This window comes from Aegilops tauschii, chromosome 5, assembly GCF_002575655.3.
Source record: "Aegilops tauschii subsp. strangulata cultivar AL8/78 chromosome 5, Aet v6.0, whole genome shotgun sequence".
NCBI classification, from domain to species: Eukaryota; Viridiplantae; Streptophyta; class Magnoliopsida; order Poales; family Poaceae; genus Aegilops; species Aegilops tauschii.
Window position 1 is genome coordinate 545139570 of NC_053039.3, and position 72089 is coordinate 545211658.

Below are 72089 nucleotides of genomic sequence, written 5' to 3' on the forward strand. Positions count from 1 at the left end.
TGCATGGATGCAATCAATAAGGAAAAACTGAATCATATAGTACATAATATGCATCGTCTCGAATAATATATAATCTCGAATACATCGTCTCAAATAATATATAATCTCGAATTCATCGTCTCGAATAATATATAATCTCGAATACATCGTCTCAAATAATATATAATCTCGAATACATCACTGGCTAGGTAGCTAATAAAGATCGAATACTATAGAAGAATCTAGGCCACTCGCGGTTCCTGGGGCGCGGCCGGTGGACACCCAAAGACAAGGAACCATCACAGGATCATATCTCTGGTCATCTGCCCAAAGAACCTGCCAGGTACTGGAGAACCTGACGTCCATAGCAGCCATGTAGCGATGGACGTGCTCGTCCTCCTCCCTGACACGACGACGCACCACCTCCGGCGGGGCCGGCTCCCTCTGCACCGAATGTGGCCCACGCGAACGCCACCAAAGGAGATCAGGGTCGACGACGGGACCCGAGGCCGGGTTCCTCACCAAGCGTCGCGCCCCTCCAGGTAGCACCTCCTAGTGCCAGCCCGGCGGAGCCCAATCCCGGACATGGGTCCTCTGAAGCAGGACGTCGTCGCGAACGGGTCGACGGCGAGGATGCGGGCCGGGCATCGTCGACAACAAATACTATATGCCGCAAAAGTAAAGTAACATTTTTTAAATGATTGGATTGTGATTTCTTATATGCAAATTCTAAATTTTATAACTAAAAATATAATAAACTAAAAAAACATCGACCATATCTAAAACTAACATTTCTATAACTAAAATTGTATAACTAATTTTTCTTTAACATTTCTATAACATTAATACAGAAACAACTAACATTTCTATATATAACTAACATTTCTATATAACTAACATTTCTATAACATTAATACAGAAAAAACTGAAAAAACTAATAAATAATAACTAATAACAGAAAAACTAAAAACTAAAAACAGAAAAACTAAAAACCAAAAACAGAACAAAAATTGTGTATGTGTGTGTGTATGGTGTGTGTGTGTATGTGTGTGTATGTGTTGTGTGTGCAGGCGACGGCGACGGCGAGCCAAGGCGACGGCGCCGGCGGCGCGCGCGGCGGCTTCGATTGGAGGGAGAGGAGAGGGGGATAGAGGCTCACAGCGCGGGCGAGGTCGAGGCAACGGCGACGCGGGCCGGTGCAGGGACGGGGACGCGGGCCGGTGCGGGGATGGGGGCGGGCCGGCGACGCGGACGGCGCGACGAGGACGGGGGCGGCGCGGAGTCGATGGGGACGGCGCGACGGCGGGGGCGACGGCGCGGGACGGGGCGGCGGCGATGAAGCAGAGAGAAGTGGGAGGAAACTGACAAAATTTTCGTAAGTGTTTCTTATATAGGATGGTCCTTTAGTACCGGTTGGAGCCACCAACCGGTACTAAAGGTCGATTTTGGCCAGGCCAAGCGGCGGGAAGCGCCCACCTTTAGTACCGGGTGGTGGCACCAACCGGTACTAAAGGCCCACCCTTTAGTACCGGTTGGTGCCACCACCCGGTACTAAAGGGTGTGCGCTGCCAGGCGAGGGGCGCAGAAGTTTAGTCCCACCTCGCTAGTTGAGGAGCGCCAGGACCAGTTTATAAGCCCCGACGCGGGCACTGCATTGAGCTCCTCTCAATAGCAGGCCTTCTGGGCCTACCTCTCCTACTCTGCCTATGGGCCTACTCGGCTTGCGGGCCTGCATCCTGGCCCAACTACACGTTGGGTTTCTAGTCGTATGCAGGTCGCTCTGGCCAAGTAGGTGGGCTTTTTTATTTTCTTATTTTTTTTTGCTTTATTTATTTTTGGTTTATTTATTTTTGAGTTTTTTTTGCTGTATTTAGAGTTTCTTTGGGAATATTTTTGCTTTGGTTACAAAAAATTACAAACTTTCTGTTAGTGCCGGTAGTTTACAAATTTGAATAGTTTACATTTTGAATTATTTGAAATTTGTGTGAATCACTAGTTTGTGAATAACTTAACTTTGAAAATAGATTTGCAGTGATTCTTTTTTCTTATGTTTAATATTAGTGTGTTTTATCATTATATTCAATTTGGTAATGCTTAGGTTATTTAAAAAATGAAATCCCTTTGTAACGGATGAGTTTTCGTCCGAAACCCTGATACTTCGAAAGAGATTGTCCATTTTATACATGAAGTGCATCCAGTTTTTGCGGTAACCCTCTCTACTTTTTTGCACATGCTATGTGGGTGAAATTATGATACCATGCCAACTTTCAACCTTTTCTGAGTTCATTTGAAATGCTTTTCAATTTCAGGGTCATTTAGCTGAAAAAATCAGTAAATGCATGAAAGAATTTGTTTGCACATAAAATTTCTTCGCATTTCAAATGCCAAAACACATAACTACCCTAACTATTACAGAGATTCCCTCCTGGGTGTGAAACACAGAAGAAAGTGATGATAGTGAAGCCGATCACATCCCAGATCTTTGGGTGTGAAACTTTTTCTTCGCGTATGTCCCTTTGCGTCGTAGCCATGGAAAATCTTCATCATTTAACTGGATGCTCGGGTCAATATTCACTGTGAATGGAGCAATTTCATCAAACTTTTCATAATCTTCTAACATGTCTGTCTTGTCATCCACTCCCACGATGTTTCTCTTCCCAGAAAGAACTATGTGGCGCTTTGGCTCATCGTATGATGCATTCGCTTCCTTATCTTTTCTTTTTCTCGGCTTGGTAGACATATCCTTCACATAGAAAACCTGTGCCACATCATTAGCTAGGACGAATGGTTCGTCTGCATACGCAAGATTGTTGAGATCCACTGTTGTCATTCCATACTGCGGGTCTTCCGTTACCCCATATCGTGTCATATTGACCCATTTGCACCGAAACAAAGGGACCTTCAAATCACGTCCATAGTCAAGTTCCCATATCTCCTCTATGTAACCATAATATGTTTCCTTTCCCGTCTTGGTTGTTGCATCAAAGCGGACACCACTGTTTTGGTTGGTGCTCTTCTTATCTTGGGCGATCGTGTAAAATGTATTACCATTTATCTCATACCCTTTGAAAGTCATTATATTCGAAGATGGTAACTGGGACAGCGAGTACAGGTCATCTTCAATAGAGGCGTCATGCATGGTACGTGTCTGCAACCAGCCGGCGAAACTCCTGGTTTGTTCACGTGTAATCCAGTCATCAGACCGCTCCGGGTGTTTGGAGCGTAGAAAATTCTTGTGTTCGTCCATATACGCAGCCACCAAGGCGGAATTCTGTATAACTGTGTAGTGTGCTTCAGTGAGAGAATGTCCGTCCATACATATTTTTTGATTCCCTCCTAGCGTGCCTTTTCCATCCAGTCTGCCCTTATGCCGCGATTCAGGAACACCAATCGGCTTAAGGTCAGGAATAAAGTCAATACAAAACTCAATGACCTCCTCATTTTCATGGCCCTTGGAGATGCTTCCTTCTGGCCTAGCACGGTTATGAACATATTTCTTTAAGACTCCCATGAACCTCTCAAAGGGGAACATATTGTGTAGAAATACAGGACCCAAAACGCTAATCTCTTCGCATAGGTGAACTAGGACGTGTGTCATGATGTTGAAGAAGGATGGTGGGAACACCAACTCGAAACTGACAAGACATTGCACCAAATCATTCTCTAACCTTGGTATGATTTCTGGATCGATTACCTTCTAAGAGATTGCATTGAGGAATGCACATAGCTTCACAATGGCTAATCGAACGTTATCCGGTAGAAGCCCCCTCAATGCAACCGGAAGCAGTTGCGTCATAATCACGTGGCAGTCATGAGACTTTAGGTTCTGGAACTTTTTCTCTGCCATGTTTATTATTCCCTTTATATTCGACGAGAAGCCAGACGGTACCTTAATACTGAGCAGGCATTCAAAGAAGATTTCCTTCTCTTCTTTGGTAAGAGCGTAGCTGGCATGACCCTGATGTATGCCGTCTTTTCCATGCATACGTTGCTGGTCCTCCTGTGCCTCAGGTGTATCTTTTGTCATCCCATACACGCCCAAGAAGCCAAGCAGGGTCACGCAAAGATTCTTCATCACGTGCATCATGTCGATTGCATAGCGGACCTCTAGATCTTTCCAATAGGGCAGGTCCCAAAATATAGATTTCTTCTTCCACATGGGTGCGCGTCCGTCAGCGTCATTCGGAACAGGTTGTCCTCCAGGACCCTTTCCAAAGACTACCTTCAAATCCTTGACCATATCATGTACATCAGCACCAGTACGGTGGCGAGGCTTCGTCCGGTGATCCGCCTCACCTTTGAAATGCTTGCCTTTCTTTCTTATGGGATGCCTGCTCGGAAGAAATCGACGATGTCCCAGGTACACATTCTTCCTACAATTGTCCAAATATATACTGTCGGTATCATCCAAACAGTGCGTGCATGCGCGGTATCCCTTGTTTGTCTGTCCTAAAAGGTTACTGAGAGCAGGCCAATCAGTGATGGTCACGAACAGCAAGGCCTTTAGGTCAAATTCTTCCCCCATGTGCTCATCCCACGCACGTACACCTGTTCCATTCCACAGCTGTAAGAGTTCTTCAACTAATGGCCTTAGGTACACATCAATGTCGTTGCCAGGTTGCTTAGGGCCTTGGATGAGCATTGGCATCATAATGAACTTCCGCTTCATGCACAACCAAGGAGGAAGGTTATACAAACATAGAGTCACAGGCCAGGTGCTATGGTTGCTGCTCTGCTCCCCAAAAGGATTAATGCCATCTGCGCTTAGACCAAACCATACGTTCCTTGCATCATCTGCAAACTCCTTCCCGTACTTTCTCTCAATTTTTCTCCACTGCGACCCGTCAGCGGGTACTCTCAACTTTCCGTCTTTCTTACGGTCTTCTCTGTGCCATCGCATCGCCTTGGCATGCTCTTTGTTTTGGAACAAACGTTTCAACCGTGGTATTATAGGAGCATACCACATCACCTTGGCAGGAATCTTCTTCCTGGGGCGCTCGCCCTCGACATCACCAGGGTCATCGCGCCTGATCTTATAGCGCAATGCACCGCATACCGGGCAAGCGTTCAAATCCTCGTACTCACCGCGGTAGAGGATGCAGTCATTAGGGCATGCATGTATCTTCTGCACCTCTAACCCTAGAGGGAAGACAGCCTTCTTTGCTTCGTACGTACTCTCAGGCAATTCGTTGTCCTTTGGAAGCATATTCTTTATCATTACCAGCAACTTTCCAAATCCCTTGTCAGATACACCATTCTCTGCCTTCCATTGCAGCAATTCCAGTGTGGTGCCCAACTTTTTCTTGTCAGCTTCGCAATTCGGGTACAACAATTTCTTGTGATCCTCTAACATGCGCTGCAACTTCTTCTTCTCCAAATCACTTGCGCAGTTTCTCTTTGCATCGGCAATGGCCCGACCTAGATCATCAGCGGGCTCATCTGATGCCTCTTCTTCAGCTTCTTCCCGCATTGCCGGCTCAGCTTCTTCCCCCATTGTTGTATCATCGTATTCAGGGAACCCATGGCCAGGATAGTTGTCGTCGTCCTCTTCTTCTTCATTGTCTTCCATCATAACCCCTCTTTCTCCGTGCTTGGTCCAAACATTATAGTGGGGCATGAAACCGGACTTAAACAGGTGGACGTGAATGGTTCTTGACGTAGAGTAATTGTGATCATTCTTACAGACTAAACATGGACAAGGCATAAAACCATTCGCCCGCTTGTTTGCCTCAGCCGCAAGCAGAAAAGTTTGCACGCCATTAATGAACTCGGGAGAGCATCGGTCATCGTACATCCATTGTCGGCTCATCTTCATTACACAACACCGAATAGACCAAATTAATACAAGTTCATACATAAAGTTCATACAAGACTTAAATGCAACAAACAAATAACTCTCTAACTAAAGAATTTAAATGCAACAACAAATGCGATCAAGATCGCAACTAAGATAACAATTGATCCAACAGCATAATGATACCAAGCCTCACTATCAATGGCATATTTTCTAATCTTTCTAATCTTCAAGCTCATTTTCTCCATCTTGATCTTGTGATCATCGACGACATCGGCAACATGCAACTCCAATTCCATCTTCTCCCCCTCAATTCTTTTCAATTTTTCTTTTAAATACTCGTTTTCTCTTTCAACTAAATTTAACCTCTCGACAATAGGGTCGGTTGGAATTTCCGGTTCACAAACCTCCTAGACAAAAATATCTATGTCAACTTGATGGGCATAATTTGTCATAAGCACGAAATGCAACAACTAGTTTTAAAAGAGAATATACCACATCCGAATCATAACAAGGACGAGGGCCGACGGGGACGGATATCAAAACCATGGCACTATGTATAACAAACAACGTACGGGTAAGATAATTATACGAGTAACTATATATCCAAATCACACAAACATCAATTTGGTAATCTAAAACATTCATGAACAAGAGGCTCACCACAAGGTGGTGCCGGCGACGGAACGGTGCGGGCGATCGACTGTGGTTACGACGGAGATTTAGAAGGCACTAAGTAAACCACACCTACATATGCAAACTAAGTGTTAGTTTTGACCACAAATTGCATATAAATCAAATACTAGCACATATATTTTCTACCAAATTACTGAACTCATAAATTAATCACTATACAAAGCATCGCAAGAGCTAATCTAGCAATGAGAGATGAAAGGACAAAGTTGCTAACCTTTGTGATCATTTGAATGGATGGGGGCCTTCAAATGTTGACAAATTTTGGGCTAAATGTGTGATGAGCTCGAGAGGAAGAGGGGAAGAAAAGAGAGGAGAGGGGAAAGGGGAAGAACAGAGCGAGCTCGGCTGGACGAAGGGCTTGTGTAGGACGACCTTTAGCACCGGTTCGTGCCATGAACCGGTACTAAAGGTGCTGGAGGGGCCCCGGACTGACAACATCCTGCCACCACTCACTTTAGTACCGGTCCGTGGCACGAACCGGTGCTAAAGGTCGGCCACGAACCGGTACTAATGAAAGCGGCTGGCTAGCCGTTGGAACCGGCACTAATGCACACATTAGTGCCGGCTCAAAAGCAAACCGGCACTAATGTGCTTGACATTTGACCCTTTTTCTACTAGTGATAGATAATATTTTTGGTAAACAAAACGCATCGGATAATTATCCAAACATCAATATGAAGCATAAATTTTATAATAGCAATGCAAGACAAATATATGACATAAAAACAACTAACCATGTAATCTTGGATAGCAAGCCTCCACAAAACAATAGGAACACTACACAATAATGCGCTACTCTCATACCACACATGATCTAAATAAAAACGATAGGCTTACACAAGCAATTCATTGCAAGCATGACTATGTTCTAAGATAACAAATTGATTCATGATAAAATAAAGAACAACCTAGAGAATGTCATGGCATCAAATCTAGAAAACATGCATGCAATATGGTTGAAAGTGCAACTATCCCTGGGTGGTTTTGGTAATTACTAACAACATATAGCTCATTGAACTAATTCCATTTCAAGATAAATATTTCAGGAAAGTTCAATGGTTGGTATGGCATGGATTAGGAATGTGGACCCCTCAAAATGCTAAGGACAAAAGATTGGCTCAAGCTCTAAAGCTCAAGACTCTACATTTTCATTTTAGTGATCCAAGATCACATTGAGTCCATAGGAAAAGCCAATACTATTAAAAGGGGATGAGGTGTTGCTTAATGGGTTTCTTGCTCAAAATGCTTAGTGATATGCTCCAAAACCCTCAACCACTTTCTCACATCCACATATGTCCCAAACCAAAAGTCAAACTCGGCCCCACCGAAACTTTCTATCCGGCGCCACCGAGTTCAGTTGACATAGCCACTGTCACAAACCCTAGTCACTTCGGTTTCACCGATAGGGATCTCGGTCTCACCGAGATGGGATTGCAAACTCTTTGTTTCCCTTCGTAACGTTTCGGTCTAACCGAGATGAGCGATCGGTCAAACCGAGTTCACAATGCAAACTCTCTGTTTCCCCTTCGTAACGTTTCGGTCTCACCGAGATGAGCGAATCGGTCCCACCGAGTTTGCCTGACCAACTCTCTGGTTAGCTTATTACCAAAATCAGTCCCACCGAGTTTGTGTAATCGGTCTCACCGAGATTACGTTATGCCCTAACCCTAATGAAATCGGTCCCACCGAGTTGACATGTCGGTCCCACCGAAAATCCTAACGTTCACATTTTGAATTGAATCGGTCTGACCGAGTTTTCTGATTCGGCCCCACCGAGTTTGGTAAATTGTGTGTAACGGTTAGATTTTGTGTGGGGGCTATATATACCCCTCCACCCACTCTTCATTCGTGGAGAGAGCCATCAGAACATGCCTACACTTCCAACATACATTTTCTGAGAGAGAACCACCTACACTTGTGTTGAGGTCAAGATATTCCATTCCAACCACATAAATCTTGATCTCTAGCCTTCCCCAAGTTGCTTTCCACTCAAATCATCTTTCCACCAAATCCAATCCTATGAGAGAGAGTTGAGTGTTGGGGAGACTATCATTTGAAGCACAAGAGCAAGGCGTTCATCATCAACACACCGTCTATTGCCTTTTGGAGAGTGGTGTCTCCTAGATTGATTAGGTGTCACTTGGGAGCCTCCGTCAAGATTGTGGAGTTGAACCAAGGAGTTTGTACGGGCAAGGAGATCGCCTACTTCGTGAAGATCTACCCTAGTGAGGCAAGTCCTTCGTGGCAATGGCCATGGTGGGATAGACAAGGTTGCTTCTTCATGGACCCTTCGTGGGTGGAGCCCTCCGTGGACTCGCGCAGCCATTACCCTTTGTGGGTTGAAGTCTCCATCAACGTGGATGTACGATAGCACCACCTATCGGAACCACGGATAAAAAATCTCCGTGTCTACATTGCGTTTGCTCCCTCAAACTCCTCCCTTTACCTTCATATGCAATTGTTTTACATTCCGCTGCTATACTCTTAGAATTGCATGTGTAGGTTGATTGCTTGACTTGTGCAAAGTTGCTAAAATCTGCCAAGACTTAAAATTGGGAAAAGGCTAGGTTTTTATTTGGTCAAGTAGTCTAATCACCCCCCCCCCCCTCTAGACATACTTTCGATCCTACAATGGTTGAGAAGGATATATGTAACACATCTAATGTATGATCATGCTAAACAAAAAGAGAAATAATCAACAAGAAGTAATCCATAATTAAATAAATCAGGCAAAGATTCTAGTAATTCATGCAAAGTCATAAACATGAAGCCAATCCACCAAAATCTATACACATGCATAACATAGGAAAATAAACAGTAAAAGAATTATTAACATGAAAAAACATGTAAAACTATTGTTAAGAATTAAAAATGACATTCAAATAAATATAGTAAATCACAAGTAACTCCTATGATATTTTAGATAAATTATAGTGACTCCTAGGCATACAAGACACATGTGAAAAAATAACAATGATCAGAAACATGCACGTAGTTTGAATTAAACCAAAGCCTAGTGGGTTTAAATAGATATTTCTATCCCTATGCTATATACTCTAAATTTAAAACTACGAGCAGATTCCTAGGACCATACAGAACATTTCATCTATTAGGATCGAGATCAGCCAGTGAACAAAAAACGATGCAAATGTGGCAATGCTATTGAAAAACATCCAGTTCATGTCTGCGACAGCATCAACGCGGCCAACTACAACCATAGGCTGCAAGGAGCAGTCTAGGGCGTAGGTTAGATATGATTAAGCACATATGTGTGAGGAATTGGGTAGTAGCCGACTAAACGGGACGAATTGACGCGAAGAATATGACGGTTGGAGTCGAAGGAAATGCAGATTGCGTCACGTGTACAGAATTTCCTCAACTATTTCTCTTCCTCCTCGCAGTCCTTGTGATGCAATAGTTCGGTCTAGGGTGACTGGAGTTGTCGGGAACATGCGGCGACGTCCAAGCAGCAACACTTCGTGGAGGAATATTGGGATAATGGAGAAGGCAGGAGGGCTGAGAGGAATGAGAGGATATTGGGACACATGTCTATAGGATCGCAAGTAGGTCTAGAGGGGGGTGATTAGACTACTTGACCAAATAAAATCATTTTCCCAATTTTAGTTCTTAGCAAGTTTTAGCAATTCTCACAAGTCAAGTAATACCCTAGACATGCAAGTCTGAGAGTAAGCAGCGGAAAGTAAAGACTTTGCATATGAATGTAAAGGAGGGGTCCAAGAAAATCAAATGCAACTAAGACATGGTGATTTTTGGCGTGGTTCCGATAGTTGGTGCTATCGTACATTGATACGTCTCCAACGTATCAATAATTTTTTATTGTTCCATGCTATTATATTATCTGTTTTGGATGTTTTATATGCATTAATATTGCTATTTTATATTATTTTTGGGACTACCTTATTAACCTAGAGTCTAGTGCCAGTTTATGTTTTTCCTTGTTTTTGACTTTTACAGAAAAGGAATATCAAACGGAGTCCAAACAGAATAAAACTTTACGGTGATTTTTATTGGACCAGAAGAAACCCATGAGACTTGAAGAGGAGGTCAGAAGCCTTACGGGGTGGCCACAAGCCGTAGGGGCACGCCCTAGGGGGCACCCCCAAGGCTTGTGGGCCCCCATAGACCTTCCAACCCTAATCTTCGCACTATAAATCCTCAAATATCCCCCCCTACACCAGAGGGCACACCAAAATTACTTTTCCGCCACCGCAAGCCTCTGTTCCCGTGAGATCCCATCTTTGGGCCTTTTCTGGCACTCCGCCGGAGGGGGATTCAATCACGGAGGACCTCTACACCGACCTTGCTTCCCTTTCGATGATGTGTGAGTAGTTTACCACAAACCTGCGTGTCCATAGCTAGTAGCTAGATAGCTTCTTCTCTCTCTTTGATCATCAATACAATGTTCTCCTCGATGTTCTTGGAGATCTATTCGATGTAATCTTCTTTTGCGATGCGTTTGTTGAGATTCGATGAATTGTGGATTTATGATCAGATTATATATGAATATTATTTGAGTCTTCTCTTAACTCTTTTATGCATGATTAAGATATCTTTGTATTTCTCTTCGAACTATCGGTTTGGTTTGGCCAACTAGATTGTTTTTTCTTGCAATGGGAGAGGTGCTTAGTTTTGCGTTCAATCTTGCGGTGTCCTCACCCAGTGACAGAAGGGGTAGCGGGGCACATATTGCATTGTTTCCGGCAAGGATAAAAAGATGGGGTTTATGTCATATTGCTTGAGTTTATCCCTCTACATCATGTCATCTTAATTAAAGCGTTGCTCTGTTCTAATGAACTTAATACTCTAGATGCAGGCAGGAGTCGGTCGATGTGTGGAGTAATAGTAGTAGATGAAGAATCATTTCGGTCTACTCGTCACGGACGTGATGCCTATATTCATGATCATTGCCTTAGATGTCTTCATAATTATGCGCTTTTCTATCAATTGCTCAACAATAATTTGTTTACCCACCGTATGCTTTCTTTAAGAGAGAAGCCTCTAGTGAAACCTATGACCCTCGGGTCTATTTTCCATCATATATTTTCAGATTTATAAACCAAAAAACCCAAAAATACCTTGCTGCAATTTATTTATATTTACTTTAGTTTGCTCTTTTATTTATCTTTTATACCTATCTCTATTAGATCTCACTCTTGTTCGTGAGCGTGAAGGGATTGACAACCCCTTTTTCGCGTTGTGTGCAACTGTTTGTTAGTTTGTGCAGGTGCATATATTGGAGACTTGCTTGTGCCTCCTAGTGGATTGATACCTTGGTTCTTAACTGAGGGAAATACTTATCTCTACTTTGCTGCATCACCCTTTCCTCTTCAAGGAAAAAATTAATGCAAGCTCAAGAAGTAGCATACATCCACGTTGATGGAGTCTTCAACCCACTGAGGGTAACGATTGTGTGAGTCCATGAAGGGTCCACGAAGAAGCAAGCATGTCTATGCTATCATGGCTTACGCCCACGAAGGACTAGCCTAGTCGGGGTAGATCTTCAGGAAGTAGGCGATCTCCTTGCCCTTACAAACTCCTTGGTTCAACTCCACGAGATTTGGAGGCTCTCAAGTGACACCTAACCAATCTAGGAGACACCACTCTCTAAAAGGTAATAGATGTTGTTGTGGATGATGAGCTCCTTACTGTTGTGTTTCAAAAGATAGTCTCCTCAACACTCAATCACTCTCTCACAGATTTGGCATGGTAGTATGAGAAGGATTGGAGTGAAAAGCAACTTGAGGGGCTAAAATTAAGGATCAAAGATTGGAGCGGAATCCCCTTGATTTCAACACAAGTGCAGGTGGTTCCCTCTCAAAAAATGATGTGAGAAGTGGTAGTTTCATCTTGATTGCTCTCTCTAAGAGTTGGTGGAACGAATGGGTATATATAGGTAGCACCAAAAATCCAACCGTTACACACCTTTATGCACAACTCGGTGAGACCGGATGAAACCACTCGGTGGGACCGACTAGTGCAAAAGGTTTGAACTTTAGGATTTTTGATGAGACCGGATGAAACAGCTCGAAGGCACTGATGGGTGATGACTGATAACCCACAAGTATATGGGATCAATTGTAGCCTTTCTCGATAAGTAAGAGTGTCGAACCCAACGAGAAGCTAAAGGTAGAATTTATATTCCCTTCAAGTTCTATCGACCACCGATACAACTCTACACACACTTAATGTTCTCTTTACCTAGAACAAATATGAAATTAGAAGTACTTTGTAGGTGTAAAGGGATAGGTTTGCAAGATAATAAAGAACATGAAAATAAAAGTTAGGTGCTGTTTTAATAAAAGTACAATTAAGTTAGTATAGAGAGTGTGGAAAAGTGGTGGTAGGATTTGCGGAATTATCCCTAAGCAATTGCCTAAGTTACTAGACCGATAGCAAGTTTTTATGTGGGAGAGACCATTGCTACCATGTCATCCCTGCTTGAAATTCTATGCACTTATTATTGGAACTTTAGCAAGCATCCTCAACTACTAACGTTCATTAAGGTAAAACCCAACGGTAGCACTAAGATATATTGGCCCCCCTTCAATCCCGTATGAATCAATTTCTATGGTAGGAAGAAGCTTCTATCATTCTTGCCCTTCAAATGCATAGTCCTATCAACATAAAACCAACCCATGGTGTGATCCACATGGGCGCTCATATGATGGGCACCAAAGGACAACAACATAACCACAAGCAAATTAAACCAATCATAGCAATTCACCAATTACCCAAAAGGACAACAAAAATCTACTCAAACATCATAGGATGGCAACACATCATTGGATAATAATATGAAGCATAAAGCACCATGTTCAAGTAGGGGGTACAGCGGGTTGCGGGAGAGTGGACCACTAAATATAGATGAGAGAGGGTGATGGAGGTGTTGACAGAGTTGTTGGAGTAGATCGCCGTCACACGATGATTGCCCCGACGGCGTTCCGGTGCCACCAGGAGAGAGGGGGAGAGAGATCCCCATCCTTCTTCCTTGGCCTCCCCCAGATGGGAGGAGGGTTCCCCCTTTGGTCCTTGGTATCCATGGCTCCTGGAGGGCAGGAGCCCCTCCGAGATTGGATCTCTCTCTCTCTCTCTCTCTCTCTCTCTCTCTCTCTCTCTCTCTCTCTCTCTCTCTCTCTCTCTCTCTCTCTCTCTCTCTCTCTGTTCTATTCTGTTTCGTGTTCCTGTTTTCTGGCCCTTCATCGTTTCTTAAATTCCCGGAGATCCGTAACTCCGATTGGGCTGAAATTTGAACATGATTTTCTTCCGGAAATTATCTTTCTTGTGGGGAAGAAGGGCACCAAACGCCTTATAGAGGAACCACAAGCCTGTCAGGCGTGTCCTAGGTAGGGGGCGCGCTTCATGGGCTTGTGTCCCCCTCAGGCATCTTCTCGCGTTGATTCTTTTTCCCAAAAATCACATATATTCCAAAATAAATCTTCGTAAATTTTTATCGCGTTGGACTTCGTTTGGTATGGATATTCTGTGAAACAAAAAACATGTAACAAATATGAACTGGCACTAGGCACTAGATCAATATGTTGGTCCCAAAAATAATATAAAAAATGTTGCCAAAAGTATATGAAAGTTGTAGGGTAATGACGTGAAGCAATCAAAAATTATAGATACGACGGAGACGTATTAATGACCTAAGCACTTTCCACACTTCAGTGACACAGATCGAAACTACTCGGAAATTGCGAGGTGAAATTGATAGGTTACAGAAGGTTGGCAAGTGCACTTCGGTGGGACCGAATGTCATCTCGGTGAGACCAAGTTTCTAGGGTTTAGGTGGTGGCTCTGTCAATTGTATCTCGATGAGTTCGGGTTGATGTGTATGGTGGGCCCGAGTTTGACTTTAGGGTTTTGGACAGATAGGAATGTGAGGGTGTAGCTGAGGGTTTTGGAGCAAATCTCTAAGCACTTGAGAAAATAGTTCATGATCAAAATCTCATCCCCTTTTAATACTATTGGCTTTCGTATGGACTCGATGTTATCTTGGATCACTTGACCAAAAATTGTAGAGTCTTGGAGCTTTTTCGAGTGCTTTGTCCTTTGTATTTGAGGGGTCCATATTCACATCCCATTCGCTCTTCCCCTGGCCTTGTCCGTCTGCAGCAACCAGCGAAGGTCTCCTAACTCAGGTAGGATGCTTCCTAGACAGGGTCATTCGCCGGCCAGCCATGGTGGCGAGCGTGCGCCTCGAGAACGAGGTCCTCCATGGCTGCATTGGGGGCAAGCTATGGGAGGAAGAAATAGAGATAGAGGAAGAAGACGAGGTGAGTAGGAGAGATAACATCATTGACATTTTATGCCACGTCAGCTCCGATGAGTGGGCCATCCTTGTCATAATCGCGATCAATTTTAAGCACTCAGTCATTTGGGGTTTTTTCAAACAGCCAACCCCAAAGTTGGTAGTTATCAACGAAAAAAATAAAAATCAGTAGTTTTTTGGAACCCTAGCTCAAATTGTAGTAGTTTTATGTTAATTACTCAAATTAATGGGAGTAATAGGAGGGGTTTCCATCATATGGATGTACGTTTCCCTTATGTAAGTGGGGCGTGGCTTCTTTTTTAGGGAACCAAGTGGGCCGAGGCTATACCTCACTTATAGTGAGGCAACCTTCCGACTGGCTGAAGTCGCACAAGCGGAGCCGGCCCAGTGCGCGGGAGCCAACTGCCTTTTTTTTTCTTTTTTCATGTTTCTCATTTTTGTTTTTTTACTTTCGTTTATACTTACAAACATTCTAAATAAATATATTAAAAAATATTTTACGTAATTTAAAAAAAAATGCTAAGCAAGCATTTGAAAAAGGTAAATGTACGTAGAGAAAATGTTTCTCATGTATACTAAAAGTGTATACAAAACAAAATATAGCATGTGTGAAAAAGGTTGATCATGTATTTAAAAATGTTAATCCAAGCATTTGATCTTTTTAAACAAGTATTTAAAAAAAATTAATCAAGCATTTAGAAATTGTTAAATGTGTATAGAAAAATGTTAACCATGTATTAAAAAAATGTTAAACTTGTAGTTGCAAAATGTTAATCAAGTATTTGAAAAATGTTAAATGTGTACATAAAAAATGTTGACCATATATTTAAAAAATATTAATCAAGCATTTAGAAATGTTAAATATTTATAAAGAAAATGTTGACCATGTATTGGAAAAATGTTAAACTTGTGTCGCAAAATTGTAATCAAGGGTTTAAAAAAATGTAGAATGTGTACAGAAAAATGTTGACCCTATATTAAAAAATATTAATCGGGTATTTAAAAAATGTTAATCAAGCATTTGAAAAATGTTGACCATTCAGTAAATGTTAATCAATAGATCTTAATCTTGTACTTGAAAAATATTAAGCATGTATATTAGATAAATGTGTTAGATATATGCCAAAAATGTGCATGGAAAAACAAGGAGAACCCGAGAGAAAAGAAAAGAAAACCAATGAAAAATGAGGAAAAAAAAACAAAAGCAGAGAAAATGAAGAAGAGAAAGAAGCTAGTAACACTTTTTGTTTAACAAGGTCGTGACCTTCTAATTAAACACGAATAGGATGGTGGACAAGTGGCTAGCAGTGCAACGCTTTTTTCTCTAGTGTATTTATTTTAGCGCGAATGGGCCGACCCGAAACCATAGGCGTTTCAGGCGACAGTTAGCACAAACAATTTATGTGCCTCACATGGCAATCCTCGCACCAATATCCGTGCGATACCATACTGAATCATCTGCGGAGCAGAGCGCGAGACTGGGTAGGAAAAGGTGGGGGAGTGGCGTATGTGGAGCGAGGAAGGGGGGATATAAGGAAAATTCGCTCCATGGACAGTTAGCGCGAACAATTTCTGCGCCTCACATGGCGATCCTCGCGCCAAGATCCGTGCGATGCATTGAGGGTGCAGAGCGTATTCACGCAAGATTAGTATAGAACTGATAGTGTTCAGGACATTACTCACTCAACTTGAGCTAGCAGCGCCCAGTTACTTGGGACAAACAACCTGGGCCGTTTTTACTTACAATATATATTAGCAGAAAAAAGAACATCCACACTGACAAGATTTAAAACCATTAGGATTAATTTAGGAGACGAGGCGAATTCTATGGTCAGAAAATTTGTATACAGCCGGACAAATAGCACTGCAGCAACATCTAGTGCACAAAGCTCGATTGTCGGTGTCCCTAAGCAAAATGAACAAGGGCAGACTGCATTTTATTTTCGACTAGGGAAGCCATACACCTCCCAGAACCATCAAACATTTGCTTCCCTTTGGTATTATCGTAAGTAAACACTGACCTCATACAGCTTGAGAAAGGAATCAGGAAGTTCCAGGCATGCCTAGATTTTTCATAGCAAGGAAGGATGCATTTCAAAGCTTGAATCACATGCTATCACATTATGTGAAGATCCACTATTTCGATCAGGACAGTAACCACAAAGAAGGTAATGCAAACTGTGTGTAATGCAAACAATACAAAGGTAACTGCAGCTCCCTCCACATTTTCACATCCGGGCTTGGGACCGGCAATGGCAGTGTTACACCACAACAAACAAAACACCAATCATTCAGCAAAGCATACAAGACACGCAAAGCATACAAGACACACCATCAAGCAAATGCAATATTCACACACACACGCGCGCGCACACACACACAGTCACAGTCACACACAGAGGCAGCCAACACACAGAGTCACAGTCACACACAGAGGCAGCCAACACACAGAGTCACAGTCACACACAGAGTCAGCCAACACACAGAGTCAGCCAACACACACACACAAGGCACAGTAACAGTCAGTCACACACACAAGACATAGAACACACACAGTCAGTCACACACACAAGACATACACAGCCACAGACACACACAGTTAGTCAGTCACACACACAGAGTCAGATGATTATGCCACCTAAGATGTTTTCGTATGAATTCAAAAATCAGCTTCATATTAACAACTGTATCACCTGGACCAAATGTGTTTCCCCCGATAGCATCCATAACTTGATTGAAGAATAGAGCAACCGTCTGCAGAAAGAAGAACAAAATAGTTAGCACGGACTGCGGATAGAGAAAGAGACGCCAAGAAATAACAAGTTACTCAAGGCAATTACCTGTTCATTAGCGATTGGAGGAAGTCCACCAACGTAAACACGCTGAGCATGCCGAGTAGCCTAAGAAAAGAGTGGTCAGATATATGCATCACAGAACAAGAAAAATCTCAATCACAAAGAAAAAAATCAAGCATGCCTGTTGTGTCATGGCAGTGGCTGCATAGCGAGTGGATCGATGAAAAGAGAAGAAAGAATTAGAAAGTAATAACAAAACATTGAATAATAAAGAAGCATGATAGATCACAGGTGGGTTCATTCTGCCATCACCAAATAAACTGCAAATCAGAGTGAATCTGGTCGCATTGTGATGACAGAATGGACTATCCATGATTTGAATACTAGCTACACTGAATCATAAAAGGAGCATAGTAGTCACCTGTCCTAGGGCAGATAAATTGAACATGTTCGGGAGCATGTTCGGAACATCCCAGGATCAGCAGTAGGAAGTTCTAGTAGCTGACCTGCAATGCATCAACAAAGAAATGTTTATGATGTGAATTATTTACCATCCAGTTCTTTATGTAACCAGTGTGTTTCTGAATTAGCAAACATCCCCCATCTGTCTTGCGCAGAGGGGAAAATGCATTTCAGCAAACCATATAAAAATAAAACAATCAAAAGAATACCTCTCCCGACATTACTTGCCTATACATCCAGGTAGTGACCTTGCAATGAGATCATTTTTGTTGGTCCATACTTGTTTACAAGGTCAATAATTTTGTCATCTTCCTGTAGAAAAAATATCATAAATATAACTATAAAATGTGAAAAGGCATTTTTTTTCTCGAGCAAAGTCAGGAATGCAATGACAAACCTCTTGAGCCCAAGGACCTTTGATGATGAGTTCAGTGTTAAAGAACCTTCTGCCATGGATGTAAACATTGCAACTCTGTCCTATCCGGAAATAATTCAGCTGCATAGGTAGATACTGACACAATATGTGAGCTCACCACACTTGCATATATAGAATAACGTCCAAAGAAGTATGGCGTTACTATATAACTAGCTAAAATGTAGGATATGCATTCATAAGATAAATATCATGTACAAAATTGGAAGGAGTTAAATTCGAGAGGGATTACCATACAAACACAGACCAGGTTGATGGGCGATCCACGGCTTCAGTTCAAACACCAGAAGCACACCATCAGAACAACCATAATAACAAATCAATATGAAAGCCTCCATCCACCCCTGGATTCTACATATACATCATTCTGAGCACAAACATCATAAATATACAGCAATGCATTGAAGAGTGTCCAAAGGGCAATGATACTACCAACTACAGAGGTATGTACTCCCTCTGTAAACTAATATAAGAGTGTTTAGATAACTAAAGTAGTGATCTAAACGCTCTTATATTAGTTTACGGAGGGAGTAGGTCATAAAATAACATGCCCATGACCTTATATAGAAATATCCATGCGTTATCAGGTGCCAATAGGTAGTTATGGAGCGCTTGCACAATGACACAGTCAACACACACACACACACACACACAGAGTCAAATACACAGTCACAGTCATAAAATGGCACACAGTCACAGCACACACACACACACACACACACACACACACAATGGAGCGCTTGCGCACAAGAAACGGACAAAGAAAGACACACAGTCAGTCACACACACAAACAGTCAATCACACGCACAGTCACGGTCACACACACACACACACACAAATGGAGCGCTTGCACAAGAAACAGACAAAGAAACACACACACAGTCAGTCACACACACAAACAGTCAGTCACACACACAAACAGTCAGTCACACGCAAAGTCACGGTCACACAGTCACAGTCACACATATACAATGGAGTGCTTGCACACAAGAAACGGACATAGATAGGATGAAACTAATCGAAGACATGAAAAAAAGTAAGCTGTTTGTTCAAGCTTCCCGTTCAGAACCTTCAACTCTGCATTATTTTAGTTTATTATAGCTTCAATTCCAGACCTCTCTCTGCATTACCCAACTACAAGCTAGGAGGCCACTACTGTTATACAAACAAAGATAAGAGTAAGAGAGCCAGAGAGCAAATTAGGAGGTACCTTTTCTTTATCACAAAATTTCAGAGTCTGCATGTACCAAAATTGTATTTTGTGTCACAAGATGAACCTAAAGAACTCACCAAGAAAATACTCAAATTAACAAATCAAGTGAATCATGGAGAACATCATGTAGAATAGTAGTCCGACAAATCCAAAGCAATTCAAGTATATATGTAGATAATCAGAGCTCATGTACATGCAAACCTTTCCCTCCCATAAGGTGATAAATTTGCAAGCTGAAGATCAAAATTTGATTACCTTATAGTTGGTAAAACAGAAAGAGATAGGAACCCTGAGCAGTCCTTGGCATGCCAGTTTGTATGACTGTAGAGGTGAGCTAAAATTAGAATGATGAGCTGTTCAGATCAAGATGGCCCTCAGAAGCAGCCGTCTTCTGTTTATTCTTGAAGTCATCATGAAGTCTTGGAATTGCCAGAGAAATATTCCAATGATTCTTTATAGAATTATCTGTCCTGGAAAGAATAACATACTATCAACATGAATACTTGTGAAGTGAACAAGGAGAACATGGCTAAATAAGTGTTTTGGGACTACAGACATCAGCATCGCAAAATGTAAAAACATATTCCAATGATTGTTTATAGAATTATATCAGTCCTGGAAAGAGTAACATCAACATGAATACATAATCTTGTGAAGTGAACAAGGAAAACATGGCTAAATAAGTGTTTTGGGACTACAGACACCAGCATCACAAAATGTACAAAACATAAATATACCTGCACTGTAAGCAAACCCAACCCATCAGTGTCCTTAGCAACACAAGGAAGAGCAAATGTGACAATACTTAGAAAAGCACCTACCTGAAATACTTAGAAAAGCATTATTCCAGTGACTAGACAGCAGTAATACAAAAAAAGTATATGATATCCACATAAGACATAAGAAACACAGATATCACAAAAAATGCATTGTCAAACACCACGGTAAACATGATTATTATGACAAGGAAAATAAGGAACAAAAACAGGGAAAAGGGTGCTGTGATGAGTGAGTGAGATAAATAAGATAGGCATGGGATGCATTGCATGCCAAATCGGCTACGCAAAGGAGTGGAAGCCAAGCAAGTGAGTGTTACAAGAGTCAAAATTTCTAAGCAGTCAAAGCAGTCAAACACACAATCACACACAGACAATGGAGCGCTTTGCACACATGAAACAGACAAAGAAACATACATAGAGAGGGGCACATCACACACACAGTCAGATAGGGGTACAAACAGAAAGCTAATGCATGCAAGAACGAAGTATAAACTCAGAAAGCTATAAAGAAGTTCCAGAAAGTGAACCGATCCGATCTGAACTAGCACGACAAACTGACATTGGTCCCCGTCTCCGTCTGCAATGCAATTTCGAAACTAGACCCGATCGTTCTTACAACCGTCACGCCGACGCGAACACAGAACACAGGATCTGGAATGTCTCTCAGATAACAGAAACGGATGCAGAGAAATTTTAGTTCGCAAACCAGACGGATACCCTCGACAAGACGACCCAAGAACATGCGAGCGCATCAGGGCGACAGCGAGGACGATAAAAATCTAATCAGACGAGATTCTAAACGGACGAGGAGGAGATCAAAATCAAATCAGACGTGACTCTAAACTAACGATGGCGAGGACGAGCAAAATCAAATCCAAAGCGATTCTATCCAAACTGACGACAGCGAGGACGAGCAGAATCAAAGGCCAAAGATACTACCAACCACAGAGGTATATAGGTCACAACATGACATGCCAATGGCCTTATATAGAAAGATCCATGCAAATATCAGAATAGGCAGTTATGGATACAACACATCTTAAAACAAAGTTCTCAGAAGTAGCAAAATTTGGCTAAATAAATGTTTCTTGCGTTGAACATAAATTAAACTAAAAAATTAGCAGATTTACACTATGTTAGATCACAACCAGGTTATAAACAAACAGAGCATTAAATCTATATGCAATCCAAATCCTAATCATGCCCAGGCTTCCCAAGTGCATGGCTTACATAGCGACAAATATAGAAGTCAGCATTCTCGATAATAGGGACGTGATAAAAGTGAGCAGCATTGATAAAAAACATGTGATGTACGTGCTTTCACAGATAAATAAACAAATTCTGAAGTTATGCTCGCAACAGAATTATATGCCCAGGTGTGCAATGGAAAAATTCTGGAGTTATGCTATGCAATCTAGAACGAAGTGTAGGGGGGGGGGGGGGGGGGGGACTAACTAGCAGCACCTCATCTAGTACTCGTATGAAAATGGAAATAGCAACACTAGGAATAACAGAAGGAAACCTTGTCCAACAGTAGCAGCAGCAGGTGTTCAATTAGTCAGGCAGCAGGCCACATGGTTTGCACTCCTGTAAAAGTTTTCTGCTCTGCCTGCCTGCAAGAAATGGCACCCACGGCCTAACAATATATGGGAACAGAAGCAAAGCATTGATAGGAAGTAATAACCAATTGAAAAGAACAGAAGCAGTAACACCCCTAAGAAGAACTGTAAAGAATCACCCCTGCATCTGGGATGAGAGCACACACGCCTGCCCAAGGTGAAACAAGCTAGCCGGCACAATCAGTCAGAACGACAGAGGAAGCAGAGTATCAAAGGGCACGTCTCTGACGGACGAACACGAACACAAACAAGCTAGCCGTTTGAGATCTGAAAACGACAGACGAACTAGCACGACAAATTGACAATTGCTCTCTGCCTCCCCATCTCCGGCTGTAACCCAATTTCAAAACCAAGACCCGACCGTTCCTGTAACACTCGCGCTGACACGAACACGAAACGCAACATCCAAAGTGTCTTTCAGATAACAGAAGAAGCGCACGCAGAAATTTCTCAACCGCAAACCAGACGGAGACCCTCGACGAGACGGACCAAGAACACGCGGGCGCGTCGGGGCGAAGGCGAGGACGAGGAAAAACGGACGACGGCGAGGACGAGCAGAACCAAATCAGAAGCGACGCTAAACTGACGACGGCGAGGACGAAGGAAATCAAATCAGAAGCGATTCTAAACTGACGAATCGAGCACGAGCAAAATGAAATCAGACGCGACTCTAAACGGACGAACGGCGGCGAGAACGAGCAGAACTAAATCAGAAGCGACTCTAAACTGACGAACGGCGGGACGAGCAAAATCAACTCGGAAGCGATTCTGAACCGACGAACCGAGCACGAGCGAAATCAAATCAGACGCAACTCTAAACGGACGAACGGCGGCGAGAACGAGCAAACTCAAATCAGGCGGGATTCTCTATCTAAACCGGCGACGGCGAGGACGAGCAAAACCAAATCCAGACGCGGTTCTAAACGGACGAATCGACCGAGGACGAGCAAGATAAAATGCGACCCGAGGAGGACAGAGGCACAGCCCGGATGAAGAGAGGAGGAGGAGGAGGAGGAGGAGCAAACCGGCGAGAGCGCGGCGAGGAGGAGAAAGGCACGGCCCGGACGAAGAGTGGAGGAGCAGCGGACCGGCCAGAGCGTGGCGAGGAGGCGAAGACGCGGCCCGGACGAAGAGAGGAGGAGGCGCAGACCGGCCAGAGCGCGGCGAGGAGGCGAAGGCGCGGCCCGGGCGAAGAGAGGAGGAGGAGCGGCCGGTCAGAGCGCGGCGCGGCGCGGACGAAGAGAGGAGGAGGAGCGGGGCGGCCAAAGGGCGCGCCTTTATAGCCGGGGCAGAGGCGGTGGCGCCAGCCGGAGCCTCGTCCTTGGCTTCGGTGAGCAGGCGTGGCGTGGAGGCGGAAGTAAAGAAGGAAAGTGGAGCGTGGAGGGCGTGGGTTCGGGCCGGATCCGGATCGGATGGGCAGGGCAGGCGAGGTCGGCGGCGGTGCTTTCCTTGTCGAACTGGGACTTTCCTTGTTTCTAGGGTGGGGGGAATTTCTAGAGTAGCGACGGGCGTGGACGCGTGGTGATGCCCGTCCGTGCCTCGTCTTTTAGAAATGTTCTTTTGGTATGCTACGCCATGATATACTTGCCATATTACGGGCAATCTTAAACGCTGACCTAGTAAACGGACGCGATATCCGTTCTCGGACGGACACGAATATTGATACGGGAGCCGGTTATCCGACCAGACCCGTGTACATTTCAAACTATATTTAAACAAACCGGACGATATACCTGTAAATCGGATAATGTTTATCTAGACCATACAAAAATCTTTATATTTTTGACATATTTCATTAATAAAAGCGACCGGACCTAAACCTAGTCTAAATCTAAGGCAGCGCGCGTCCTCCGAGTCTTTATTCTTCTCGTGCGTGCCCATGTCGGGCAGTCGTGTCCATATCCAGTGGCCAGTTGAGCCACGCGGTGTGAAGGTGAGGTCGTCGCTTAAGCAAGAGTAGGACATGGGACACAGATTGGCTCACAGGACTCGGGGCCTCGCCGCCTCCCACGCGCCCACTCCTCCTTGTCGAAGTTTGTAGCATGTTCGTCACCGGTTTGCTTGAGGTCGATGATGAATGTGGATGGACCGACCTCGTCATGGAATCAGCACCCTCGAAGCGTCATTGGCGGCGCGAAGGATGTGCAGTTGCCAACATTCTCGTCCGCGATAGCCTACGCCACCTCCGCGTCTGACAGCGTCGTAACCGAGTTGCAGGCGATGCGAGCACGCGCAGACTTGTACAACACCCGTTGCTCGGCGACGAAGTTGGGGTTCTACCCATCAAGTAGAATGAATTTATTTTTCTGCCAAAGATCAGAGATAATGTTGAGAAAACAATATGAACACAACCAAGCAGGTGTGGGCCAGGCTCATGTTCATGGAGGTTTTCATTGTTGCTTCCTAATCTTTATGGAAAGAAAGAAATAATTTATTTTTTCAAAGGATCCTCCACACCCATGCTGCTTGGCTACAATGATTCAAAGATGATTTTGCATTGCTCGAATACAGAGCCAAGCCCGATCTTGATACCTTTATCTCTTTCATAGTTTAGGAAGTTACTTGAGTCTGATCTTATACACTTGTATTTTTGCTCCTCCTTTTTGTTCTGGGCTTGGGTCAAAGATCCCCCTCCTTTTCTTTTGTACATGTTGTAAAGTGTACCATACCCCCCCCCCCTCCTACAGACCTCCCAGCTAAAAAACAATTTGAACAAACATATGGCAGATTTTTACATAAATATGACGAACATTGAAGCAAGTACCCGAGTTTCTTTTCTGAAAGTTCACTACACAAAGTTCAGACATGTAAACGGTAAGCAAATTTAGATGATATCCCTAGTTAGATAGATTGAATTTCTATTGACACCAAATTGTACTTCATGTCAATCATCATAACTGATCAAGTTGTCCTAGAGACAGGGTCCGACCGGTGGAGGACATGGGTGTGATGCTCGTGTGTAGCAAGGTCATCGAGGAGCAACTTGTACTTAAAAGGAGACCACAGTGGAGGGGAAAAGAGTAGTTTTTTTAGGGGTGGAGGGGAAGGAGTAGTATGTGGTGGCGTCGCCGCTGAGCAGCACGTTGCCAACTTACACACTGAGATCATCGCCGGAGGAGACAAGCTGCAGGGCGGGGGAGACACCAAGGATGATGAGGTGGTGGTGGTCGATGGGTGGTTGGGTTGTTGCGGCAGGGGAGTGTTGGGGAACGTAGCAATAATTCAAAAAAATTCTACGTGTCACCAAGATCAATCTAGGAGATGCTAGCAACGAGAGAGAGGGAGTGCATCTCCATACCCTTGAAGATCGCTAAGCGGAAGCGTTACAAGAACGCGGTTGATGGAGTCGTACTCGCGGCGATTCAAATCGTGGAAGATCCGATCTAGCGCCGAACGGACGGCGCCTCCGCGTTCAACACACGTACAGCCCGGGGACGTCTCCTCCTTCTTGATCCAGCAAGGGGAGAGGAGAAGTTGAGGGAGAACTCCAGCAGCACAACGGCGTGGTGGCAATGGAGCTCGTGGTTCTCCGGCAGAGCTTCGCTAAGCACTACGGAGGAGGAGGAGGAGTTGGAGGAGGAGAGGGCTGCGCCAAGGGAAGGGTGTGGCTGCCCTCCCACCCCCTCACTATATATAGGGGGAAGGGGAGAGGGGGCCGGCCCCTCTAGATGGATCTAGAGGAGGAGGCGGCGGCCAGGGGGAAACCCTAGATGGGTTTGGGCGCCCCCACCCCCTAGGAAACTTGCCCCCCAAGCCGGGAGGGGCGGCTGCCCTAGGGGTGGCGCCCCCACCTCTCCTAGTTACGTGAGAGGGGTTGGGAGGGGCGCACAGCCCCTTAGTGGGCTGGTTTGCCCCTTCCCCCTGGCCCATAAGGCCCCCCAACGCTTGTCGGGGCCTCCGAAACCCCTTTCGGACATGCTAGCCATAGCCTGGTACCCCCGGAACAATTCCGGACTCCAATACCCTTCGTCCAATATACCGATCTTCACTCCGGACCATTCCGGAGCTCCTCGTCATGTCCGGGATCTCATCCGAAACTCCGAACAACCTTCGGTAACCACATACTATTTCCCATAACAACTCTAGCGTCACCGAACCTTAAGTGTGTAGACCCTACGGGTTTGGGAACCATGCAGACATGACCGAGACACCTCTCCGGCCAATAACCAATAGCGGGATCTGGATACCCATATTGGCTCCCACATGTTCCACGATGATCTCATCGGATGAACCACGATGTCGGGGATTCAATCAATCCCGTATACAATTCCCTTTGTCTATCGGTATGTTACTTGCCCGAGATTCGATCGTCGGTATCCCAATACCTCGTTCAATCTCGTTACCGGCAAGTCTCTTTACTCGTTCCGTAACGCATGATCCCGTGGCTAACTCATTAGTCACATTGAGCTCATTATGATGATGCATTACCGAGTGGGCCCAGAGATACCTCTCCGTCATACGGAGTGACAAATCCCAGTCTCGATTCATGCCAACCCAACAGACACTTTCGGAGATACCTGTAGTGCACCTTTTATAGCCACCCAGTTACGTTGTGACGTTTGGTACACCCAAAGCATTCCTACAGTATCCGGGAGTTGCACAATCTCATGGTCTAAGGAAACGATACTTGACATTAGAAAAGCTCTTAGTAAACGAACTACACGATCTTGTGCTATGCTTAGGATTGGGTCTTGTCCATCACATCATTCTCCCAATGATGTGATCCCATTATCAACGACATCCAATGTCCATGGCCAGGAAACCATGACCATCTATTGATCAACGAGCTAGTCAACTAGAGGCTTACTAGGGACATGTTGTGGTCTATGTATTCACACATGTATTACGGTTTCCAGTTAATACAATTATAGCATGAACAATAGACAATTATCATGAACAAGGAAATACAATAATAACCATTTATTATTGCCTCTAGGGCATATTTCCAACAGTCTCCCACTTGCACTAGAGTCAATAATCTAGTTCACATCACTATGTGATTGTAATGAATCCAACACCCATGGGGTTTGTTCATATATCGCTTGTGAGAGAGGTTATTAGTCAACGGGTTTGAACCTTTCAGATCCGTGTGTGCTTTACAAATCTCTATGTCATCTTGTAGATGCAGCTACCACGCGCTACTTGGAGCTATTCCAAATAACTGCTCTACTATACGAATCTGGTTTACTACTCAGAGTCATCCGGATTAGTGTCAAAGTTTGCATCGACGTAACCCTTTACGACGAACTCTTTTACCACCTCCATAATCGAGAAAATTCCTTAGTCCACTAGTTACTAAGGATAAGTTCGACCGCTGTCATGTGATCCATTCCTGGATCACTATTGTACCCCTTGACTAATCATGGCAAGGCACACTTCAGGTGCGGTACACAGCATAGCATACTGTAGAGCCTACGTAAAGCATAGGGGACGACCTTCGTCCTTTCTCTCTCTTCTGCCATGGTCAGGTCTTGAGTCTTACTCAATACTCACACCTTGTAACACAGCCAAGAACTCCTTCTTTGCTGATCTATTTTGAACTCCTTCAAAATCTTGTCACGGTATGTATTCATTTGAAAGTACTATTAAGCGTTTTTGATCTATCCTTATAGATCTTGACGCTCAATGTTCAAGTAGCTTAATCCAGGTTTTCCATTGAAAAACACTTTTCAAATAACCCTATATGCTTTCCAGAAATTCTACATCATTTCTGATCAACAATATGTTAACAACATATACTCATCAAAAATTCTATAGTGCTCCCACTCACTTCTTTGGAAATACAAGTTTCTCATAAACTTTGTAAAAAACCCAAAATCTTTGATCATCTCATCAAAGCGTACATTCCAACTCCGAGTTGCTTACTCCAGTCCTTAGAAGGATTGCTGGAGCTTTGCATACTTGTTAGCATCTTTCAGGATTGACAAAACCTTCTGGTTGTATCACATACAACCTTTCCTCAAGAAAATCGTCGAGGAAACAATGTTTTTGACATCCTACCTGCAAGATTTCATAAATAATGCAGTAACTGCTAATATAATTCCAACAGACTCTTAGAATCGCTACGAGTGAGAAAATCTCATCGTAGTCAACTCCTCGAACTTGTCGGAAAACATCTTAACGACAAGTCGAGCTTTCTTAATGGTGACACTTACCATCATTGTCCGTCTTCCTTTTAAAATCCATCTGCACCCAACAGCATTACGACCATCAAGTAGTTCTTCCAAAGTCTATACTTTTTTTATACATGGATCCTCTCTCGGATTTTATGGCCTCGAGCCATTCGTCGGAATCTGGGCCCACCATCGCTTCTCCATAGCCAGTAGGTTCATTGTTGTCTAGCAACATGACTTCCAAGACAGGATTACGTACCACTCTGAAGTAGTACGCATCCTTGTCGTCCTACGAGGTTTGGTAGTGACTTGTTCCGGAGTTTCATGATCACTATCATAAGCTTCCACTTCAATTGGTGTAGGTGCCACAGGAACAACTTCTTGTGCCTTGCTACACACTAGTTGAAGTGACGGTTCAATAACCTTATCAAGTCTCCACCATCCTCCCACTCAATTCTTTCGAGAGAAACTTTTCCTCGAGAAAGGACCCATTTCTAGAAACAATCACTTTTGCTTCCAGATCTGAAATAGGAGGTATACCCAACTGTTTTGGGTATTCTATGAAGATGCATTTATCCGCTTTGGGTTCGAGCTTATCAGCCTGAAACTTTTTCACATAAGCGCCGCAGCCCCAAACTTTTAATAAACGACAGCTTAGGTTTCTCTAAACCATATTTCATACGGTGTCATCTCAACGGAATTACGTGGTGCCCTATTAGAGTGAATGTGGTTGTCTCTAATGCCTAACCCATAAACGATATTGGTAATTCGATAAGAGACATCATGGTATGCACCATATCCAATAGGGTGCAGTTATGATGTTCGGACACACCATCACACTATGGTGTTCCAGGCGGTATTAGTTGTGAAACAATTTCCACAATGTCTTAATTGTGTGCCAAACTCGTAACTCAGATATTCATCTCTATGATCATATCATGGACATTTTATCCTCTTGTCACGACGATCTTCAACTTCACTCTGAAATTACTTAAACCTTTCAATAATTCAGACTTGTGTTTCATCAAGTAAATATACTCAGCATCTACTCAAATCATCTGTGAAGTAAGAGCATAATGATATTCACTGCGTGCCTCAGCACTCATTGGATTGCACACATCAAATGTATTACTTCCAACAAGTTGCTCTTTTGTTCCATCTCACTGAAAACGAGGCCTTTCAGTCATCTTGCCCAAGTGGTATGATTTGCATGTCTCAAGTGATTCAAAATCAAGTGAGTCCAAACGATCCATCTGCATGGAGTTTCTTCATGCATATATACCAATAGACATGGTTCGCATGTCTCAATCTTTTCAAAAACGAGTGAGTCCAAAGATCCATCTACATGGAGCTTCTTCATGCGTTTTATACCAATATGACTCAAATGGCAGTGCCACAAGTATGTGGTACTATCATTACTATCTTATATCTTTTGGCATGATCATGTGTATCACTACGATCGAGATTCAATAAACATTCATTTTAGGTGCAAGACCATTGAAGGTATTATTCAAATAAACAGAGTAACCATTATTCTCCTTAAATGAATAACCATATTGCGGTAAACATAATCCAATCATGTCTATGCTCAATGAAAACACCAAATAACAATTATTTAGGTTTAACACCAATCTCGATGGTAGAGGGAGCATGCGATGCTTGATCACATCAACCTTGGAAACACTTCCAACACATATCGTCATCTCACCTTTAGTTAGTCTCCATTTATTCCGTAGCTTTTTATTTCGAGTTACCAACACTTAGCAACCGAACCGGTATCTAATACCCTGGTGCTACTAGGAGTACTAGTAAAGTACACATTAATATAATGTATATCCAATATACTTCTGTCGACCTTACCAGCCTTCTCATCTACCAAGTATCTAGGGTAGTTCTGCTTCAGTGACCGTTCCCCTCATTACAGAAGCGCTTAGTCTCGGGTTTGAGTTCTACCTTGGGTTTCTTCACTAGAGCAGCAACTGATTTGCCGTTTCATGAAGTATCCCTTCTTGCCCTTGCCCTTCTTGAAACTAGTGGTTTTACTAACCATCAACAATTGATGCTCCTACTTGATTTCTACTTTCGCGGTGTCAAACATCGCGAATAGCTCAAGGATCATCATATCTATCCCTGATATGTTATAGTTCATCATGAAGCTCTAGTAGCTTGGTGGCAGTGACTTTGAAGAACCATCACTATCTCATCTGGAAGACAACTCCCACTTGATTCAAGCGATTGTAGTACTCAGACAATCCGAGCACATGCTCAACGATTGAACTTTTCTCCCTTTGCAGGCTTAAGAAACTTGTCGGAGGTCTCACACCTCTTGACGTGGGCACGAGCCAAAAATCCTAATTTCAGCTCTTGGAACATCTCATATGTTCCGCGACGTTTCAAAATGTCTTCGGTGCCTCAATTCTAAATCGTTTAACATTACGCACTGAACTATCAGGTAGTCATTAAAACGTGTATGTCAGATGTTCGCAACATCCACAAACGACGCTCGAGGTTTAGCACACCGAGCGGTGCATTAAGGACATAAGCCTTCTGTGCAGCAATGAGGACAATCCTCAGTTTACGGACCCAGTCCGCATAATTGCTACTATCAACTTTCAACTAAATTTTCTCTAGGAACATATCTTAGTAGAACTAAAGCGTAAGCTACGACATAATTTGTAAAGACCTTTTGACTATGTTCATGATAATTAAGTTCATCTAATCAAATTATTTAATGAACTCCCACTCAGATAGACATCCCTCTAGTCATCTAAGTGATACATGATCCGAGTCAACTAGGCCGTGTCCGATCATCACGTGAGACGGACTAGTCATCATCGGTGAACATCTCCATGTTGATCGTATCTACTATACGACTCATGTTCGACCTTTCGGTCTCTTGTGTTTCGAGGCCATGTCTGTACATGCTAGGCTCGTCAAGTCAACCTAAGTGTTTCGCATGTGTAAATCTGGCTTACACCCATTGTATGTGAACGTTAGAATCTATCACACCCGATCATCACGTGGTGCTTCGAAACAATGAACCTTCGCAACGGTGCACAGTTAGGGGGAACACATCTCTTGAAATTTTAGTGAGGGATCATCTTATTTATGCTACCGTCGTTCTAAGCAAATAAGATATAAACATGACAAACGTCACATGCAAATCATAAAGTGACATGATATGGCCAACATCATCTTGCGCCTTTTGATATCCATCTTCGAGGCGCGGCATGATCACCTTCGTCACCGGCATGACACCATGATCTCCATCATCATGATCTCCATCATCATGTCTTCATGAAGTTGTCTTGCCAACTATTACTTCTACTATTATGGCTAACGATTAGCAATAAAGTAAAGTAATTACATGGCGTTTTTCATTGACACGCAGGTCATACAATAAATTAAGACAACTCCTATGGCTCCTGCCGGTTGTCATACTCATCGACATGCAAGTCGTGATTCCTATTACAAGAACATGATCAGTCTCATACATCACATATATATAATTCATCACATCCTTTTGGCCATATCACATCACATAGCATACCCTGCAAAAACAAGTTAGACGTCCTCTAATTGTTGTTGCATATTTTACGTGGCTGCTATGGGTTTCTAGCAAGAACGTTTCTTACCTACGCAAAACCACAACGGTGATATGCCAATTGCTATTTACCCTTCCTAAGGACCCTCTTCATCGAATCCGATCCAACTAAAGTGGGAGAGACAGACACCCACTAGCCACCTTATGCATCAAGTGCATGTCAGTCGGTGGAACTTGTCTCACGTAAGAGTACGTGTATGGTCGGTCCGGGCCGCTTCATCCCACAATGCCGCCGAATCTAGATAAGACTAGTAACGGTAAGCAAATTGAACAAATCATCGCCCACAACTACTTTGTGTTCTACTCGTGCATAGAATCTACGCATAGACCTAGCTCATGATGCCACTGTTGGGGAACGTAGCAATAATTCAAAATTTTCCTACGTGTCACCAAGATCAATCTAGGAGATGCTAGCAATGAGAGAGAGGGAGTGCATCTTCATACCCTTGAAGATCGCTAAGCGGAAGCGTTACAAGAACGCGGTTGATGGAGTCGTACTCGCGGCGATTAGAATCGCGGAAGATCCGATCTAGCGCCGAATGGACGGCGCCTCCGCGTTCAACACACGTACAGCCCGGGGACGTCTCCTCCTTCTTGATCCAGCAAGGGGAGAGGAGAAGTTGAGGGAGAACTCCAGCAGCACGACGGCGTGGTGGCAATGAAGCTCGTGGTTCTCCAGCAGAGCTTCGCTAAGCACTACGGAGGAGGAGGAGGAGTTGGAGGAGGAGAGGGCTGCGCCAAGGGAAGGGTGTGGCTGCCCTCCCACCCCCTCACTATATATAGGGGGAAGGGGTGAGGGGGCCGGCCCCTCTAGATGGATCTAGAGGAGGAGGCGGCGGCCAGGGGGAAACCCTAGATGGGTTTGGGCGCCCCCACCCCCTAGGAAACTTGCCCCCCAAGCCGGGAGGGGCGGCTGCCCTAGGGGTGGCGCCCCCACCTCTCCTGGTTACGTGAGAGAGGTTGGGAGGGGCGCACAGCCCCTTAGTGGGCTGGTTTGCCCCTTCCCCTTGGCCCATAAGGCCCCCCAATGCTTGCCGGGGCCTCCGAAACCCCTTTCGGGCATGCTGGCCATAGCCTGATACCCCCGGAACAATTCCGGACTCCAATACCCTTCGTCCAATATACCGATCTTCACCTCCGGGCCATTCCGGAGCTCCTTGTCATGTCCGGGATCTCATCCCGGACTCCGAACAACCTTCGGTAACCACATACTATTTTCCATAACAACTCTAGCGTCACCGAACCTTAAGTGTGTAGACCCTACGGGTTCGGGAACCATGCAGACTGTTGGGGAACGTAGTAATTTCAAAAACAATTCCTACGCACACGCAAGATCATGGTGATGCATAGCAACGAGAGGGGAGAGTGTTGTCCACGTACCCTCGTAGACCGACAACGGAAGCGTTATCACAACGCGGTTGATGTAGTCGTACGTCTTCACGATCCGACCGATCAAGTACCGAACGTACGGCACCTCCGAGTTCTACACACGTTCAGCTCGATGACGTCCCTCGAACTCCGATCCAGCCGAGTGTTGAGGGAGAGTTTCGTCAGCACGACGGCGTGGTGACGATGATGATGTTCCACCGACGCAGGGCTTCGCCTAAGCTCCGCAACGGTATTATTGAGGTGTAATTTGGTGGAGGGGGGCACCGCACACGGCTAAGAGATCTCAAGGATCAATTGTTGTCTCTATGGGGTGCCCCCTGCCCCCGTATATAAAGGAGCAAGGAGGAGGCAGCCGGCCAAGGGAAGAGGCGCGCCAAAGGGGGGGAGTCCTACTCCCACCGGGAGTAGGACTCCTCCTTTCCTTGTGGGAGTAGGAGAAGGGAAGGGGGAAGGAGAAAGAAGGAAGGGGGCGCCCCCCCTCCCTAGTCCAATTCGGACTAGCCCATGGGGAGGGGTGCGGCCACCCTTTGGGGTCTTTCTCTCCTTTCCCGTATGGCCCATTAAGGCCCAATACGAATTCCCGTAACTCTCCGGTACTCCGAAAAATACCCGAATCACTCGGAACCTTTCCGAAGTCCGAATATAGTCGTCCAATATATCGATCTTTACGGCTCGGCCATTTCGAGACTCCTCGTCATCCGGGACTCCGAACTCCTTCGGTACATCAAAACTCAATAAAACTGTCATCGTAACGTTAAGCGTGCGGACCCTTCGGGTTCGAGAACTATGTAGACATGACCGAGACACCTCTCCGGTCAATAACCAATAGCTGGACCTGGATGCCCATATTGGCTCCCACATATTCTACGAAGATCTTTATCGGTCAGACCGCATAACAACATACGTTGTTCCCTTTGTCATCGGTATGTTACTTGCCCGAGATTCGACCGTCGGTATCTCGATACCTAGTTCAATCTCGTTACCGGCAAGTCTCTTTACTCGTTCCGTAATATATCATCCCGTAACTAACTCATTAGTCACAATGCTTGCAAGGCTTATAGTGATGTGCATTACCGAGTGGGCCCAGAGATACCTCTCCGACAATCGGAGTGACAAATCCTAATCTCGAAATACGCCAACCCAACAAGTACCTTTGGAGACACCTGTAGAGCACCTTTATAATCACCTAGTTACGTTGTGACGTTTGGTAGCACACAAAGTGTTCCTCCGGTAAACGGGAGTTGCATAATCTCATAGTCATAGGAACATGTATAAGTCATGAAGAAAGCAATAGCAACATACTAAACGATCGGGTGCTAAGCTAACGTAATGGGTCATGTCAATCACGTCATTCTCCTAATGAGGTGATCCCGTTAATCAAATGACAACTCATGTCTATGGCTAGGAAACATAACCATCTTTGATTAACGAGCTAGTCAAGTAGAGGCATACTAGTGACACTCTGTTTGTCTATGTATTCACACATTTATTATTTTTCCGGTTAATACAATTCTAGCATGAATAATAAACATTTATCATGATATAAGGAAATATATAATACTTTATTATTGCCTCTAGGGCATATTTCCTTCAGTCTCCCACTTGCACTAGAGTCAATAATCTAGTTCACATCGCCATGTGATTTAACATCAATAATTCACATCACCATGTGATTAACACCCATAGTTCACATCTCTATGTGACCAACACTCAAAGGGTTTACTAGAGTCAATAATCTAGTTCACATCGCTATGTGATTAACACCCAAAGAGTACTAAGGTGTGATCATGTTTTGATTGTGAGATAATTTTAGTCAACGGGTCTGTCACATCCAGATCCGTAAGTATTTTGCAAATTTCTATGTCTACAATGCTCTGCACGGAGCTACTCTAGCTAATTGCTCCCACTTTCAATATGTATCTAGACCGAGACTTAGAGTCATCTAGATTTAGTGTCAAAACTTGCATCGACGTAACCCTTTACGACGAACCTTTTGTCACTTCCATAATCGAGAAACATATCCTTATTCCACTAAGGATAATTTTGACCGCTGTCCAGTGATCTACTCCTAGATCACTATTGTACTCCCTTGCCAAAATCAGTGTAGGGTATACAATAGATCTGGTACACAGCATGGCATACTTTATAGAACCTATGGCCAAGGCATAGGGAATGACTTTCATTCTCTTTCTATCTTCTGCCATGGTCGGGCTTTGAGTCTTACTCAATTTCACACCTTGTAACACAGGCAAGAACTCTTTCTTTGACTGTTCTATTTTGAACTACTTCAAAATCTTGTTAAGGTATGTACTCATTGAAAAAACTTATCAAGCGTTTTGATCTATCTCTATAGATCTTGATGCTCAATATGTAAGCAGCTTCACCGAGGTCTATCTTTGAAAAACTTCTTTCAAACACTCCTTTATGCTTTGCAGAATAATTCTACATTATTTCCGATCAACAATATGTCATTCACATATACTTATCAGAAATGTTGTAGTGCTCCCACTCACTTTCTTGTAAATACAGGCTTCACCGCAAGTCTGTATAACACTATATTCTTTGATAAACTTATCAAAGTGTATATTCCAACTCCGAGATGCTTGCACTAGTCCATAGATGGATCGGTGGAGCTTGCATATTTTGTTAGCACCTTTAGGATTGACAAAACCTTCTGGTTGCATCATATACAACTCTTCTTTAATAAATCCATTAAGGAATGTAGTTTTGTTTATCCATTTGCCATATTTCATAAAATGCGGCAATTGCTAACATGATTCAGACAGACTTAAGCATAGATACGAGTGAGAAACTCTCATCGTAGTCAACATCTTGAACTTGTCGAAAACCTTTTTGCGACAATTCTAGCTTTGTAGATAGTGACACTACTATCAACATCCGTCTTCCTCTTGAAGATCCATTTATTCTCAATGACTCGCCGATCATTGGGCAAGTCAATCAAAGTCCATACTTTGTTCTTATACATGGATCTCATCTCAGATTTCATGGCCTCAAGCCATTTTGCGGAATCTGGGCTCATCATCGCTTCCTCATAGTTCGTAGGTTCGACATGGTCTAGTAACATAACCTCCAGAAGAGGATTACCGTACCACTCTGGTGCAGATCTTACTATGCTTTACCTACGAGGTTTGGTAGTAACTTGATCTGAAGTTACATGATCATCATCATTAACTTCCTCACTAATTGGTGTAGGAGTCACAGGAACAGATTTCTGTGATGAACTACTTTCCAATAAGGGAGCAGGTACAGTTACCTCATCAAGTTCTACTTTCCTCCCACTCACATCTTTCGAGAGAAACTCCTTCTCTAGAAAGGATCCATACTAAGCAACGAATGTCTTGCCTTCGGATCTGTGATAGAAGGTGTACCCAACTGTCTCCTTTGGGTATCCTATGAAGACACATTTCTCCGATTTAGGTTTGAGCTTATCAGGATGAAACTTTTTCACATAAGCATCACAACCCCAAACTTTAAGAAACGACAACTTTGGTTTCTTGCCAAACCACAGTTCATAAGGCGTCGTCTCAACGGATTTTGATGGTGCCCTATTTAACGTGAATGTAGCTGTCTCTAATGCATAACCCCAAAACGATAGTGGTAAATTGGTAAGAGACTTCATAGATTGCACTATATCCAATAAAGTACGGTTATGACGTTCGGACACACCATTATGCTGTGGTGTTCCAGGTGGCGTGAGTAGTGAAACTATTTCACATTGTTTTAACTGAAGGCCAAACTCGTAACTAAAATACTCTTCTCCACGATCAAATCGTAGAAACTTTATTTTCTTGTTACGATGATTTTCGCTTCACTCTGAAATTATATGAACTTTTCAAATGTTTCAGACTTCTGTTTCATTAAGTAGATATACCCATATCTGCTCAAATCATCTGTGAAGGTCAGAAAATAATGATACCTGCTACGAGCCTCAATATTCATCGGACCACATACATCCGTATGTATGATTTCCAACAAATCTGTTGCTCTCTCCATAGTTCCGGAGAACGGCGTTTTAGTCATCTTGCCCATGAGGCACGGTTCGCAAGCATCAAGTGATTCATAATCAAGTGATTCCAAAATCCCATCAGTATGGAGTTTCTTCATGCGCTTTACACCAATATGACCTAAACGGCAGTGCCACAAATAGTTTGCACTATCATTATTAACTTTGCATCTTTTGGCTTCAATATTATGATTATATGTATCACTACGATCGAGATCCATCAAACCATTTTCGTTGGTGTGTATGACCATAGAAGGTTTTTATTCATGTAAACAGAACAACAATTGTTCTCTAACTTAAATGAATAACCGTATTGCAATAAACATGATCAAATCATATTCATGCTCAACGCAAACACCAAATAACACTTATTTAGTTTCAACACTAATCCCGAAAGTATAGGGAGTGTGCAATGATGATCATATCAATCTTGGAACTACTTCCAACACACATCGTCACCTCTCCTTTTACTAATCTCTGTTTATTCTGCAACTCCCGTTTTGAGTTACTACTCTTAGCAACTGAACCAGTATCGAATACCGAGGGGTTGCTATAAACACTAGTGAAGTACACATCAATAACATGTATATCCAATATACCTTTGTTCACTTTGCCATCCTTCTTATCCACCAAATAGTTGGGGTAGTTCCGCTTCCAGTGACCAGTCCCTTTGCAGTAGAAGCACTTAGTCTCAGGCTTAGGACCAGACTTAGGCTTCTTCACTTGAGCAGCAACTTGCTTGCCGTTCTACTTGAAGTTCGCCTTCTATCCCTTTGCCCTTTTCTTGAAACTAGTGGTCTTGTTAACCATCAACACTTGATGTTTTTCTTGATTTCTACCTTCGTCGATTTCAGCATCACGAAGAGCTTGGGAATTACTTTCGTCATCCCTTGCATACTATAGTTCATCACGAAGTTCTACTAACTTGGTGATGGTGACTAGAGAATTCTGTCAATCACTATTTTATCTGGAAGATTAACTCCCACTTGATTCAAGCGATTGTAGTACCCAGACAATCTGAGCACATGCTCACTAGTTGAGCGATTCTCCTCCATCTTTTAGCTATAGAACTTGTTGGAGACTTCATATCTCTCAACTCGGGTATTTGCTTGAAATATTAACTTCAACTCCTGGAACATCTTATATGTTCCATGACGTTCAAAACGTCTTTGAAGTCCCGATTCTAAGCTGTTAAGCATGGTGCACTAAACTATCAAGTAGTCATCATATTGAGCTAGCCAAACGTTCATAACGTCTGCATCTGCTCCTGCAATAGGTCTGTCACCTAGCGGTGCATCAAGGACATAATTTTTCTGTGCAGCAATGAGGATAATCCTCAGATCACGGATCCAATCCGCATCATTGCTACTAACATCTTTCAACATAATTTTTCTCTAGGAACATATCAAAAATAAACAGGGAAGCAACAACGCGAGCTATTGATCTACAACATAATTTGCAAAATACTATCAGGACTAAGTTCATGATAAATTTAAGTTCAATTAATCATATTACTTAAGAACTCCCATTTAGATAGACATCCCTCTAATCATCTAAGTGATTACGTGATCCAAAGCAACTAAACCATGTCCGATTAACACGTGAGATGGAATAGTTTCAATGGTGAACATCACTATGTTGATCATATCTACTATATGATTCACGCTCGACCTTTCGGTCTCAGTGTTCCGAGGCCATATCTGTACATATGCTAGGCTCGTCAAGTTTAACCTGAGTATTCCGTGTGTGCAACTGTTTTGCACCCGTTGTATTTGAACGTAGAGCCTATCACACCTGATTTACACGTGGTGTCTCAGCACGAAGAACTTTCGCAACGGTGCATACTCAGGGAGAACACTTTTGTCTTGAAATTTTAGTGAGAGATCATCTTATAATGCTACCGTCAAACAAAGCAAGATAAGATGCATAAAGGATTAACATCACATGCAATCAATATAAGTGATATGATATGGCCATCATCATCTTGTGCTTGTGATCTCCATCTCTGAAGCACCGTGCTCGTGATCTCCATCTTCGAAGCACCGTCATGATCACCATCGTCACCGGCTCGACACCTTGATCTCCATCGTAGTATCGTTGTCGTCTCGCCAACTTTATTGCTTTTACGACTATCGCTACCGCTTAGTGATAAAGTAAAACTATTACATGGCGATTGCATCTCATACAATAAAGCGACAACCATATGGCTCCTGCCAGTTGCCGATAACTCGGTTACAAAACATGATCATCTCATACAACACATTATATCACATCATGTCTTGACCATATCACATCACAACATGCCCTGCAAAAACAAGTTAGACGTCCTCTACTTTGTTGTTGCATGTTTTACGTGGCTGCTACGGGCTTAGCAAGAACCGTTCTTACCTACGCATCAAAACCACAATGATAGTTTGTCAAGTTGGTGCTGTTTTAACCTTCGCAAGGACCGGGCGTAGCCACACTCGGTTCAACTAAAGTGAGAGAGACAGACACCCGCCAGTCACCTTTAAGCAACGAGTGCTCCGAACGGTGAAACCAGTCTCGCGTAAGCGTACGCGTAATGTCGGTCCGGGCCGCTTCATCTCACAATACCGCTGAACCAAAGTATGACATGCTGGTAAGCAGTATGACTTATATCGCCCACAACTCACTTGTGTTCTACTCGTGCATAGCATAAACGCATAAAACCAGGCTCGGATGCCACTATTGGGGAACGTAGTAATTTCAAAAAAAATCCTACGCACACGCAAGATCATGGTGATGCATAGCAACGAGAGGGGAGAGTGTTGTCCACGTACCCTCGTAGACCGACAGCGGAAGCGTTATCACAACGCGGTTGATGTAGTCGTACGTCTTCATGATCCGACCGATCAAGTACCGAACGTACGGCACCTCCGAGTTCTACACACGTTCAGCTCGATGACGTCCCTCGAACTCCGATCCAGCCGAGTGTTGAGGGAGAGTTTCGTCAGCACGACGGCGTGGTGACGATGATGATGTTCCACCGACGCAGGGCTTCGCCTAAGCTCCGCAACGGTATTATCGAGGTGTAATTTGATGGAGGGGGGCACCGCACACGGCTAAGAGATCTCAAGGATCAATTGTTGTCTCTATGGGGTGCCCCCCTGCCCCCGTATATAAAGGAGCAAGGAGGAGGCAGCCGGCCAAGGGAAGAGGCGCGCCAAAGGGGGGGAGTCCTACTCCCACCGGGAGTAGGACTCCTCCTTTCCTTGTGGGAGTAGGAGTAGGGAAGGGGGAAGGAGAAAGAAGGAAGGGGGCGCCCCCCTCCCTAGTCCAATTCGGACTAGCCCATGGGGAGGGGTGCGGCCACCCTTTGGGGTCTTTCTCTCCTTTCCCGTATGGCCCATTAAGGCCCAATACGAATTCCCGTAACTCTCCGGTACTCCGAAAAATACCCGAATCACTCGGAACCTTTCCGAAGTCCGAATATAGTCGTCCAATATATCGATCTTTACGTCTCGGCCATTTCGAGACTCCTCGTCATGTCCCCGATCTCATCCGGGACTCCGAACTCCTTCGGTACATCAAAACTCAATAAAACTGTCATCATAACGTTAAGCGTGCGGACCCTTCGGGTTCGAGAACTATGTAGACATGACCGAGACACCTCTCCGGTCAATAACCAATAGCGGGACCTGGATGCCCATATTGGCTCCCACATATTCTACGAAGATCTTTATCGGTCAGACCGCATAACAACATACGTTGTTCCCTTTGTCATCGGTATGTTACTTGCCCGAGATTCGACCGTCGGTATCTCGATACCTAGTTCAATCTCGTTACCGGCAAGTCTCTTTACTCGTTCCGTAATATATCATCCCGTAACTAACTCATTAGTCACAATGCTTGCAAGGCTTATAGTGATGTGCATTACCGAGTGGGCCCAGAGATACCTCTCCGACAATCGGAGTGACAAATCCTAATCTCGAAATACGCCAACCCAACAAGTACCTTTGGAGACACCTGTAGAGCACCTTTAGAATCACCCAGTTACGTTGTGACGTTTGGTAGCACACAAAGTGTTCCTCCGGTAAACGGGAGTTGCATAATCTCATAGTCATAGGAACATGTATAAGTCATGAAGAAAGCAATAGCAACATACTAAATGATCGGGTGCTAAGCTAACGTAATGGGTCATGTCAATCACGTCATTCTCCTAATGAGGTGATCCCGTTAATCAAATGACAACTCATGTCTATGGCTAGGAAACATAACCATCTTTGATTAACGAGCTAGTCAAGTAGAGGCATACTAGTGACACTCTGTTTGTCTATGTATTCACACATGTATTATTTTTCCGGTTAATACAATTCTAGCATGAATAATAAACATTTATCATGATATAAGGAAATATATAATACTTTATTATTGCCTCTAGGGCATATTTCTGACCGAGACACCTCTCCGGCCAATAACCAATGGCGAGATCTGGATACCCATATTGGCTCCCACATGTTCCACGATGATCTCATTGGATGAACCATGATGTCGGGGATTCAATCAATCCCGTATACAATTCCCTTTGTCTATCGGTATGTTACTTGCCCGAGATTCGATCGTCGGTATCCCAATACCTCGTTCAATCTCGTTACCGGCAAGTCTCTTTACTCGTTCCGTAACGCATGATCCCGTGGCTAACTCATTAGTCACATTGAGCTCATTATGATGATGCATTACCGAGTGGGCCCAGAGATACCTCTCCGTCATACGGAGTGACAAATCCCAGTCTCGATTCGTGCCAACCCAACAGACACTTCGGAGATACCTGTAGTGCACCTTTATAGCCACCCAGTTACGTTGTGACGTTTGGTACACCCAAAAGCATTCCTACAGTATCCGGGAGTTGCACAATCTCATGGTCTAAGGAAACGATACTTGACATTAGAAAAGCGCTTAGTAAACGAACTACACGATCTTGTGCTATGCTTAGGATTAGGTCTTGTCCATCACATCATTCTCCCAATGATGTGATCCCATTATCAACGACATCCAATGTCCATGGCCAGGAAACCATGACCATCTATTGATCAACGAGCTAGTCAACTAGAGGCTTAGTAGGGACATGTTGTGGTCTATGTATTCACACATGTATTACGGTTTCCAGTTAATACAATCATAGCATGAACAATAGACAATTATCATGAACAAGGAAATACAATAATAACCATTTATTATTGCCTCTAGGGCATATTTCCAACAGGGAGAACGCAGGAGAGGCACGAGAGACGGACAGTGTCGGCGACATATTTTGGATGTCCGCGTCAGAGGAGATGGGTAGAGGCGGAGAGGTGACGAAGAAGGGAGGAGGTGGAGGTGGTGGGCAGGTGGGGCTGTTGTGGCAAAAAGTAGGCAGAATAGGCATTGGGGGTGAACGGCGGCCGCCAGTGGAGCTGCAGCAGCCACCACCTAGATCGGTTCCATGGCTGATTGGACGAGGCGGGGGTGGACGGGGCTAGGCAGAGACTAAGGGGTTGCTTTGCAAATCTGAAGAGGAGTGGCATGCGTCTTTTTGCAAAATTGTCGCACTTTGTCTCGTATGTGTTGTATAGTTTGGATACAGATCTAATGGTCAGAAGTGATGGATGACAGATACACCATCATCATCAACCAAGACTCTTATAGGAGTACAAATAGGAAATGGCGAAGAGTAAAATACACTTCTTTGTGTTGGAACCAAATGAGAAGCCCCAAGCTTTTCCTTGCTCGACTTAGGGCTCTTATTGTGAAGCTTCAAAGTTTTGAGTCAAGACCAATGATGTTCATCAGTTTTGCCATGAAGTACACGGGGACATGCTTCAGGCAATTGAAAATGGCCCGAATCAGATTTCAGCTTTGCTTCCAATGATGAATCTGGTCTCTAAAGCTGAAACAAACAGAGCCTATTTACGCAAGCACTGTCGTCCCTTGTTCAGCATTGATCGTAATATACTCATATATAAATACAAGATGTTCTAACAATTTTTTTCTGAATCGGATGTATGTAGTCACAATTTAGTGTATTTATTCACCTATTTCAGAACGTATACCGCTTATTATATTAAAATATTCAAAACATTTTATACTTCATATTTGTGAACAGAGGAAAGTTGTAGTAGTAGTAATAGTGATTTTTTTTCGAGAGTACGCCAATGGCATACCATATTTTTATAGAAGGCAGAAGTTGTAATTACAAGAACTTGCGAGTGATGCGAACATCAACACAAGTGAACCAAGACACCTACACCCACACCTAATCCAAAGCCTACTCTCTCACAAATCTGTCTAACACTCCTACACCTAATCCGGCCTCCTTCCAGTCTTTGATCTCGTTCATGATGTGGTTGTGTAGCTCATCCACGGTTTTTTGTTGATTTATCCGATTGAACACTCTCGCGTTTCTCTGTTTTCATAGAGACCAAGGCACTGCGATTACGAACGTGTCGAATCCTCTTCTTTCAGCCCGCGTGAAGTTTCTTCTAGCTTGTAGCCACCAATCCAACATGCTATCCTGCCGCGGGTGAGTCACCTCCAAGTTCAGCCCGGCAACGCACTTGTGCCACACCTATCTAGCGTATGAGCATTGTAAGTGTATGTGTTCCGTATTGTCCTCCTCTTGCAGGCACGTGAAACAGGCCGAGGGGTGATCTTGTAGTCCATGTCACGCTCGTCGATCGGAGGTCCAGATCCGATGCTGGACAGTGAGCCAAACGGGATTTTGCATTTCAACGGCGCCCAACTCCTCCAGATACACGAGGCGTAAGGAACTCTCTCCAGCCCCTTGGCAGAGCATGTTGTAAACTGATCGGGCCGTGTATTGTCCCGAAGCATCCGCCGGCCACGCAAATGTATATCATCTCGATGTGTCGTAGCTATTCATAGTGATCCTTTGAAACTCTGAATACTGCCTCTGGAGTGACGCGCGTCAACCTAGTCAATCACTTTGACTTGGTTGGCCATCACCTGCGCTAACAAACCCCACTCCACTCCCTGCTCCCTCGACGAACTCCACCAAAGAAAAAATCGGCACAGGAGCAAACCCCTAGGCCGCTCCCCCCCTGCTCCGCGTCCATGGCGACGGACGCCTCCCCCCCTCCGCCGCGCAAGAGCCCGGGGCCTCAGCCGGCGGCGGGCCCCCCTGAAGGCGCCTCGCCGCTGCCGGCGGGGTACATCTTCATGTGCAGCGGCGAGACCAGGCCCGAGTGCTTCAGGTACAGGGTGCTGGGCCTGCCGCGGGGGAGGCTGGACGCCGTCTCCCGGATCAGGCGCGGCGCCGCGCTCTTCCTCTACGACTTCCACGCCAAGCACCTCTACGGGCCCTACCGCGCCGACTCCGACGGCGGCCTCGCCCTCGAGCCCGCCGCCTTCCAGGGCCGCTACCCGGCCCAGGTACCGCCCCCGTCCCCATCCCCTCGCGATTCGTGCTCATAAGGTCTGGAATTCGGTACATTAGTGGGTGGAGTATGCTGGGAATCATGATTGATTGTGCGCGTATGAATCTTTCCACCATAAAGAAAGAATGGAGCTTGATGATTTGCCGCTCGATGTCTCACTGGAATGTGAGTCCTGGTGCCACATTTCAGTGGCAAATCACCAGGTCCTATCTTTGTTAGGCACAGTTTTATGGTTTGCAAGAAGGTAAATTGTGGCTTTCCTACTGTGCCGATACAAGTAAGAGACAGGGCATTAAAGAAAGAGAAGAGTTTTCACTTTTCACCAACTAAGCTGAGCAGTATCACAAGCTTACAATACGATGATTGATGAAATGTTGGGAGTCAACTCAAGGGCTGATGATTGTAGCGTTTCATTCTCCAGCCATACAAGCCAGTGCTATTAAGGATACGTATTTTGCAAGTCCGTTATCTCCCAAAGGAGTCCTGACAATTTCAATTTTCTGAATTTCAGTTCATCTTGGCTCATATTATGCTCTTTATCCAGCAATGAACTCCATAGATTAGCTATGCGTTATTATTATTCACAAATTTAGTGTTCAGTCTTCTTCTTGTTTGTGCAGGTCAAATTTGTGGTTGATGGTGATTTCATGCCTATCCCAGAGAGTAGCATAAGAAGTGCCATAAGTGAGAATTATTCCCGTGGGAAATTTTGGCCTGAACTTACCTTTACGCAAGTAAGTGGGAACCAGTGTTTATTTATGTTTTGTATACTTGAGGAGAGCTGAAATCAACTGTGCAGAATCTTTCTTGTATATGTGTAACTCCTGTACAAAGAGGTTCTAACTTCAGGCAGTCTGCCAGATGAACACTCATTTTCGCTTATGTTTGGTCTTTTGTATACATCAAAGTATCAAATTAGTCAATTCACATCTTGCTGTGCCTAGTTTGAACTTTGAACAGTAGTTTCCACCCTTACTTCAGTACTTGCTGTTACGGTGTAGAGTGTAAACACATGTAAGCAAGTCGAGATTGAGAGGGATTATTATGTAATCTGTATTCACTATGGTTTAACTTTGAAGAACTGAACTTATCTTTGCAATGCGTTATTCCTCCCATCTTTCTGTTCTGTCTTAATTTTATCAGTCCTTAGCTGTGAACTATATCATGCATTTACCTGCACTGAATTTTCATTGTTTTTGGTAATTCTGTTGTAGGTTGAGAAATTGAGAGCATTGTTCCGTCCAGTTACTTCACTGCCAGTGCCAGAGGCACCACCCCTGCATTATGTTGACAACAGGCATCCTGCTCAATCTGCTGCTTTTCTGCCTCCTTCAGCTTCATACCCAATACAGCCAACTTCTTATGTGTATCACCCAAGCACTTATGCTCCTACTCCAGCTGCTCATCTGGTGCCAAATCGACCATACCCACGCCCAGATTCTCACCTTCCTGTGACTGCTCAATACACCACACCTGCTTACTATGCGACCCCAACCGCGTATCCGTATCAAGCAGGTTATCAAGCATATGGTCCACCTCCTGCCACCTACCACTACGCCCAAGCGCCTCCTTTGCAATATCACTATGTGCAAGCCCAACACCCTGTGCCAGAACATGTTACAGACCCTGCCTATTCCTCTGATCCCTACTATGTTGCTAATTGGAATGATCCATATCGATTTGATGCTGTGAAATCTCATTACCAGGAAACAACTTCTGGAAGGTATGTATGGTAGCCATCGATTGGTCCCAGTACTTTCCTCTTTCCTAATACCTGCTAAATGCAAAGCAATCTTTTTGCAAAACAATCTGTATACATCGGTCAATGTCGGCCCGTTGATGTCTCGAAACCGCATTGTTCAGCTAGTCTAGATAGTTCCAAAAAGAAACTACTTGCAGGGATGCAGATATAGATACATACTTTGCATGTTGGAACTGCCCATTTATTCATGTGTTTTTCCTTGTGGCTACATGCACAAATAATTGATGGATTTGTACTTTTGCCTCGTACGTTCTTGTGTTTCAGAGCTGCCTATGGTGCACCACCACATGAAGCAGCCGCGACGAACCTGCAGCTCGTCAGGCATTATGGGTACGCTCCAGGCAGCGAGGGCGCAGCCGGAGGAACCCCACAGCCCAGTGCTGAAGGAGCAGCGTCGGCGACCAATGATGACAACTGGCCGCCCGCCCCAGCGACCACACAGGCTGCGCCTTTGGTGAATGGCGTCGCAGCTGCACCGGCTTACCTGTGACCATTCAGTTCTTTTCGCTGGTGTGCTTGACCAAGGGACTGGGATTTCAGGCCGGTGAAAGATGGCATCGCTCTCGTTTCCGCTGATGTGTTTGGTATGATGTATAGATAGATGGATTCAGCTGCTGCTCTTTGGTTTGCTAGACTGGTGGTACTAACTGGTAGCCTAGCACAATCGTTGACCGTTTTGCGCAAGTTGTTGAGATGGGTCATTGTGGTGTCATTGTGTTTGTGGGTGATTTTTGACAAAATTGACTCCTTATCGAAAGTTCAGCCAAAAGATAAACTTCTTCCGAAGTTTTAGCCGAACCTAATCCTTTTGCTCAACTGAGTGAAATGAAGTTTCCAGTACAAGATTCTCACCATTTTTTTTATCAAATCGAGATAGCAATCGTAATCCAACTCCCTGAAGAGATGGTTTTCCCTCTCAAGGTTGCTGGAAAAAAATCCAGAGATATTATGATGCTAAATCACCCAGAATTATTACTCCAAGATAAATCACCCGTAATTATTACAAGCATTATTGTTATCTTATGTTCATGATGATAAGTCACATGAAAGCCTTGCATATTTAAAATAGGATCTTGGTGTATCTCAAATAAGTTGAGTAGTTGCCCAATGATGAATTTGGAAGAAGGGGAACTAAATTTCATAGTCTGAACCGCGGTGTGTTGCAGCTTGTAGTTTGTCGTAGTCGCGAAGGTTTTGGCACAACGATCACCAATGTAGCGCGGCCGTTGGATCCTCTGCGCCGGTCGATCTGAACGGCGGAGGACGCGCCCGACGCCAGCCCCGCAACCCCATTGGCAATGGCGCTGTCGGCGCAGGCCGCCGTCGCCCCGCGTCTCCTCCTCCCTCCCTCGCGCCGGCTCACGTCGGCTCCGAGTCCGGCGCCTCCTCGCCTCCCTCTGCTCCGCTCCAGCTCCGGCTCCGGCTCCTCCCGGTGGACGCGGCGGGCGAGCGTGCGGGTCCGCGCGGGCGCTGGCGGACGAGGGAGCAGGAGGGAGTGCCCGTACGAGGTGCTGGGCGTGGCGCCGTCGGCGTCGCCCGCGGAGATCAAGCGCGCCTACAGGCGCCTCGCGCTCAAGTACCACCCGGATGTCAACAAGCAGGTGCTCCCTCCTTACTCCCATCCAAGCAACATGATTCAGCAACGGAACTAGCTTCAGTACTGCTACACCAATGGAGATTTTGCTGACCAACCTCCTGGTTCAATGCAGGCGAATGCGCAGGCGAAGTTCCTGAGGATCAAGCACGCCTACAACACGCTGATGAACTCGGAGAGCCGGTCCAAGTACGCCGAGGCAGAACAGGAGTTCGATTGGCTCGGTACCGGCATCTCATCTCTGCTCTTCTGCTCCAGCAAACTATATTTTCTTCTAGCCAATGGGCATTTCATTGCAGTTTTCTGCCAAGAAACTACTGTACTTGTAGATTTAAGGTTCCATTGCAGAATTCCTTCTTCGAATCTGCTGGTAGATAAGATGCTTATTCAGGTATAAATAAGCGTGATTGATAGAAAAATGTTCCTTTTGCTGACATGGCTCCCGTTCTCCTTTTTGTAGCGGCTATCATTGAAAGCATGGAAGCATTTCAGGTCTCGGATGATGAGCTGGAGTTAGACTGGAAACCTGAAGGCCTGTGGGAACATGTGTTTGCGTATTCTCTAATTATATCCATGCTTATCTACGTTCTCACATAATGCACTTAGTGATGTTTGTTATATATACTTGGATGTTCTCACACTTCTAAGGATGTGTGCATTTGCATTTCAAAAGCAAATCTTAAAAAATGCACACAAATAGGGGGGAGCTCAATTTGTATGGCAATCATCTCGTTTTGATACATTGTTTTTGTAATTATCTCGTGATATACTCAATGGCTTTGTGATCGATCATTAAAAGGCGGAGATTGAAAGTGGACCTCCATTACCCTAGTTGGGAGTGAAATTCACCTAGGGTCACTGGATTCGTTCCTAGAATTGACATCGGCCCCCAAAATACGATGAAGATGAGAACGTGGGTACGATCGCCATTGTCGTGCACTCCACACCCTCCTCCTCCTCCATTGGTCTTTTTGACTCCCCCAATGAGAACATGCAAATCACTCATCGATGCTCATGGCTAAAGAGGTAATAGCAAAGTTTGAATCCCCTAACCCGCCTCTTCTCATCCAAAACAGTCCTAGTGAGAAGTTGGAGGATGAGTGTGATGATGGTGTGGACGATGCTGAGGATGCCTCATTGACCTTTAGAAAAACTCTTTGTGGAGAGGCTCTTGCTCATTTTCGCAATCTCTTGAAGTCACTTGAGACCATATCAACTTCTACGTGAGCAGATCTTAGACGATCAGGAATCACTTGAGACCACATCAACTTCTATGTGTGAAGGACTTGAGAGTTTGTATGCACCCATAGATCACTGACTTTGTGAAGATATGCCCTTGGTGATGCTTGTAAGTGCAAGCCATGATGTGATAGGTTGGTTGTGCTTGGTGGGCATCAGAACTGGGATCTTTGGATCCTAGAACCTTTTGGTTTGAATCCTCCATCCATGTTGATGTAGGATAGCGCCAACTATCCGAACCATGTGAAAAATCATCGGGTCAACAGATTTTTGCCTACTCTACCCTATTCCCTTACTTTCATTCAAGTTGTTATATTTTCTGATGCTTACTCATCATAATTGCTTGATTGTTTAAGGATCAACTAGCCTCTTTGTGCTTAAAATTGTCAAACTTTAAAAGTGGTAGAAGTTTGTATTAGGTCTACTCACCCCCTCTAAACCATCGGCCAGATCCCCCACAAAGGTGTGTGTGTGACTGTGTGTGGTGGTGTGTATTTGTGCGTCTACATTGTAATTGATGTCCCTTAGAAATAGAGAATATGCTTGATCGATACGCACAAGTTGTTGAGATGGGCCATTGTGGTGTTTGTGAGTAATTTTTGACAAACCGACTCCTTTCAAAAGTTCGGCTAAAAACTAAATCTAACCCTTTTGCTTAATGTGAGCATCTCTCGCACTAAAGTTGGCAATGTCCGAGTCGCATTGAGTTGGAATTCTTTTTTACGGTTTTTGTGAGCAAGGACAAAATTCTCCTGGTTGTTGTCAAATCAAGATACCAATCACAATCTGACTTCCCTAGTTTTCCTCCTCAAGGTTGAAAATAGTCGAAAGATACGATAAATCACCAAGAATCATTAGAGGTACTATCTTGTCTGATTAAGATCATGATCATAACTCACATGGGAGTCTTGCATATTGTAAGATCTCAAACAATATGATCCTACATGCATTAATGATGGTAAGGGATTGGCTCGTCAAGATTACCTTACAAAAGAGAGACCTCAAATAAATGATAACTTGCCAAATAGTGAATTTAGGCGCAGCGTGGAGATACATGTGAAGGAAATATGCCCTAGAGGCAATAATAAAGTTGTTATTTATATTTACTTATATCATGATAAATGTTTATTATTCATGCTAGAATTGTATTAAACGGAAACTTAGTACATGTGTGAATACATAGACAAACAGAGTGTCACTGGTATGCCTCTACTTGACTAGCTCGTTAATCAAAGATGGTCAAGTTTCCTAGCCATAGGCATGAGTTGTCATTTGATGAACGGGATCACATCATTAGAGAATGATGTGATTGACTTAACCCATCCGTTAGCTTAGCACTATGATCATTTAGTTTATTGCTATTGCTTTCTTCATGACTTATACATGTTCCTATGACTATGAGATTATGCAACTCCCGAATACCGGAGGAACACTTAGTGTGCTATCAAACGTCACAATGTAACTGGGTGATTATAAAGATGCTCTACAGGTGTCTCTGATGGTGTTTGTTGAGTTGGCATAGATCGAGATTAGGATTTGTCACTCCGATTGTCGGAAAGGTGGGCACCCCAAAGGCACACCAAAGTTTCTCTTAGCCGTGTGCGGTGCCCCCCTCCACAGAAAAACACCTCGGTCATATCGTTGTAGTGCTTAGGCGAAGCCCTGCGACGGTAACTTCATCATCACCGTCACCACGCCGTCGTGCTGACGAAACTCTCCCTCGGCCTCAACTGGATCAAGAGTACGAGGGACGTCATCGAGCTGAACATGTGCTGAACACGGGGGTGCCGTACCTTCGGTGCTAGGACCGGTCAGATCATGAAGACGTACGACTACATCAACCGCGTTGATATAACGCTTCCGCTTTCGGTCTACGAGGGTACCTGGACACACTCTCCCGCTCGTTGCTATGCATCACCTAGATAGATCTTGCGTGATCGTAGGATTTTTTTGAAATTACTGCGTTCCCCAACGGTGGCATCAGAGCCAGGTCTATGCGTAGATGTTATATGCACGAGTAGAACACAAAGAGTTGTGGGCGATAATAGTCATACTGCTTACCAGCATGTCATACTTTGATTCGGCGGTATTGTTGGATGAAGCGGCCCAGACCGACATTAGATGACTGCATTCATGAGACTGGTTCTACCACTGTGCTTCGCACACAGGTGGCTAGTGGGTGTCTGTTTCTCCAACTTTAGTTGAATCGAGTGACGCCCGGTCCTTGTTGAAGGTTAAAACAACACACTTGACGAAAAATCATTGTGGTTTTTGATGCGTAGGTAAGAACGGTTCTTGCTAAGCCCGTAGCAGCCACGTAAAACTTGCAACAACAAAGTAGAGGACGTCTAACTTGTTTTTGCAGGGCATGTTGTGATGTGATATGGTCAAAGACGTGATGATATATAAATTGTTGTATGAGATGATCATGTTTTGTAAAAGTTATCGGCAACTAGCAGGAGCCTTATGGTTGTCGCTTTATTGTATGAAATGCAATCGCCATGTAATTGCTTTACTTCATCTCTAAGCGGTAGCGATAGTCGTAGAAGCAATAGTTGGCGAGACGACAACGATGCTTCGATGGAGATCAAGGTGTCAAGTCGGTGACGATGGTGATCATGACGATGCTTTGGAGATGGAGATCAAAGGCACAAGATGATGATGGCCATATCATATCACTTATATTGATTGCATGTGATGTTTATCCTTTATGCATCTTATTTTGCTTAGTACGGCGGTAGCATTATAAGATGACCTCTCACTAAATTTCAAGGTATAAGTGTTCTCCCTGAGTATGCACCGATGCGACAGTTTGTCGTGCCGAGACACCACGTAATGATCGGGTGTGATAAGCTCCACGTTCACATACAACGGGTGCAAGCCAGTTTTGCACACGCAGAATACTCGGGTTAAACTTGACGAGCCTAGCATATGCAGATATGGCCTCAGAACACTGAGACCGAAAGGTCGAGCGTGAATCATATAGTAGATATGATCAACATAGTGATGTTCACCATTGAAAACTACTCCATCTCACGTGATGATCGGACATGGTTTAGTTGATTTGGATCACGTGATCACTTAGATGATTAGAGAGATGTCTATCTAAGTGGGAGTTCTTAAGTAATGTGATTAATTGAACTTTAATTTATCATGAACTTAGTACCTGATAGTATTTTGCATGTCTATGCTGTTGTAGATCAATGGCCCGTGCTACTATTCCTTTGAATTTTAATGCGTTCCTAGAGAAAGCTACGTTGGAAGATGATGGTAGCAAATACACGGACTGGGTCCATAACTTGAGGATTATCCTCATTGCTGCACAAAAGAATTACGTCCTGGAAGCACCGCTAGGTGCCAGGCCTGCTGCTGATGACGTTAAGAACGTCTGGCAGAGCAAAGCTGATGACTACTCGATAGTTCAGTGTGCCATGCTTTACGGCTTAGAACCGGGACTTCGACGACGTTTTGAACGTCATGGAGCATATGAGATGTTCCAGGAGTTGAAGTTAATATTTCAAGCAAATGCGTGGATTGAGAGATATGAAGTCTCCAATAAGTTCTATAGCTGCAAAATGGAGGAGAATAGTTATGTCAGTGAACATATACTCAGAATGTCTGGGTACCACAACCACTTGACTCAACTGGGAGTTAATCTTCCTGATGATAGTGTCATTGGCAGAGTTCTTCAATCACTGCCACCAAGCTACAAAAGCTTCGTGATGAACTATAATATGCAAGGGATGGATAAGACAATTCCCGAGCTCTTCGCAATGCTAAAGGCTACGGAGGTAGAAATCAAGAAGGAGCATCAAGTGTTGATGGTCAACAAGACCACTAGTTTCAAGAAAAAGGGCACAGGGAAGAAGGGGAACTTCAAGAAGAACGGCAAGAAAGTTGCTGCTCAAGTGAAGAAGCCCAAGTCTGGACCTAAGCCTGAGACTGAGTGCTTCTACTGCAAAGGGACTGGTCACTGGAAGCGGAACTGCCTCAAGTATTTGGCGGATAAGAAGGATGGCAAAGTGAAAGGTATATTTGATATACATGTTATTGATGTGTACCTTACTAATGCTCGTAGTAGCGGCTGGGTATTTGATACTGGTTCCGTTGCTCATATTTTCAAGTCGAAACAGGGGCTACGGATTAAACGAAGATTGGCTAAGGACGAGGTGACGATGCGCGTGGGAAATGGTTCCAAAGTCGATGTGATCGCCGTCGGCACGCTACCTCTACATCTACCTTCGGGATTAGTTTTAGACCTGAATAATTGTTATTTGGTGCCAGCGTTAAGCATGAACATTATATCTGGATCTTGTTTGATGCGAGACGGTTATTCATTTAAATCAGAGAATAATGGTTGTTCTATTTATATGAGTAATATCTTTTATGGTCATGCACCCTTGATGAGTGGTCTATTTTTGTTGAATCTCAGTAGTAGTGATACACATATTCATAGTATTGAAGCCAAAAGATATAAATTTAATAATGATAGTGCAACTTATTTGTGGCACTGCCATTTAGGTCATATTGGTGTAAAGTGCATGAAGAAACTCCATGCTGATGGGCTTTTGGAATCACTTGATTATGAATCACTTGATGCTTGTGAACCATGCCTTATGGGCAAGATGACTAAGACTCTGTTCTCCGGAACAACGGAGCGAGCAACAGACTTGTTGGAAATAATACATACTGATGTATGCGGTCCGATGAGTGTTGAGGCTCGCGGCGGGTATCGTTATTTTCTGACCTTCACAGATGATTTGAGCAGATATGGGTATATATACTTAATGAAACATAAGTCTAAAACATTTGAAAAGTTCAAAGAATTTCGGAGTGAAGTGGAAAATCATCGTAACAAGGAAATAAAGTTTCTACGATCTGATCGTGGAGGAGAATATTTGAGTTACGAGTTTGGTCTTCATTTGAAACAATGCGGAATAGTTTCGCAACTCACGCCACCCGGAACACCACAGTGTAATGGTGTGTGATACGTCTCCAACGTATCTATAATTTTTATTGTTCCACGCTATTATATTATCCATCTTGGATGTTTTATATGCATTTATATATGCTATTTTATATGATTTTTGGGACTAACCTACTAACCTAGAGCCCAGTGCCAGTTTCTATTTTTTTCCTTGTTTTTGAGTATCACAGAAAAGGAAAACCAAACGGAGTCCAATTGACCTGAAATTTCACGAAGATTATTTTTGGACCAGAAGAAGCCCACGGAGTATCGGAGATGGACCAGAAGAGTCCCGAGGCACCCACAACGGTGGGGGGCACGCCCTACACCCTGGGCGCGCCCCCTACCTTGTGGCCTCCTCGGAGACCCCCCTGACATGTTCCCGACGCCAACAGCTCTTATATATACCCAAACTTCCAGAACATAACCTAGATCGGGAGTTCCGCCGCTGCAAGCCTCTGTAGCCACCAAAAACCAATCGGGACCCTGTTCCGGCACCCTGCCGGAGGGGGGATCCCTCACCAGTGGCCAACTTCATCATCCGGGCGCTCTCCATGACGAGGAGGGAGTAGTTCACCCTCGGGGCTGAGGGTATGTACCAGTAGCTATGTGTTTGATCTCTCTCTCTCGTGTTCTTAATTTGGCACGATCTTGATGTATCGCGAGCTTTGCTATTATAGTTGGATCTGATGATGTTTCTCCCCCTCTACTCTCTTGTAATGGATTGAGTTTTCCCTTTGAAGTTATCTTATCGGATTGAGTCTTTAAGGATTTGAGAACACTTGATGTATGTCTTGCATGTGCTTATCTATGGTGACAATGGGATATTCACGTGATCTACTTGATGTATGTTTCGGTGATCAACTTGCGGGTTCAGTGACCTTGTGAACTTATGCATAGGGGTTGGCACACGTTTTCATCTTGACTCTCCGCTAGAAACTTTGGGGCACTCTTTGAAGTACTTTGCGTTGGTTTGAATAGATGAATCTGAGATTGTGGGATGCATGTCGTATAATCATACCCACGGATACTTGAGGTGACATTGGAGTATCTAGGTGACATTAGGGTTTTGGTTGATATGTGTCTTAAGGTGTTATTCTAGTACGAACTCTATGATAGATCGAACGGAAAGAATAGCTTCGTGTTATTTTACTACGGACTCTTGAATAGATCGATCAGAAAGGATAACTTTGAGGTGGTTTCGTACCCTACAATAATCTCTTCGTTTGTTCTCCGCTATTAGTGACTTTGGAGTGACTCTTTGTTGCATGTTGAGGGATAGTTATATGATCCAATTATGTTACTATTGTTGAGAGAACTTGCACTAGTGAAAGTATGAACCCTAGGCCTTGTTTCCTAGCATTGCAATACCGTTTACGGTCACTTTTATCGCTTGTTACCTTGCTGTTTTTGTATTTTCAGATTACAAAAACCTATATCTACCATCCATATTGCACTTGTATCACCATCTCTTCGCCGAACTAGTGCACCTATACAATTTACCATCGTATTGGGTGTGTTGGGGACACAAGAGACTCTTTGTTATTTGGTTGCAGGGTTGTTTGAGAGAGACCATCTTCATCCTACGCCTCCAACGGATTGATAAACCTTAGGTCATCCACTTGAGGGAAATTTGCTACTGTCCTACAAACCTCTGCACTTGGAGGCCCAACAACGTCTACAAGAAGAAGGTTGTGTAGTAGACATCAAGCAATTTCTGGCGCCGTTGCCGGGGAGGTGAGTGCTTGAAGGTATATCTTTAGATCTTGCAATCAAATCTTTTTGTTTCTTGTTTTATCACTAGTTTAGTCTATAAAAGAAAACTAAAAAATGGAATTGAGGATGCCTCATATGCTTCATCTTTTTAATGTCTCTCGTGAAAATAAGGATTCCGATAATTGTGCTCAAGTGCTAGAAGAAGAATGCATTAGAATGTTTGGCACTAAATCTTTGAATGATGAGCATGATTGCAATGTTGTTAGTACGAACTCCTTGAATATCCATGGTACTAATGATGATTGCACTAGTCATGACAAAAATGTCTCTTATAAGCATGTCAATTTTTGTGGAGTGCATAGGGTTTGCAAGTACACACCAAATAGGGAAGATAGATTTTGCAAGAGGCATAAGATTTAGAAACTAAATGGTTGCAAGAAAGGCTAGATGTTTGTGCTAAAAATTTAAATTTTCGTAGCCATCCTTGTGAACTTTGCAATGAACGTGGTCTTTTAAATATACAATGCAAATTGTTTCATGATTGAATCGTGTCCAAAAATTGTGATGACTTGATTTCCCTTGCGCATCATAATGAAGTTAGTTTGCTTGTGGGTTATGAAGAAATGAAACGTATAACTAAGGATATGCCAGAATTTTTCCTTGATAAAGTTCTTGATTTTGATCTAGAGGAAATTTATATGTATTGTGCGGTGAATTGCATTGAAAATGCTTATATTGCCAATTACATAAAGACAAGAAAACAAATAGAAGATGAAGAGAATACTAATGAAAGGGAAGAAATTTCCCAATATCCTCCTATTCTTTCTTATGATGAATCAGGTAACGAGGAGGAGCTTTCTATTCAACCAATCTCATTAATAAGGAGCTCCAAAAAGAGGATTAAACCCACACATGATGTGAAGAAGAAAAAGAAAAGATGGAGAAGCAAATGTAAAAAGGCATCCCTCTCAAATGATGTTGCTCCTACTACTCATTGTGATGATAATAGTTGCTATAATATTGGTGCTATCCATACTATTAATGATGAGAGTGATTATGCTTATGATATGAAAAGGGCCAAGCTTGGGGATGCTATGTTTGATGAGAATGACATGTTTGAGAATTTATTTGCTGCAATTAATGTTTGTACCAAGCTTGGGGATGCTATGTTTAATGAATATGATATTTTTAGCCTCCCAAGTTTTGATATGCAAATTTATTATGATGATAGCATGCCTCCTACTTATGATGATTATATTGATGAAAGTGGGTTTGGAAGAGTGTCAACTTTAGGAAGTAATGATCCCACTATTTTGTAGGGTGTTGAATCTTATTGTTATAATTATAAAAGTGGATTTGGAGAGGTCATGACTTTATTTAGTATTGATTCCACTATCTTGGAAGAGGTTTCAATCGATTATGATGAGAGCAAAGTTGCTACTTATGATAATTATTGTGATGATACTTATGCTATAAAAAGTAGTGATGATTATATTTATAAAACTTGTCATGATTATGATTACCCTTTTTCTGAACTTTATTCTTTCAATGTGGAAACAATTTATGGTATTCGAGTTTCTTGTGATACTCTCACTATTCCGAATGAGAAGAAAATTGCTTATGTGGAGAGTAATAAAAATTCTATGCTTGTGCATCATGAAAAGAGTGCTTTGTGTGATAGTTATATTGTTGAATTAATTCATGATGCTACTGAAAATTATTGTGAGGGAGGAATATATGCTTGTAGGAATTGCAATAATATCAAGTTTCCTCTCCATGTGCTTAAAATCTTGAAGCTATGCTTGTTTTGCTTTCCTATGCTAGTTGATTCTTGTTCCCATAAGTTGTTTGATCACAAAATCCCTATGCATAGGAAGTGGGTTAGACTTAAATGTTCTAGTCATATTCTTCATGATGCTCTCTTTATCTTTCAATTCTTATCTTTTATGTGAGCATCATTGAAATCATCATGCCTAGCTAGGGGCGTTAAACGTTAGCGCTTGTTGGGAGGCAACCCAATTTTATTTTTGTTCTTTGCCTTTTGCTCCTGTTTAGTAATATAATTCATCTAGCCTCTGTTTATATGTGGTTTTATTGTTTTAATTAGTGTTTGTGCCAAGTAGAACCTTTGGGAAGACTTGGGTGAAGTCTTTGCGATCTTGCTATAAAAAACAGAAACTTTTGCACTCACGAGATTAGCTGCCATTTTTTACTGGAGAGTGATTTTAGGTTGATTCTTTTTGCAGATGATTAATAGACAAATTAATCACGTCTATCAATTTATTTCAGAATTTTTGGAGTTCCATAAGTATTCGAACAAATCAGATTGCTACAGACTATTCTGTTTTTGACAGATTCTGTTTTCTATGTGTTGTTTGCTTATTTTGATGAATCTATCAGTAGTATCGGAGGGTATGAACCATAGGGAAGTTGAAATAAATTAGATATTACACCAATATGAATTTAGAATGAGTTCACAACAGTACCAAAAGTGGTGATTTATTTTCTTATACTAACGGAGCTTACGAGTTTTCTGTTGAGTTTTGTGTTGTGAAGTTTTCAAGTTTTGGGTAAAGATTCGATGGACTATGGAATAAGGAGTGGCAAGAGCCTAAGCTTGGGGATGCACAAGGTACCCCAAGGTAAAATTCAAGGACAACCAAAATCCTAAGCTTGGGGATGCCCCGGATGGCATCCCCTCTTTCGTCTTCGTTCATCGGTAACTTTACTTGGAGCTACATTTTTATTCACCACATGATATGTGTTTTGCTTGGAGCGTCATTTTCTTTTGTTAGGATTTGCTTGCTGTTTGAATAAAGTACTTAAGATCTGAAATACTTAAATGAGAGAGAGTCCTCACATAGCTAAATAATTATTTGACTACTCATTGATCTTCACTTATATCTTTTTAGAGTAGTTTGTCATTTACTCGTGTGCTTCACTTATATCCTATGAGTAAATGGTTGAATGAGTTGAATATCATAAATCTGAAATTATGTATGTTTCATATGCTTATCCCATGGGGAGGAATGACTTCACATATAAGAAGTAGAGGTGGTAAATTTATTGAAGGTTAGCAAACATTGTATTGGTCACTTGAACAATTCATGAAAGAATATTGAAGGAAGAGAGATTTCACATATAAATATACTATCTTGGACATCTTCTCTGATTGTGAGCCCCATTAATTATTTTCAAACCTGAGCAAATTAGTTGAAGTTGGACAAGGAAGACAACATAATGAGTTATGCTTGGGTATATTTGTATAGAAGTTATATTGTTATGGATCCTCTAACATGTGGTGCTTGCTATTTAGAATCCTTTGCTAGCCAAAATATCTGCACTAAGCGGGAATACTGCTTGTGCATCCAAATTCCTTGAACCAAGTTTCTTCTATGAGTGTCCACCATATCTACCTATATGCGGTATTTACCTGCCGTTCCAAGTAAATTTGCAAGTGCCAAACTCTAACCTTCAAATAATAATCTGTTTTGTATGCCCGAATCGCTCATGTAGCGACTAGGGGTTGTCAGTATCTTCCATGCTAGGTGGGTTATTCTCACGATGAGTTGACTCCACTCATCATTCACGAGAAAATGGCTAGTAACTGGGTTGCCCAGTCCTATGATCAAAAGATCAAAAACAAAATCGCAAATAATTTAAACAAAACTCCCCCAGGATTGTTGATAGTTGGACGGCACCCGTTGTTTCGGACAAGCCGTGGAGCGTGATTGTTGGTGGAGGGGGAGTAAAATCTTTACCTTTCTGTTTGGGAACCGCCTATAATGTATCTAGTATGGAAGATGTTGGGAACTCTTGGTCGTTATGTTGACAATGAAAGCACACCTCTCAAAATTATTTTCATCTCTGTTTTAAAGCTTTGAGCTCTAGCACCTCTGCAAATCCTTGCTTCCCTCTGCGAAGGGCCTATCTTTTACTTTTATGCAAGATTCAGTAGTATTCCTTCTCATTCCAACCTACTTTTTAGTTGGCAAGCATCATGTGAAGGGGAAAGGTCTAAGCATATATGGACATTCAAATATACTTGATCATGAATTATTATTGTTGACAATTATCTATATGATAAATAAGTTGGGAGGCGAAACATTAAGCCCCTATCTTTCTCTGTGTTCGATGGATGCTATTTGTTCTAAAAATATGCTTTGAGTGGTAGCAATCATGGAAGACTATATGATAGTTGAGTATGTGGGATTTGCTAAATCAAAGCTCTTAGATAGACCCTTCCTGAAAATAAGATGAATTGCAGTTGTTTGATGACTGAGAACATAGTTTGTTAGTTTTCAACAAAGTTTATGATCTATGCTTTAACATGTGAATATCTTGCTACTTGATCATGAGAAGCTTTGTGATATGAGCTACTGCTATGATATATAATGATGCTAGAAAAAGTGACTGAAATTATCATTGATCAAACTTGTGCACTTGATAGCATTCCACATCAAAAATTCTGTTTTTATCATTTACCTACTCGAGGACGAGCATGAATTAAGCTTGGGGATGCTTGATACGTCTCCAACGTATCTATAATTTTTTATTGTTCCACGCTATTATATTATCCATCTTGGATGTTTTATATGCATTTATATGCTATATTATATGATTTTTGGGACTAACCTATTAACCTAGAGCCTAGTGCCAGTTTTTGTTTTTTTTCTTGTTTTTGAGTATCGCAGAAAAGGAAAACCAAACGGAGTCCAAATGACCTGAAATTTCACGGAGATTATTTTTGGACCAGAAGAAGCCCACGGAGTATCGAAGATGGACCAGAAGAGTCCCGAGGCACCCACAAGGGTGGGGGCGCGCACTACCCCCTGGGCGCGCTCCCCTACCTCGTGGCCGCCTCGGAGACCCCCCTGACTTGTTCCCGACGCCAACACCTCTTATATATACCCAAACTTCCAGAACATAACCTAGATCGGGAGTTCCACTGCCGCAAGCCTCTGTAGCCACCAAAAACCAATCGGGACCCTGTCCCGGCACCCTGCCGGAGGGGGGATCCCTCACCGGTGGCCATCTTCATCATCCGGGCGCTCTCCATGACGAGGAGGGAGTAGTTCACCCTCGGGGCTGAGGGTATGTACCAGTAGCTATGTGTTTGATCTCTCTCTCTCTCTCTCGTGTTCTTGATTTGGCACGATCTTGATGTATCGCAAGCTTTGCTATTATAGTTAGATCTTATGATGTTTCTCCCCCTCTACTCTCTTGTAATGGATTGAGTTTTCCCTTTGAAGTTATCTTATCGGATTGAGTCTTTAAGGATTTGAGAACACTTGATGTATGTCTTGCATGTGCTTATCTGTGGTGACAATGGGATATTCACGTGATCTACTTAATGTATGTTTCGGTGATCAACTTGCGGGTTTAGTGACCTTGTGAACTTATGCATAGGGGTTGGCACACATTTTCATCTTGACTCTCCGGTAGAAACTTTGGGGCACTCTTTGAAGTACTTTGTGTTGGTTTGAATAGATGAATCTGAGATTGTGTGATGCATATCGTATAATCATACCCACAGATACTTGAGGTGAAATTGGAGTATCTAGGTGACATTAGGGTTTTGGTTGATATGTGTCTTAAGGTGTTATTCTAGTACAAACTCTAGGATAGATCGAACGGAAAGAATAGCTTCATGTTATTTTACTATGAACTCTTGAATAGGTCGATCAGAAAGGATAACTTTGAGGTGGTTTCGTACCCTACAATAATCTCTTCGTTTGTTCTCCGCTATTAGTGACTTTGGAGTGACTCTTTGTTGCATGTTGAGGGATAGTTATGTGATCCAATTATGTTACTATTGTTGAGAGAACTTGCACTAGTGAAAGTATGAACCCTAGGCCTTGTTTCCTAGCATTACAATACCGTTTATAGTCACTTTTATCGCTTGTTACCTTGCTGTTTTTGTATTTTCAGATTACAAAAACCTATATCTACCATCCATATTGCACTTGTATCACCATCTCTTCGCCGAACTAGTGCACCTATACAATTTACCATTGTATTGGGTGTGTTGGGGACACAAGAGACTCTTTGTTATTTGGTTGCAGGGTTGTTTGAGAGAGACCATCTTCATCCTACGCCTCCCACGGATTGATAAACCTTAGGTCATCCACTTGAGGGAAATTTGCTACTGTCCTACAAACCTCTGCACTTGGAGACCCAACAACATCTACAAGAAGAAGGTTGTGTAGTAGATATCAGTGTGTCTGAACGCCGTAACCGCACTTTATTAGATATGGTGCGATCTATGATGTCTCTTACTGATTTACCGCTATCGTTTTGGGGTTATGCTTTAGAGACAGCTGCATTCACGTTAAATAGGGCACCATCTAAATCCGTTGAGACGACACCACATGAACTGTGGTTTGGCAAGAAACCCAAGTTGTCGTTTCTTAAAGTTTGGGGCTACGATGCTTATGTGAAAAAGCTTCAACCTGATAAGCTCGAACCCAAATAAGAGAAATGAGTCTTCATAGGATACCCAAAGGAAACTGTTGGGTACACCTTCTATCACTAATCCGAAGGCAAGATATTTGTTGCTAAGAATGGATCCTTTCTAGAAAAGGAGTTTCTCTCGAAAGAAGTGAGTGGGAGGAAAGTAGAACTTGATGAGGTAATTGTACCTACTCCCTTATTGGAAAGTAGTTCATCACAGAAATCAGTTCCTGTGATTCTATACCAATTAGAGAGGAAGCTAATGATGATGATCATGAAACTTCAGATCAAGTTACTACTGAACCTCGTAGGTCAACCAGAGTAAGATCCGCACTTGAGTGGTACGGTAATCCTGTTCTGGAGGTCATGTTACTTGACCATGATGAACCTACGAACTATGAGGAAGCGATGATGAGCCCAGATTCCGCGAAATGGCTTGAGGCCATGAAATCTGAGATGGGATCCATGTATGAGAACAAAGTGTGGACTTTGGTTGAGTTGCCCGATGATCGGCAAGCCATAGAGAATAAATGGATCTTCAAGAAGAAGACTGACGCAGATGGTAATGTTACTGTCTACAAAGCTCGACTTGTTGCGAAAGGTTTTCAACAAGTTCAAGGAGTTGACTACGATGAGACCTTCTCACCCGTAGCGATGCTTAAGTCCGTCCGAATCATGTTAGCAATTGCCGCATTTTATGATTATGAAATTTGGCAAATGGATGTCAAAACTGCATTCCTGAATGGATTTCTGGAAGAAGAGTTGTATATGATGCAATCAGAAGGTTTTATCGATCCAAAGGATGCTGACAAAGTGTGCAAGCTCCAGCAATCCATTTATGGACTGGTGCAAGCATCTCAGAGTTGGAATAAACGTTTTGATAGTGTGATCGAAGCATATGGTTTTATACAGACTTTTGGAGAAGCCTGTATTTACAAGAAAGTGAGTGGGAGCTCTGTAGCATTTCTAATATTATATGTGGATGACATATTGTTGATTGGAAATGACATAGAATTTCTGGATAGCATAAAAGGATACTTGAATAAAAGTTTTTCTATGAAAGACCTCGGTGAAGCTGCTTATATATTGGGCATCAAGATCTATAGAGATAGATCAAGACGCTTAATTGGACTTTCACAAAGCACATACCTTGATAATTTTTGAAGAAGTTCAAAATGGATAAAGCAAAGAAAGGGTTCTTGCCTGTGTTACAAGGTGTGAAGTTGAGTCAGACTCAATGCTCGACCACTACAGAAGATAGAGAGAAAATCAAAGTCATTCCCTATGCTTCAACCATAGGTTCTATCATGTATGCAATGTTGTGTACCAGACCTGATGTATGCCTTGCTATTAGTTTAGCAGGGAGGTACCAAAGTAATCCAGGAGTGGATCACTGGACAGCGGTCAAGAACATCTTGAAATACCTGAAGAGGACTAAGGATATGTTTCTCGTTTATGGAAGTGACAAAGAGCTCGTCGTAAATGGTTACGTCGATGCAAGCTTTGACACTGATCCGGATGACTCTAAGTCACAAACCGGATACGTATTTATATTGAATGGTGGAGTTGTCAGTTAGTGCAGTTCTAAGCAAAACGTCGTGGCGGGATCTACGTGTGAAGCGGAGTACATAGTTGCTTCAGAAGCAGCAAATGAAGGAGTCTGGATGAAGGAGTTCATATCTGATCTAGTTGTCATACCTAGTGCATTGGGTCCAATGAAAATCTTTTGTGACAATACTGGTGCAATTGCCTTGGCAAAGGAATCCAGATTTCACAAGAGAACCAAGCACATCAAGAGACGCTTCAATTCCATCCGCGATCAAGTCAAGGAGGGAGACATAGAGATTTGCAAAATACATACGGATCTGAATGTTGCAGACCCGTTGACTCAGCCTCTCTCACGAGCAAAACATGATCAGCACCAAGACTCCATGGGTGTTAGAATCATTACTGTGTAATCTAGATTATTGACTCTAGTGCAAGTGGGAGACTGAAGGAAATATGCCCTAGAGGCAATAATAAAGTTGGTTTTTATATTTCCTTATATCATGATAAATGTTTATTATTCATGCTAGAATTGTATTAAACGGAAACTTAGTACATGTGTGAATACATAGACAAATAGAGTGTCACTAGTATGCCTCTACTTGACTAGCTCGTTAATCAAATATGGTTAAGTTTCCTAGCCATAGACATGAGTTGTCATTTGATGAACGGGATCACATGATTAGAGAATGATGTGATTGACTTGACCCATCCGTTAGCTTAGCACTATGATCGTTTAGTTTATTGATATTGCTTTCTTCATGACTTATACATGTTCCTATGACTATGAGATTATGCAACTCCCGAATACCGGAGGAACACTTAGTGTGCTATCAAACGTCACACCGTAACTGGGTCATTATAAAGATGCTCTACAGGTGTCTCCGATGGTGTTTGTTGAGTTGGCATAGATCGAGATTAGGATTTGTCACACCGATTGTCGGAGAGGTATCTCTGGGCCCTCTCGGTAATGCACATCACTATAAGCCTTGCAAGCAATGTAACTAATGAGTTAGTTACGGGATGATGCATTACGCAACGAGTAAACAGATTTGCCGGTAACGAGATTGAACTAGGTATAGTGATACCGACGATCGAATCTCGGGCAAGTAACCAATGACAAAGGGAACAACGTATGTTGTTATGCGGTTTGACCGATAAAGATCTTCGTAGAATATGTGGGAGCCAAGATGAGCATCCAGGTTCCGCTATTGGTTATTGATCGGAGATGAGTCTCGGTCATGTCGACATAGTTCTCGAACCCATAGGGTCCGCACGCTTAACGTTTGATGACGATCGGTATTATGAGTTTATGTGTTTTGATGTACCGAAGGTAGTTCGGAGTCCCGGACGAGATCACGGACATGACGAGGAGTCTCGAAATGGTCGATACATATAGATTGATATAGTGGAAGACTATATTCGGACACCGGAATAGTTCCGAGGTGTATCGGGTATTTTCCGGAGTACCTGGGGGTTACCGGAACTCCCCAGGGGGGGAGCTTATTGGGCCTCATGGGCCTAGTGGTGGAAGAGAGGAGGCAGGCCAAGGTGTGGCGCGCCCCCCCTAGCCCAAACCGAATTGTACTAGGGGGCCGGCCCCCCTTTCCTTCTCTCCTCCCTCTCCTTCCCCCTTCTCCTTGTTGGAATAGGAAAGGGGGGCGAACCCTGCTTGGAGTAGGATTGCCCCCCATGGCGTGCCTCCTCCCCTGGCCGGCCTCCTCCTCCCTCCCCCCTTTATATACGTGGGAGGGGGCAGCCCCAAGGCACACAAAGTTTCTCTTAGCCGTGTGCGGTGCCCCCCTCCACAGAAACACACCTCAATCATATCGTTGTAGTGCTTAGGTGAAGCCCTGCGCTGGTAACTTCATCATCACCGTCACTACGCCGTCGTGCTGACGAAACTCTCCCTCGGCCTCAACTGGATCAAGAGTACGAGGGACGTCATCGAGCAGGGTCGTGTTTCTCACACACTTCGTCCACGGGCTTGGGTTCCCTCTTCACCCATTCGTCCGCGGGTTAATGTTTTACTACAGGCTGGATTTCCATGACCTAGCCCCTAACTTCATCCTCAATATTTCGGCGTTTATCGTCGTTTGTGAGGCTTTTCTCCGCATCCTGCCTCACTTCGGCCTGTGGCTGAAGACCTTCAATGTGAGGCCGAAAGTAGTGCGCGGTCAACAAGCAGAATGTGGAGGCGCTATGGTGGGCAAGATGCCCAACATCACCTGGCCTGAAGGTTCATTTGCGGAGACGGTAAAGGGGTGGCAATCGGGGTGGTTCTACATCATCGAGCCGCGCGACGCTGACTGGTTGGCAGCTCCCGAATTCCGATCCGGAATCCCGATGCGACTCACCTCCTGGCAGGAGAGGGGCCTAACCTGGGGTCCCTCGGACGAGCTGACTGGGCTCCAGACGTGCATCCAAAACATGATAGAAAGGAAAATCAAGCTCGTCAACGTGGTGCAGGTCATGCTTGTTCGTCGGGTCCTTCCATGCCAACGCCGAACTTGTAATTTGTGGGAGTTCGAGCCGGCCAAACACCAGACGCTACTGGAGCTCTTCGGTACGACGCACGAAGAAATCTGGAAGGTGCTCTTCAAGGCCGGCGAGGCGCCACCCCCTACGACCGGAGACCGCGGGCTTAGCTTGAAGCGCGAGCCCAACTCGGTAAGCTCCTTTAAAGTTTTCAAGGAGTATACCCTATTAGCATATTTTGAGAGGAATTTTAAGCTTCCTTCCCCTATTTTCAGGCCTGGATTAAGTTGGCCGAGGAGATTAACTGTCCGGCTCCGCTGCCCGAGGACCAAGGATTTCCATTATTGGAGAAGATGTTGTTCCCTGCACCTTATGAGGTGCCGAAGAAGACGGCTAAGAAGGTGGCCCAAGGGGCCAAGAAGAGCCTTCGCCGAAGACGCACTCCGGACGCGACGTCCGGAAGCGAGACTTCCTCTTCGTCCGCCGATGACGATGATGAAGAGAAAGAGGAAAATGACTCCCCACCCGAAGCGGGGAGGAAGAAGAGAGCGGCCCCCACAAGCCCGGAGGCGAAAGCGCCTAAGAGGGTTAAAGGCTCCCTCGCGGACAACTCCGCGTGGGATGTTGATAGCAGTCCGGAACGACCTCGCCGGACCAAGCCTCGGGCCGCTTTGTAAGCACCAGAATTCGCAAATGTCTGGCTTTTCCGGTTTGTAATATTGACATATTGTAAACCTTGTCCTTGCAGTCCGGCGCGCGATAACTCCCCGCGATCCTCGACAGAGGATTCGCTGGGCACAGAGGAGATGGCTAGCATATCTCCGCCGCCTGCTCATTCCGTCTCACCCAGGGGTGATGACGAGGTGGTGTCCAAAAAGGCCTTCCTGGGCCGGGGGGAGGTTCCGAAGATCATCGGGGTGACACCCCAGGATGACCCCTCGGACGCCGGACACTTGGGGGAAAAAGCCCCCATGGGGACTGGTGATGGGGCCCGAATTCCCTTCGGCCCTCAGCCGGATACCATCCCGGAAACCTATACAGCTCCGGGGTCCAGCGAACGGTATTCCCCACCAGGAGGGGGTGTGCCTGTTCCACCGGTGACCTCTTTCCAACTAGAGGCACCGGATAATCTGCTGGAGGTGCTACGAGGCGCCTCTATCGTGGATGAACATCATGTCCTTATGGACACGGTAATAGAGAAGGTTCAGTCTGCTAAAAGCGGACTGACCGAAGCCTGCACTAGCCTTCTAACGGGCTTTGAGGTAAGTAATGTGATTATGGGAAAAATATCACAGTATAGACAGTAGCCCCTGATGCTCTGTTTGGTGTTCGGGAAGAAAAGCCAAACAGAGGATCAAAAAATCGCAGGAGTCTAACATAAGTTGTCTATGTGAATAAGCAGGTATCGCTGCAGGCTGCCACTGCTCATGCTGCGGAGGTTTCCGGACTAAAGCAGAAATTGGAGCGGGCCCAGAAGGAGCTCGGCCGCATGAAGAAGCAGTTGGAGGATAGCCGAGTGTCGGCGTTCTGGGAACGGGGGTCCCCACACTTGCCTGCCTGCGGCCCACAGCATGGCCAAGCAGCAGGCCGTACGGCCCATCTTCGTCAACAAGGCACCCAAGACCCTCGCGAGGGTCCAAGCCTCGCGAGGCGGACGACGCAAGACCTCCTCTGGAGTGGCCTTGCTAGGCAGGCTCACGAGGAGCGGAGATATCAAGGCGAGGCAAACCTCACGAGGCTCTCGTGACGTGAGCCATGACGAACGGCACCAGGCGGGTGTCCGGCGGGCGCCAGTGCGCGCAGCGTCTCTATTTCCTCTTTGGTGTTAAGGAGGCCAGCGCAGGCGAAGAGTACCGAGGCATCAGGCAAAGGTTGCCATATTGGTGCAGCGAGACCAAGACCGGAGGACGGCAAGGCGGAGGTCATCGTGGAGCCTAAGACGGCGTCACCCCAGAGCTTTTTGCGGGCGAAGACCGCTTTTGTCAGGATAGATTGTACTAGCTGCCCCCCTTCAAATTTGCCCGCCGTTGTTGGCTCCCTTCCTGCTCGATATTTGGGAAGAGGACCAGGGCCTCTATAAATAGGACTAGCCACCACAGTAGGAGGCAACTGATCCCAAACTAGTTCAGATCATCGTCAACTACACAAGCACAAGAACACCTCAACCTCAGGAGGCTGTTCTTCCCTTGTACTGTTCATCATCAGCCCAAGAGGCAATCCACCACCACCACACTAGAGTATGGTATTACAACACAACGGTGGCCCGAACCAGTATAAACCCCGTGTCTTTCCGTGTTGCAAGTTCGTCGAGTTCATCCGCGAGATCTTAGCGAGCTAGAGCGTAGATCGGTGGGAGGGAGAGACTTCGCGCGCACCCCAGTGTTTGAACCTTAATGGTTTGCCGGAACCCCACATTCGACACCGAGGTATACGATAACCTGTGTGTATATTTTGAAAAGAAATGAATAGTCCGACTGGACTAAAGTGTCATAAACTTTATTAGGGGCCACGGCCGAGGTGGCAGCCCTGAAGAAGGCGCTAGCCGAGGCCGAGGATAAAGCGGCCAAAGAGCGTGTCTCACGCGAGAAACACGAGGCCCGGGTTGGCGAGGCGCAGCAACAGCTCCAGGGTGCGATAGAGAGATTTGAGGCCCTGGAGCGCGATTGTAAGGCGCAAGAGTCCGAATTGGTGAAGGCTCGCCAGAGCGCTCAGGATGCGCGAGCCGAAGCCCAGAGCGCCCTCCAGGAAATCGAGATGGCCAAGAGGATTGCGGCAGGTAAGTTCTTCACCATGCAGAGTAAGCGTGTAGAGGCAACGTCCCTTGTACTTATCCTGAATTTTGGTTTTTCGGGGGCATTTACAGGTCTGCCGCACAGTGTGTCGGATGCGGCCGAGCATTATAGAGCCGAGGAAGGGATGTCTACGGAGAAGCTGTTCTGGTCCCAATATCTGGGATCCAAACATCCGGTGCCCTTCAGCGACCAGCCGAAGCAGTTGGTCGAGCTGCACAGGTTGGCAGAGTTAGCCAGAGGTAGCCCCGGGCGTTCGGTCTTTTCGGTTTGTTCGGTCCGGTCTTTTCGGTCTTTCAAAATTTCGGTCTCCCATAATTGAAGACCGATGTAATTTCGGTCTTTTCGGTTATTCACTATTCGGTCTTCGGTCTTTACTATTCAGTCTTCGGTCCTGACCAAATAGACCAAATTAAATGCTAGAACCCAGAGTAAAGAGGTACATGTGTGCAGAAAGCTGTGTGTATAGAGATAACATATGTCTGTAAATTGGCGCATGTGTACATAAGAAAAATTCAAACAAGTAACACTTGTATGCAATCTGGATGGAATACAGTACACCATATGAAAATCTTTAAATAGAAAATTAGCACTATATATAATCACCACTTCACCAGCAACAAGATCCATGCATGCATACTCATTTATATTTGACACCAGAAAGTAAGAAGATCCAGTAACATCAGCGGATCAGCCCATGGAGTCGACAAGCAGCAAACACCATCACCACTTAGTACTTGACAACATAGAACTTGACATGAAACAAATCAAGTTTAGTACATGCTTTCAATTCAGCAGCAAACAACAAACATTAAGGTCTCACACTCTCACTCTCAGTTCTCAATTCTCAAGTCTCAAGTCACAAATCAAAAGCAAAAGATGATAACTAAAACAACATACATTCAACATGATTTTAGTTCAGCCATGGGTAGACGTGGATGTCACTTTGTTGGTCGACTTGCACACTTGTTTGACTTGGCCATGGAAGAAGCAACAACACCACCATTGAACTTGCGCTTTCCCTTCACCTTGCCACCAAATTCTTCAATCAACTCTACAACAAGTCAAGTATTCAATCAAATTTCATAATCTGCTAGCTATGGTGATATACTAATAGTGACAAATGCAATGTGATTTTGTTGAGATCTACTAGCTAGGTCTAGTTAATGAAGAAGTTTGTCAAGTCATGCATATAAAATTCTCCATACATTGGTTTGGTACCGATGCATGTCATGCATATTAATATCTCTACAATAAAAAAAACAAATGTATTGACAAGTTGGCTGATTTTTTTTTTACCTTTTTCTAGCACTTCTAATTCTTCCAAGTTCTCCTTGATGTCGACCGGATCTGTTGACCTTCTCAGCCAGTCTTGCGTACAAACTAATGCTTGCACCATAAACGGAGTTAGAGATGTCCTAAAGTCATCAAGTATGCATCCACTTGTGCTAAAGGCAGACTCAGAAGCCACAGTTGTAATGAGGATAGCAAGAATATCACGAGCCATATTTGCCAAGATTGGAAACCTAGATGAATTCTCTTTCCACCATCCTAGGATGTCAATTTTTTTGTCAGGGTCTTCAGAGTCTTCAGCAAGGTATTTTTCAAGCTCAGATTTACTACTTGCACTTCCTCCACTATTATTTTGCCTCAACCTACTTGCAATTAGTTCCTTCATCATACTTGCTCCTCCTCCTTCTATTGTTACTTGGCTAATGGCTGGTGTTGTTGGTTCTGGTGTAGTCAATCTTACTCGGTATTCTTCAAACAACTCGCGAACACATTTGTTGACAGCATACCACACCTTCTCTCCAGACTCAACACCAAATATTTCCAAAGTAGTGAGCCTAGTGAAATCAGAAAGCTTATACCTTGGATCAAGAGCTGCAGCAATAAAAATGAGCAAGTTGAGATTTTCCTTCTCCTTCTTCTTCCCTTTCCCTCTTTCATTTACAATAGGACCCTTATCCTTCACCTTTTCATTCTCATGCCAAGACCCCCAGTATTTGTCAAACTTTTCTTTCATCCTCTCTGCCATAGCTTTTTGCAAAGGATCTGTACTGCTCATCCAATTTTGAACCAATATGTGTATATTGCCAACCTGGAAAAGAAAGTTGTTGGAAGTGACATGAAGTGAGGATGACACACGAACAGTAAGATCATAAAAATGAGCAAGAAAGGCAGCCATTTTCCTAGCATTTTCCCAATCCATTTCATCTGGATACCCAAATTCTCCTTTTTCTTCAGACAAGTCCAACGCATACAATGGGTCATCCTCACAGTACCTTGTAAACACCTTCGCGTAGGTGATGGCAGCCTTCAACATTATGTAAGTTGAGTTCCACCGAGTGCATACATCTAGGTTCAAGAATGCTTTGCTCTTAACTTTTTCTTCCAATGCTAGCTCTTTGAATTTTACCAACCGAGAAGTCCCATTCTTGATGTATCGCACAGCAGCTCAGACACGTTTGATTGAAAGTTCAACTTCTTTTAGGCCATCTTGTACAATAAGGTTGAAAATATGTGCCGCACATCTCATATGCAAAAACTTTCCAGCAGCTATGCTAGTTTTGGCCTCAACCATGCACTTTCTCAAGTGAACAATGCAGCCATCATTATTGCTTGCATTATCCACGATGACTGTCATAACTCTCTCTAGCCCCCATTCCATCAAACATCTCTGCAAGTTCTTCCCAAGATCCTTCCCTTTGTGGTCCTTCACCATAATGAAATTAATAATCTTCTTATGATACTTCCACTCTTCATCAATGAAGTGTGCAGTCACTACCATATAGCCATCTTGCTGCTGAGAAGTCCAACAATCAGTGGTTACACACACACTTCCACAATTCTCTTTGAAAAACTTTTTCAACTTGCATTTCTCATCTAGATAGATTTTGACAGTGTCCCTAGTACAAGTTCTTCTTGATGGTGGACTAAAGCGGGGGCAGGCGATTGA

At 43.9% G+C, this 72089-nt stretch overlaps 3 protein-coding genes and 2 long non-coding RNA genes across 6 annotated transcripts in view; 2 read left to right on the top strand and 3 right to left on the bottom strand.

The window, feature by feature from the left end:
• Window positions 1-17378: 17378 nt before the first annotated feature.
• On the bottom strand, window positions 17379-18820 carry LOC109748648 (uncharacterized). 2 transcript variants are annotated; one of them, XR_012183398.1, is made up of 7 exons: window positions 18685-18820; window positions 18417-18515; window positions 18229-18331; window positions 17979-18063; window positions 17739-17758; window positions 17603-17662; window positions 17379-17516 (listed from the first exon to the last, which is right to left on the bottom strand). It is a non-coding gene; the product is annotated as an uncharacterized lncRNA (long non-coding RNA). The 2 variants fall into 2 exon arrangements; XR_012183399.1 differs by having other exon boundaries at window positions 18417-18530; window positions 18685-18807.
• Window positions 18821-19617: 797 nt separating this feature from the next.
• Window positions 19618-21555, bottom strand: LOC141022192 (uncharacterized). The gene is made up of 3 exons (XR_012183400.1): window positions 20404-21555; window positions 19922-20136; window positions 19618-19730 (listed from the first exon to the last, which is right to left on the bottom strand). It is a non-coding gene; the product is annotated as an uncharacterized lncRNA (long non-coding RNA).
• Window positions 21556-44165: 22610 nt separating this feature from the next.
• On the top strand, window positions 44166-47062 carry LOC109759435 (uncharacterized). The gene is made up of 4 exons (XM_020318252.4): window positions 44166-44583; window positions 45209-45322; window positions 45803-46311; window positions 46615-47062. Exons 1-4 carry the CDS (start codon window positions 44266-44268, stop codon window positions 46838-46840), a joined length of 1167 nt encoding a protein of 388 aa, XP_020173841.1. The 5' UTR covers window positions 44166-44265; the 3' UTR covers window positions 46841-47062.
• Window positions 47063-47185: 123 nt separating this feature from the next.
• LOC109759437 (uncharacterized) lies at window positions 47186-48584 on the top strand. Its single transcript, XM_020318254.4, has 3 exons — window positions 47186-47951; window positions 48060-48168; window positions 48405-48584. Exons 1-3 carry the CDS (start codon window positions 47649-47651, stop codon window positions 48539-48541), a joined length of 549 nt encoding a protein of 182 aa, XP_020173843.1. The 5' UTR covers window positions 47186-47648; the 3' UTR covers window positions 48542-48584.
• A 21119-nt stretch (window positions 48585-69703) lies between these two features.
• Window positions 69704-72089, bottom strand: part of LOC120965416 (zinc finger BED domain-containing protein RICESLEEPER 2-like) — a 3612-nt gene continuing 1226 nt past the window's right edge. The window contains exons 2-3 of the mRNA XM_040391132.3: window positions 70430-72089; window positions 69704-70184 (exon numbers count right to left, since the gene is read on the bottom strand). The exon at window positions 70430-72089 is cut by the window's right edge and continues 570 nt beyond it. Coding sequence (XP_040247066.1) covers window positions 70072-70184; window positions 70430-71456 — 1140 coding nt within the window. The 5' untranslated portion in view covers window positions 71457-72089 and the 3' untranslated portion in view covers window positions 69704-70071. The remainder of the gene's footprint in view (window positions 70185-70429) is intronic.

Coding starts and splice junctions, on each gene's coding strand:
- LOC109759437 (XM_020318254.4), top strand. CDS start 47,649: ATGGCGCTGTCGGCGCAGGCCGCCGTCGCCCCGCGTCTCCTCCTCCCT. Junction 47,952..48,059: donor ACCCGGATGTCAACAAGCAG/GTGCTCCCTCCT, acceptor GGTTCAATGCAG/GCGAATGCGCAGGCGAAGTT. Junction 48,169..48,404: donor ACAGGAGTTCGATTGGCTCG/GTACCGGCATCT, acceptor TCCTTTTTGTAG/CGGCTATCATTGAAAGCATG.
- LOC109759435 (XM_020318252.4), top strand. CDS start 44,266: ATGGCGACGGACGCCTCCCCCCCTCCGCCGCGCAAGAGCCCGGGGCCT. Junction 44,584..45,208: donor AGGGCCGCTACCCGGCCCAG/GTACCGCCCCCG, acceptor TTGTTTGTGCAG/GTCAAATTTGTGGTTGATGG. Junction 45,323..45,802: donor CTGAACTTACCTTTACGCAA/GTAAGTGGGAAC, acceptor ATTCTGTTGTAG/GTTGAGAAATTGAGAGCATT.